Source organism: Leptonychotes weddellii, chromosome 5 (assembly GCF_054177405.1).
Source record: "Leptonychotes weddellii isolate Sample4059 chromosome 5, ASM5417740v2, whole genome shotgun sequence".
Classification (NCBI taxonomy): domain Eukaryota; kingdom Metazoa; phylum Chordata; class Mammalia; order Carnivora; family Phocidae; genus Leptonychotes; species Leptonychotes weddellii.
The window spans coordinates 129,589,387-129,646,825 of NC_138373.1; the positions used below are offsets into that span (position 1 = coordinate 129,589,387).

Genomic DNA, 57,439 nt, shown 5'->3' on the forward strand with positions numbered 1-57,439 from the left:
CTAGCAATTGCACTACTGGGTATTTGCCCCAAAGATACAAATGTAGGGATTCGAAGGGGTACATGCACCCCGATGTTTATAGCAGCAATGTCCACAATAGCCAAACTGTGGAAAGAGCCAAGATGTCCATCAACAGATGAATGGATAAAGAAGAGGTGGTGTATATATACAATGGAATATTATGCAGCCATCAAAAGGAATGAAATCTTGCCATTTCCAATAACGTGGATGGAACTGGAGGGTATTATGCTGAGCGAAATAAGTCAGTCAGAGAAAGACATGTATCATATGACCTCACTGATTTGAGGAATTCTTAATCTTAGGAAGCAAACTGAGGTTTGCTGGAGTGGTGGGGGGTGGGAGGAATGGGGTGGCTGGGTGATAAGACATTGGGGAGGGTATGAGCTATGGTGAGCACTGTGTATGTGCTGCCGAAGTGAGCACTATGGTGAGCACTGTGAATTTTGTAAGACTGTTGAATCACAAACCTGTACCTCTGAAACAAATAATAAATTATATGTTTAAAAAAAAAAAAAAGAAGAAGATAGCAGGAGGGGAAGAATGAAGGGGGGGAAATCAGAGGGGGAGACAAACCATGAGGGACTATGGACTCTGAGAAACAAACTGAGGGTTCCAGAGGGGAGGGAGGGGGGTTATGGGTTAGCCTGGTGATGGGTATTAAAGAGGGCACATTCTGCATGGAGCACTGGGTGTTATACGCAAACAATGAATCATGGAACACTACATCAAAAACTAACGATGTAATGTATGGTGATTAACATAATAATAAAATAAAAATAAATAAATAAAAGCTAAAAAAACAAAAAAAAAAAAAAGGAGGATGAGGTTTAGGGGCAGACCAAATCAAGAAATGTTCCCTATCCCAGGTAGCAAAACAGGCAGATTTGATTTCTGGTACATTTTAGCTTCCCTACAAACGTAAGCAGAACTTTAAAAGTTTTTCCTATTCACACAGGAATAGCTGAGGATATATAACATTTCCAGCTTGCAAAGTGTTTCTTAAACTGCTTCAGGCTGTTTAAATAGATTTCTGATACTTGTAGTTGAGAGGCCTAATTCACAAATGTGTAATGGACATAGGTTTCCACATTTAGTTCAATTAATTTTAATTATAATGATTCCAAATGAGAAAACTGAGATTTAGAGATATTTGTCAAGTACCCAAGGTGAATAAGGATTCTTTCAGAATTTGAGACCAAAATTCATATTTTTCTTTTCTTTGTTTTTAAATCTTGAATGTTTTTAAATCTTGGTTTAAATCTTTTATATCTTTGAAACAGGTCCAAATTGCGATTTCACTGCCTTATTTATTTATTTATATTTATTTTAATTTCTGTATTATCATTAGCCTGCCTTTGAGAGCAACCATGCTCCCCAAAAAGGTAAGAATCCAAGTATTCCATTAATTTCAATGAGTATTTATAAATTACCTTTTGATTAATTAGAGACAATGACTCCATTTACACTATAAGACTTCCTTGTTCTTGATTAATTTCCCGGTTTTTATCAAAAGAAATAGAAAGTCACCTTGGTTCTTATAACAATACTGTTAGGTGAACATATTGCTCAGTTTTCTGTTCATTTTGTGGAAGAAAATCAAAGTAACCCTTTGCCTAAGACTTTGTTCAACAATGCTAAGAACAAGAATGCTCAGTAAGAACATTTTGTCCTGAAAAAGGAAGGAGGAATTTTACAGGGCTTTAGTAAGAGGGGTTCTACAAAATTGAGCTAATTTGGAGAATAGTTGATCAAAATTAGTTCTGAAGGAGGGAGAAATTTTCTGAAGATTAGCAGTTATTTGTTGGTCAATTCAAATTTATCAAGTGAGATCAGGAGGAAGATTAGGGGCTAAGGTCATGCATAAATAGGGTGAGAGGAAACAGCTTGGGTGACAAGGACAAGCAAATGCCACAGCTGAAAATTACCAGTCTTTCAAGGTCTTTTATAATAATTCTATTGAAGCTTATGGGAATATGGACTCCTCCCCCCTCACTTGTGTTTAGGTAACATTGTCCAGACTGCATGTGAATAGAACTCTATTAATGCATCTCCTTATTTATTAGCAAGAAGATCTAGCTTTTAGTTTTCCTTTTTTAAAATAAGGTATTTGTATTTCACCTGCTCAAAATCCAAAACCTAACCAAATCAAACCAAAAACTTAAAAACACTCTTACTCTTTGTCACTTAAAAAAAACACTAAAAATTAAATATACCTCTGATAACTTTGATCTGTGTTCTAATATAGCCTGCAATTGGATAATAATGAGTGTGTAGAGCTTGCTTAATGTATGAATGTAATATAATATATAATGTAATATGATAGTTAAAAGGATGAATTAATATCCTAATTTAATGCTAATTCATCTGAAATCTATGTTACCTTTAAAATATATTACTTGGAAAATAATATCTATAATTCTGTTTAGTGGAAACGATGTAATAGGGACCCCAAAAATGTATGGGGGCTGGATAACATTCATTTTAGAAATTCATTTTCCAATAACATATCACTGCTATACTGTCCATCATACCATATGCTTAACATATTTATAGTGGGCTTTCTTGTGTAATAGTATCAGGGTAATATATAAATAATAATTCAATATATCAGCCTAATTTGAAACTGCTGATTATTTTAGTTAACAATTTAATTAAAATATATCCAATCTGTTAGACATTTCAGCATATTAACATGGTGACAAAACAGGTTTAACCAACATTTGAAGGTTCTCCGCCATCACCACAAAACAACATTGAAGGAAAGCAAAGAAACCAAGAGATATCTATCTATGCACAGTGTGTACATTAGACCCACCTATCTTTGGGTCAGACTGGTTTTGAAAATAGAGTGTATAAATAATAAGTACAGTCACCACAACAGAGAATCTCTATGTTATGAGAATAACAAAAAATTAAAATGTATCAGTTACCTCATTTTTCCCATAACATTGGACTAATCTGAGAAGCATACATGTTTCACCTTGTCAATAATTCATTGTCAATGCATACTTTAAACATTTGTTTTAGACAAACCTCCATGTAATATATAGTGCCATTGTGCCTATAACGCATAGGAAGCCATTTCTCTAATTCCAATAATTAAGGTTTACTCAAACACAACTGTCTGCCATTGGATTAAATTTAAAAATGTACAGCAAAAATTATCTGAAGTAGTAAGCTTGGAACCAAATAGTCAATCCCCTGTAAGAGTAAATTTAAATGTTTCTTCTCTTCTGGCTGAGAGCCTCCCAGAAATAAATGTAGCAGGTGAGTAACATTAATTGCTCCATCCAAAAATAAAACTTTAAAATGTATCAAAGCCATGGGATACCTTAGCGACCAGCCTTTCCTGTCCTTCAGAAACCCAGGGGCATGAATCCTGCCTGTTGAGAGGCAGAATTCCACAGCAGTTAGCCCTACGGATTTTAGAGACAGCTACCTGGATTCAAACACTGACTCTGTCAACCCCCTGCCTTTAGAACTTCAGACAACTCAAAGTATCTACCTTAGTGCACTTACCTTCCAAAACACAGAAATGAGAAATAAAAACCTACCTCACAGCATTACTGAAATGGTTAAATAGTTGCGTATATGCAAAACACACTAAAACAGGGGCATCTGGGTGGCACATCCATTGGGTGTCTGACTTGGGCTCAGGTCATGATCTCAGAGTCCTGAGATCGAGCCCCACATCTGGCTCCAGGCTCAGTGGAAAGCCTGCTTCTCCCTCTCCTTTTGCCCCTCCCCCTGCTTGTGCTCTCTGTCTCTCAAATAAATAAAATATAAAAAAAAAACAACACTCTAAAACAGTACCTGATGCATATTATGAACTCTGTGTGTTCATATTACTTTTTATCCCTATTCTACGTGTCCAGAGCATCTTTCTATGGAAGAAAGATTTTACATAAAGTTTAAGGCATAAGCCTGAAGCAGAGAGAAAAACATAGGTGACTGGGGTGCCTGGATGGCTCAGTCATCAAGCGTCTGCCTTCGGCTCAGGTCATGATCGCAGGGTCCTGAGATTGAGCCCCTCATCAGGCTCCCTGCTCAGCGGGAAGCCTGCTTCTCCCTCTCCCACTCCCCCTGCTTGTGTTCCCTCTCTGGCTGTGTCTCTCTTTGTCTAATAAATCAATAAAATCTTTAAAAATATATATGTAGGTGACTAGTGATTAATCTGCGAATCTCAAGGAAGTAGACTCAGTAAGTGTAGTGATTCCCATCAAAATCCAACCTTCCAGGGGCATGCAAGGAGACAGCAATTGAGGACCAGACTTTTAATTTCTTGTTCTTCTTCCTTTTTCCCAGCTACTTTTAGAGTATTGTATGAGTCTACTTTCAATGAAGTTTTGTTTTATAGGATCAATTCTCAGTCTGCTCCAAGCAAATACAGTAGACTCTTGACCAATACAGGGATCAGGAATTCTGCCCTCCCTCCCCCCGCCCACCCCAGGCAGTTGAAAATCCACATACGACTTTTGACTCCCCCCAGAACTAAACTACTAGTAGCCTACTGTTGATCAGAAGCCTTAGTGATAAAATAAACAGTCAATAAACATATATTTTATTTGTTATGTGTATTATAGACTATATCCTTACAATAAAGTAAGCTAAAGAAAAGAAAATGTTATTAAGAAAAGCATAAGAGAAAATAAATGTATAATACTGCGCTATATTTATAAAAAAAATCATGTGTAAATGGATCTGTGTGGTCCAAACCCATGTTGTTTAAGGGTCAGCTGTCCTCAGAAAATATTTAAATTTTCAAGGTAATTTTAATTATCATTCTACGGATAAAATAACCCAATTTAAAAAATGATTAATCGGTCTTAAGTCACACAATCATAATATTTAATCCCATGCTAGAATCAACTAATAAGGCTTTTGATACCATTTCATGTCCTTTTCCCTGTTTGAAGATTTTGAATAGTAAAACTCAGAGATTGAAATTCTTCCATTTGGAATCCTACTATATCAAACCAATCAAGGTTACATTTAGTAAAAAATAGCAAAATGTGTGAACTATAGAAAAACGAAAGAAATTAGTACTAGAAACCATACCAGGCTGTCCAAGTTGAAACCACAGAACAAGATTTATAATGCAACTGCCTAAGACAATTTCATATTCTGAAGTCATCAAAAAATATGTTTTCCTAAGTCAGTTGTGTTTGCTCCTTTGATGTTCTATCTCTCCGTGTCAATGGTACCATCCTCTCAGTGTGGATGGCCATCTGGGGATTTATTCTAGACTTTACCTTTTCTCTTGCCCCTACATCTTTGCAGGAAGCCCAGTTATTGTACTTCAGACTTCCTCTTTATCTCCTCCTTACTCCTTTCCTTCCACAATCTCTACCTCACCGCAAGCCCTCACCAGCTTTGTGTGGATTGTCTCCTAGCCTCCTTTCTCAATCATCTTTTGTCAGAGGCAGGGAATTCCAAAACTTTAGATTGAATTATTAAGGCCTTAGATAATGTGACCCAATCCACATTTCCAACCCTATTTCTTACTATCCTCCACCAGTGCTCCACCTTCTTCACTGTGCCCTATACAGCTTCTTCTTGTACTCCGCAAGCACTAACATGCCCTCATATTTCCATCCCCTTTTCTTCCTCTTCCTCTTCATTCCTTAAGATTCAAATATTTCTTCCTCTGAATTTGCATATTCTGCATTAGCCACTGGGGAAATTGTTGCTTTCTTGTTACTTTTTCCCTCTCAGATGCCTTTCTTTACCTCTCACAAGAAATAGAAAGACAGATGGCCCTGGGTTGGCCAGTCACAGTACCCCCACTCTGCTGGCAATGGTTATGGTCTAGTATGGATTTAGCCTGTCCAATCAGAGTCCCTTTCTAATATTTTTCTTACTGTAGTAACAAAGAAACTCTCTATTTTTCCTGGAACATAGAACAGGAAACATGTTAATCTAGGTCAGACAGCATGCATATTCTCCATCAGATGAAAAAGCTTGTCTGTAGGGTAGAGAATGATGTGAAGTAGAGAGGAAAGGCAAGTGGAAAGATAATATTGACAGAGTTGAATTGCTCTCTAATTCCTGAGGTTCCCAGAGATATCAGGGTTACTATAGAACTTCCTTCCATTGTGGGAGCTTCTCTTTTGTCTTTCCAACATATCTACTTTTTTTTTTTTTTTTTTTTACAAGTAAGTTAGTTGCATTTCTGTCACTTGCAACCACAGAGTCCTAATGAATAATAGTGCCCACCTTGGACCGCATACTACCAGAGCACTTTCATTTTCTGTTGTATTGTATTTATTTTATTCCCCAAATAAGACTGAAAATTGTTTTTTTTAGGAGGGAGGGGAGATGATGGTGCCTCACATCTGATTCTACAAAATATTAACACAATAAGTAATACATAATGATTGAATAAATATATTAACAACTGACTTAGCAAACTTTTAAAATAAAGCAAATTTAAACAAATATACAATTATAAACTTTGAAATAATAAATTTTTGTAAATGTTAAACTTTTTTCTCATAATCAAATTATGAATTACAATGTTTGACTGCAGTTCATAAAGCCCAATATAATCATTTTGCAGATGAAAGATATAGTACTCAAATGATGAAATTTTACCAAGATCACACAGTTGGTTTGTGCCAACCTTCTCAACAACAACAAAAATAATAAAAAAGGAATATCCAAGGAAAAGTAATTCAATAAATCAAATTAGATAAATTACTTTGTCATCTTTGTTAGTGTCATTGCTTCCATTTACTTATAAATTCCCTCATTTATATTTATTGTTTCTGCTTTTTAACAATGAATTCCAGGAATTAAAACTTTAACAGCTGTAAAAAATAGATATCTTTCTCTTATATCTATTTATGTTTGTCCAACAGAGAATAAATCAATAGTAAAAAAGAGAGTGAGTTTGTCAATATGACACTCCAGGATACAGAATTGATTCTTAAGCTTTTGACATTTACCATAATTATATACTGTGAGCATCATCCACCAAGACTTTTTAAAGATTTTTTCCTTCATTAGAAATAAACAGCGAAAATTGATGTGAATCAGTCTTACAATATTTTCTGAGTACTTCACAGAGTACTTGGTGAGAAATGAAAACTTTCAAAAATATGTGTAAATATTTTAAAGTTATAACAAATTCTAAATCATATAAAGAGTGTGAAATTTAAAAAGGCAACATTCAGGGGGTTTTTGAGTAAAAAATATTTTTGAGTAAAAAACATCTAGTTTAAGCTGTTTTTATGAAAATTCCATCAGTAAAATTAGGGATTAATTTCATCTACTAAATTTAGTATCTGCAAAAAAATAAATAGCAACAAAAAAATCCCTCCTTGTTTAACTCATGCCCCACATCTAATTTTTCAATAAAAAGTTCACCATGACATCAGCACATTTCGCATTTGATTAGCCCTCATTACCTCCACTGCTATCACCTACAGTCAACCTCCATTTCTCACTTGAAATATTTCAGTGATTCTTAACTAGTCATTGTTTTTTAATGACCCCACCTCCAGCTTTTTGATCTACATACAGTGTCATAGGTATCCTCTTAAAACATAGCTTAGGTTTTGTCCCTCCTATGTCTTCTCAGCTTACTTAGAGAAACTGTAGCTTGTACGGTGACCTATCATACCTGCATAACCTAGCAGTTACCTCTCAGATTCCCAGTTACTGAATTCTCTTCATCATGCTTCCAACCACCCGCTCTTCCCAGTTGTTCTGTGAACATATCACGCATGCCCACAACTCAGGGTATGTACTTTCTGTTCTCTCTGAAAAGCTCTGCACCCTGTTACCTGCACCCAGCTTTGTGAGAACTTCTGAAGGAGAGGACCTAGCTCCCCAGGTTGATGACCCATAGAAGCTATGAAATAATAAATTTGCTTTGTTTTTAGGCTGCTAAGTTTTGAGATAATTTGTTATGCTGCAATCGATAAATAATCAGATAAAGTAATTTTGCATGAATTTATTTGTTCATGGAACTTGAAAGATACCTATTTTCCTGGTGTTTCTTAAACTTTATTTATTTATTTATTTATTTATTTATTTATTTATTTAGTCAGTGCAGCAATTTATCATTAACAAAGTACAGTTTCTTCCAAAATAAATTTTTTCTTAACCCTCAAAGGCATCATCACCCAGATCTAAGAATAATCAAAACTTCTTGAAAGTTTTTTCTTTTCTTTTTTAATATAGGGGATGTTAGATAAATCATTCCATCACATATTACATGTAAAGGTTAAATATTGCTTTGAATTACTTATCATGCTCAGTTGGTTTCCCACATAATCTATTTTATTGTTTCTAAAAGAAATTGCTTATCTGGGGAGCTTTCCATTTCCTATCTCTTCTAGGGCCTTTTTAATTATTTATTCTGTTTTTGGTTTTGGCACATCATTGAGTTAGTCTTTGCCTACATAATCTCTCACCTAATTTTATGACCACTATTTTTTTTTTTCTGACTTACCATTGTTTTCCTTTAATTTACTGGAATTTTTTTTTTTCTCAGAGTGATATATTAACTTTTCTTCTTCTTTTTTATGTAATTAAGACTTTATGTTCCAAACAACAACAACAACAACAATGCCAAAGACCACCAAGGCTTTACTGTTATCCTTCAACAAAGTTCCCTAGGAACATTTATTTTACAACACAATAGTAGGTCATTTGTAAAACTAAGAAACTCAAAAGGAGCTTGTTCTTGGAGAAAAAGAATTGGCTGGAACTAAAGCTAATGCCATTTAGAAATCACAAAACTAGCATCATTAACCTAGAATTTCTGTCTCTAAACCTTCATGAAAGAAGTGGGTGGTCAATATCTTGACTAGAAAGAGCTTATGGGATCAAGTATAATATACTCAGTTTTCAGCGGGTGAGGAATAAAAACAGACAGAGTCATGATTTTAAGATCATCTCGTGCTAGAAAGAAAGCAATTTCTGTGCCCCTTTCTCCTACCGGTGAGTTGCATCTTTATGTAATTAAAGGTTTGTTGTAACCTGGAGGAATACCTTTCATCTCACTAGATTCCTGAAAGAAAACTACTATATTTCTTTCCTCCGTGACTTAGTGAAATGTCTGCATGTATAACTATACCCTGGAGCTTAATTATGTGTCTTCAATATAATGCAAGTCAAACTATTAATTATTTGTCCTTGGAAGTCCTTACCGTAAGATATAAGAAAATAGAAAAGAGAAAGCAACAGAATGACTTTCAGTCCTGAACAACAAAAGCACTTATTTTCTTTTTTCAAGTTATTTTCTACACAGGAACTAGCTCTCAATTCAGCAGATATATTCTATTGTAAATGATTGACTTCCTGATCTCATGCATGTTCAAGTGTTAGTTTGAGCCAAGTGAAATTGTAAATCTCTTAAGTGAAAAATGGTTTAATAGTAGTAATTTTATATTGCTGAACCTAGCAGAATACTTGATTTCCAATTATTCTTTTAAGAAATGTTAACCTACATTTGGGTTATTGTTCACCAGAAAGGAATATGTGTTTCTCACTTCCCACATTGTTTTTGTTCAGAGAGGGAGAGAGGTGGGGAAGGGGCAGGGGGAGAGGGAGAGAGAGAGACTCTTAAGCACCCTCCATGCCCAGCGCAGAGCCTGATCTCACAACCCTGAGATCATGACCTGAGCCAAAATCTAGAGTCAGACACTTAACCAACTGAGCCGCCCAGGCACTCCTCCCACATTGTTTTTAAAACACATTGAACAAGTTTGCATATAAGATTTCATCTTTTCCAAACCTAATTATAATCATACATTTCAGCATATGTCTAGACTTGAGACAACATAATATTATATATAATACCAACTAGATTGCCTCGTGACCCAGGTGTGGACCTGCAGCTTGCACAGGCTCATATTCGTGTTCAGTTGTTTGTTTATTTTCTATGAGAACACGAATTAGCCTTTTAAAGCCAGGGAGGAACTTCTCTTGTGATCAGTGGAACAAATTGACCAAGTGGATTTTTTTTTTTTTTTTAAGATTTTATTTATTTATTTGAGAGAGAGAGAAACAGCATGAGAGGGGAGAGGGTCAGAGGGAGAAGCAGACTCCCCGCCGAGCAGGGTGCCCGACGCGGAACTCGATCCAGGGACTCCAGGATCATGACCTGAGCCGAAGGCAGTCACTTAACCAACTGAGCCACCCAGGCGCCCAACCAAGTTGATTTTTTTATTTTATTTTTTTATTGCAGGTAGAGCATATTTTCACTGTAGAAAACCTAGAATATATAATTGGGTCAAATGAAAAAATTAAAACCAGTTTCTACATTGGACACCTGTTACTATTCTGATGTATGTTCTTCCAGTTTTTTTCCTCTATATTTACATAAATCAATATAACACACATGCATTATATATATTTTGTGTGTGTGCGTGTGTGTGCAGTTGCATAGAAAAAAATTGTAGTTGATGGACCTGTTAACATGTTCTTCTATGAATTCTTGTTACTGTAGTATCCGTTCTGTTTCTCTGGTCATGAACATTTTGAGGCAAACACTAACATATTAATAACTGTCTCATTATCTTAGAAATATGAGTATTTGTATATTCCTCTGATGCTAATACATGAATGTGTGCTTCAACTCATGTAAAATCAAATGTAATGGAACCGAAGCTTTGTCTAGTAAGGTTAAAGCAAAATAGGAATTAGCTGACTACTTGATAAGTAAAGTAAAATTGGAAAAAAAAGATTCCAGATGAATTTAATTACTTCTCAATGAATATGAGAAAATAATTGCTAAAACTACAATTTAATTTGGATTAGGTAAGCCAGTGTTTCCTAAAATGTTTCATAAAATGCTATTTTAGTGGATCTTTTTAGGTGCAACAGAAAAAAAAAGTTTAGTAACCAAGTAAGTTTGGACATAGGTATCTTAAGTAAAGGAGGTTATTTGTTGTCATTTTTGTTTCTTATTGTGTATTTCTTTTGTTCTTAACACAGACATTTTAGATCTTTTCATATGCTAATGTACATTGCAAATATCCAGTAATGAAAAGTAGGATGAAATAGTTCCCCAAACTTTTGGCCAAGGAACTCCTTCATTCCTTAGATTTAAAAGATCTGACTAGTATTTCAGGGAACAATTCCTGACAAATATACTTGTGTAAAAATAAGAAACTATTCTTTTTGAATGCGTGGCACATTTCCTTTCATAGCTTTTATTTAGTGGTCTGTCTACATAAGACTCTTAGCCTAATGCAAATTTTCTAACATGATAGCTTCATATGACTCTGAACTCTTTAAATTCAGGAGCCTTTACTCTTTAGTCCCTAAGGTATTTCAACATCAGTTTCTACTGCTTAATCCTAAACTCTGAAATATTTCTTTTATTACCTCTTCTGTCCCACTTGTCTCACTTCTTTCCTTGATTGAACAGACTCCCAGTCACTAGACATCATAGTCCATAGTTCAATGTACCTTTTCCTTCTTTCCTCCACCTTGGGTTTATTTATCAATATAACCAACTGAAACTCTTTTTAAAGTCATTATAATAAACAGCTTAGGCTTAAGGCCACTGCTCTGTGTATTTTCTCTTTGTTATAGCGATGAATTTTTCAATCCTAACAGTGCCTTAAAATCAGCAAATCAGAATCTTAAATCTTTTATCTGTTCTTGATTGTACTGTCCTGATTGATTTACAATTTTATATATACACATATATAACTTTTTTAAGATTTTATTTATTTATTTGACAGAGAGAGCACAAGCAGGGGGAGCGGCAGGCAGAGGGAGAGGGAGAAGCAGGCTCCCCGCTGAGCGGGGAGCCCAATGCAGGACCCCGGGACCATGACCTGAGCCAAAGGCAGCCACTCAACCAACTGAGCCACTCAGGGACCCCTCAAAATTTCTTAATCATGTTATTGCCAACTTTTTGCCTATCCAAATCAAATATAGGGGCACCTATATTTATCTCTTTCAAATAAATAAACTCTTTTTAAAAAAATCAAATATAAACAAATGCAACATTTTTTTCACTTTTTCTAAGTACGTTTCCTCTAGTCAATCTAGACTCCTCAGATCTCTTGCTCATTCATTAATCTTTTATTCCTTTGCTTATGTTTTTTCTCTCTAGTTATAACTTTCCACGTTGCCTTCAGGATCCAAAATGAGATTTTTGACTCACTCATTTAGTTTCAAATCTGACATGTTATCATGGGAAATTTGCTTTTTCTCTTTTGGCCTCAGTTTTTTGTTTTTTTATCTATATGGTTGAGAGGATATCTATCTCTCAGAGTTGTGAAATTGAAATATGAGATAATGATTGCAAAGTCCCTCGCTAAATATAGATCTTCAAAATGTTAGTTTTCTTTCCTAAGAGACTTTCCCTCCCATATAGGCCTCTTTACATTTCTGTCATGTTTCTTTCTGTTATTCATCATTCAACTCTTTTATGGCTGTACATCTTGCTTCTCCAGTAAGCTCTTAGGAAACTGCACCCCTATTGTGAATCATATTTCTTTTGTATCCACCATAGTACTTAACATGTATTATATTCATTGTTAGGATCATCCAATATTTGTTGAGTGGATTTTGCTAAAGAAATTATGAAACCTTCTATTAAAGTACAAATCAAAATCTTGCAAGTTTAAATTGTGAAGGATCTCATGGGAGCTCTTAATATGTAGATAAAAAAAAAAGCCACCTAACTTTTAGTATTTAAAAAGAAAACACAAAAGGAAGGAAGGAAGGAAGGATGGAAGGAAGGAAGCATGGACTACCTGCTCAGTGGGGAGCCTGCTTCTGCTTCTCCATCTGCTGCTCTCCCTGCTGTGTACTCGCTCTCTCTCTCTGTCAAATAAATAAATAAAATCTTTTAAAAAAAAAATCTCTAAAATGTAGGTAAATTCTCTTTTAACTGTCTTCCATGTGAGTTATGATGGTAGGACATTATCATATATAGAGATATTTTAAGGCTTTTATAAAATTTCAAAGAACTACTATCTATAAAATGAGATCATTGTATATACTGTAAATATTGTATAGGTGTTTCTTCCCAGATTTCTAATATTTGATGTATTATCATTCTTCTGATTAGTCATAGTTTTATGTTTATGTATCATTCATTACACACGATACGACCTACCCTTCCTCCCCTGCCCCTCTTGCTGAATGTGCTACCTGGAGTTGAGACCCATCCAAGTTCAGCTTCTTCACCCATCCCTAGGCGTTGTGTGCATTAAGTTTCAGAACCAAGCCTGGAGATGTCTTATTATAATCAGAGTACAGTAAACTCTCAATTATCTATGATGAGGGGTTACCAGGAGAGCCTATGTAAACAAATTGCTTTGGAGATTTGTCACCTTGGGTAAACTCTTCCATCCCTGGGGGGTGGCAGAAAGGGCAGGGTGGGGGGAGCAGGCAGGTTCCCTCCTCACAGTGACTGAAGCTGCGGAGGGGAGCTTCACAGGTAACGTCCCGAGTGTCCCTGTGTCATTCCCTCCTCATGGATAAAAGGCCTGACAAGGCTCAGAGCCTCTAGCAGCAAACATTTGTTTAGCAAATGCATAAATGAGAGGATTTATTTGGTGGGGCTTCACAGGCCTGAAGTAAATAAATATATTTCACTGAAGAGACTGGTAACGCAAACTCGTAATGAAGGGGAGCTATATTCGAATGCTAGACATTTTTGTCGGGGATTCTATAAAATACGTTCACTGCAATAAGGCAACAAACAACCATGAAACATTTTGAAATCAATACTAAATATAGAATAATGCATCTGTAAAGATTGCCCAATTCAGAAACAATCCCTCTTCAGCTTCTATGGGAACTGCTGCTGATTTTCCCGTAGTAGATGCACAGGAAAATGTAAACGGCTTTTTGAGACAGGTGGGAAGACAGCCTCCTTCTAATTGTGCAACTAGTTGTCACTGACTGAGGTAGCTTGAACTCAACCAATATTCATTAAGTACTTGTCAACTCTAGGCATGTTTCTAGTGACGAAGGATGAAAAGGTAAAGACGATAGTGCCCTGACCATTGTTGCTCCTAGGGCTATTTGGGGTGAGTTACAGAAGGATTTGATCCAGGCTCTAGCTTTCCAGGGCTACACAATACTTTGCTCTCCATTCTGGGTTTGGTGTGTGTGTGTGTGTGTGTTTTCCTCTAAAGAAAGTGACAGTAAGGTAAATATTCTTAGAAAATTAGAATTGGAACACCAAGCATTACATGAATGCAAAGACTATAAGGAATCCACTTTCCTAGAGGCAATATGTGGAAGAAGAAAAAAGGACAGGGGCACCTGGGTGGCTCAGTCGTCTGCCTTCAGCTCAGGTCATGATCCCAGGGTCCTGGGATCAAGCCCCACATCAGGCTCCCTGCTCCGCGGGAAGCCTGCTTCTCCCTCTCCCACTCCCCCTGCTTGTGTTCCCTCTCTCACTGTGTCTCTCTCTGTCAAATAAATAAATAAATAAAATCTTTAAAAAAAAAGAAAAAAGGACACTCTTGTGAATTCAAAGGCCTGAATCTCGGTCATAATTCCACCATTAATGATAAAACTTCAGTTGTTTTTATAAGATGAGGCATTTGGAGTACACGAACTCTTAAGTTTGTTTCAGATGCCAACTACCATGAGACCAGGATTAAAGAAAGATGGGATTTTTGAGAAATACATGGGTATCAAATAGATTTGGAAACATTGCATATGAGGATTTCGTAGAGTGGGGAGTCTAAGGAGATCTTGAGGATTTCAGTTTGGATAACAGATATCTGGGTAACCGTTTTAGAGAAGCTAGTTCACTCTTACCTCCCTCAAACTGCAGGCAAGATGAGGAGAAAGCAGCAACCAGGTGATTCACAGGCTTGACAATTAAGCACTGATTGCCTGGGAAAGTTATAACCATTTTTTTTTTTTCTGTCTCTGACTTGTGTGTTCTTGTTCTACCATTCTAGAAAATTCCCCTGGCATAATGCATAAAAACTCATTACTCACTTAGCATGGAGAAAACACACACTCTTCAAGGCTCATTTAATCTGTATTTACAAGGAATGATGAATACTAAGCATGGGCTTGAATTATGATTTTGAGATAATGGGGTAAAGCATAAAGTTGTGACCACCCATGATCTCAGGTAATGGTGACATTAAGTGCAATAAGGTGGAGACAGAGGCTTACAGAGCCAGTTGCAAGTGAGCTTGCATGGTGACAGAGGCCCACGTGAAAGGCTGTAAAGGTCTACTTAGAATGACACATGATTGTTAACAAGGATTTAACTCTTATCACATACTCCAATTCCATTATCTACAAAATAGTCGCCTATTTATTTGTATCTATATGACAAGTCTGAAATATTTTAAGTTCAAAATAAGTCGATAATTTTATCTTTTTATTGTAATTTGGTAATTCTTCATTCTCAATCATTGTAATTGATATTTGGCTTACAAGATAATAGTCATGTAATTTTTCCTCTAGGGTATTTTTATCCCTTGTGTCTCCAACATATTGACTGCTAAAACAGTCTTTAAAATTGTGACATTAAGATAAAGGTCGGATCTGGTCTCTCTCTAATTGTATCACAACCATTGTGTAATTCCTTCCAGGCCTCAGTTCGGTCACGAATGTTCTCCCTAGCTCAACTAAAGTGAAGTGAAATTAGAGGAAGATGCTTCTTTTGGGAAATTGGGATCTTGATTATGTCATCCTTGGTGTTATCTACTATAAGATGTTCATTATAAAATAAAATGTACTATACTTATTTGCCCAATAAGTTTTTGAGGAATAAAAGAAACTCTGCATGCTATAGCATTTTTAGCCAACAATTCTATCACTGTCTTTTTCTGTTATAACAGAAGTTTAGGTCTACATCTTCCCATTAAACATCCCTAAATTGTTCTAGATCACTTTTGAGCCTTGGTAATTATGACTAGTTCACACGTATATAAAATGCTGGTTTTCATAACAAATATTTATAAAACTCATCTCTTAATCTTGAAAAAAAACACAGGATAAACACAATCGGCACTTTCTGTTTTAACTTGATTCCTTAACATGATTAAATTAAATATTGCTGGGCATTAATTTTTCCTGAAAATCAGTCTGATGTTTTTGACAAAATATTGTTTAGTGCCTGAGGGATAGTCTCCATGACACATAAGCTACGCACACCAGCATCTCTTCACTTGGAAAATTCTGTGCTCTCTTTTGAGATACTTGGCAATTTTTATTACCTTTAATTGCAATTGTCTGTTTCGTAAATAGTCAATCCCTTCATAATGTGTCTCAGTGATCAAATATAGTGTAAGTTTATCTTGACTTATTAGAGTGTATAAAACTTTGGTTGTTGCCTCAAGGGAAGTGGTCACCCTCCAAGAAAAATTACATGCATTGTTTGTAAAACATGTGTTATATTGTTATTTTCTATTTTTTTTTCCACACACAATTTTTTTATTTCAATACTAGGGTGTAACAAAATATTTTAAGTAAATTTTTACAATGTGGTGCAAATTGCATAAATACCCAACTGAAGTGACAATGAGATGAATAAATAGATAACTCTGTAAATAATCCCCCAAAACTGGTAGCAAAAACTGCAGTATAACCTACTCTTCAAACTGATGAACATTTAAGTAATTTTGACATAAATAGAAATCTGCATGCTTCTATTCTTATCACTAACATATTAAAAAGTAATAAGATAAAAAAATATGATAGTAATAATAATTATAATAATAAAAGCCTACTCTGTGCTAGATGCCATGCTAGGGTTTTTCGTGCTACATCTCTTATCCTTAAAACATTCCAGAAAGTCAAATATTATCTCAATTTTCCAGTAGAGGAAATTCAGGCACAGAATGGCTGAATAATATGACTACAATCATACAGGTAACAAAGGCTGGAACCCAAATTTGAACTGAATCTACATGGCTTCTTGGATGAAAACTGTCCTAGCTATTTTGGAGGAGAAATCACATTTAATTTGCGCCAAGAAAACACAATGTTTTTTGACAGTTTATTATTCTTAATATGCAAGAATGAGACGCCTCTTGGGGCACGTAGGTGGTTCAGTGGGTTAAGCATCTGCCTTCAGCCCAGGTCATGATCCCGGGGTCCTGGGATTGAGTCCAGTGTCAGGCTCCCTGCTCAGCTGGGAGCCTGCTTCTCCCTCTGCTTGCCACTCTCCTCTGCTTGTGCTCTCTCTCTCTGTCAAATAAATAAATAAATAAAATCTTTAAAAAATATATATGCAAGCCCTCTTACGGGCATATTTGAGGAAAAGAGCATAAGGCACAGCAAAAATAGCCGTAGTACTCTCATGACAGCTGTAGTCCCCACAATAGCCTAATTTCTTCTATCATTTTCACCTCAGATTAAGCACCTTATCTAGAAATAAAACAGTAACCCTCTGTCCTTGGGCACCCACAGTCTCTGGAGCTTTTAATAAGGTTCTATTTTCAAATAGCCTTTGGCTTGGGACCCTAGAATCTTTTACATCTTTTCAAAGCCCACGACCTCTTTTGGTCATCTTGAGAATGCTTGCTCTTCACATCCTTTCATTTTAGCTTGGTGAAAAGTCCTTAGTTACTCACCAGCTCTGCTAGAATCAATAAACCGCACTGGAATGGCATTGCTTTAGAATCCTTTGGGTGGCTATTTAAAAACACAAAAGATGGGGCCACATTCCAGACTTCCTCAATCAAATTCTCCACGGTGAAGTTCAGGAATCTGTTTTTTAAATAAATAGTCTCTGTGATTCTGTTGTGGAAACAGGTTTGGGAATTACCACAGAAAGACTCATGGCTCAGGATGGCCTCAAACTTAAATATCCAACCCAAGGGCATTTTCCTCTCTAGTCTGTCCTACTTTTAGCTGACATTTGTACATTTTATTGGAAGATGAATTCGGGAGTGGGTAGTGTGGTTGTTTTGTGATATAGCCCACCAGTTCATTTTTCATTTTTGGGCTCTTTGCCCTTAAGGTAATTTAGTTTTTCAGTCAATGATCTATACTTAAAAAAGCAGAAAAATCATTAAAATCACATATCAAATACCTGCACATAACTAGAGGAGAGTGATTCATGAAAATTTCACATACACAGAAGGTAATGCTGAGAAGCATTTTAAAATTTTCGTTTCAGTTCCAAAAAGGTCTAAGACTTTTTCTACTCTCTTGTCTGAGGTATGAAAATTGCTACTTAGTGTTGGGAGAAAACCCACAACCTTTAAAAAATAGGATTTGGAATGGAAAAACCTTACTTTATATGTATCTGTTCAAGTACCAGTGTATTTGTGCTGAATGATAGACATTTATGATATGTACTTTCCAAGATGCTTAAATTATAACAAGGAAAGAATTCATTTGCAGGAAGGGAAAGAGGTATGTTCATTTTGAATCTAGTATGGAAGCACATTTTTCTCAAGAAATGTCATTGTTCTTTCATTACTTACAATAATAATAGTTAACATTTATAGAACAACTCTTATGTTTCAAAAACTGTGCTAGCCCTTTAGTTACACATCTAATTTTATTAGCTTTTTTTTTTTTTTTTTTTTTTGGCAAATACCAGGTGCTAATCTCTGTTAGACACTGGGGCAATATAAAAATAAAACAAGTTACTTCCCTCTCCACCTCTATTTCCAGCATAGTTTTTCTGTTCTGGAAACACGTATGGTGTTCTCTTTTTCCTGGCCATATATTGTTTAGCTAACAGAAACGTGACTTTTTTGTCTATCGAGGCCCATACTAACAGTCCTACAGTCCCACCCTTACTAATTTGGAAATAAATGATATAGGAGTGAAAATGTTGGGAGAGACAGAGTTTTGGGTTTTAACCCGCTCTTTTGTCAGTGGGCTATTTCAATTTAACTTTGTGTAGGTTTTACCAGAGATACAGTAAAGAGAATAGAGCCAAGGACAGTAAGCAAATATCTTGTATTTGTTATGCATGTACCAAATCCATTGAATGTGTTACCTTACATAATTTGACTAAGCTGAGAGGAACTATAAGGGTTATCCAATTTGATTTTTTAACTTTTTCTTTTCTTTTAATTTTTTTTTTATAGTTAGAATATGACATTCTGAGATTCAAATGGTTTGCTTACAGAATTCAGGCTTCTAGTTCCCAGTTAGTTGATCTTGTTGTTGTTTATCACTCTCTAGCTGTTTGATGTTTGTAAAAGGCTCTAAAGAGCCTTAGCAAAGCTAGAAGAGAAAGGGATATCATATACAGGAATATTTCTAATGTGTTCAAATTATAAAAGTTCTATATATTTTTTAAAATTTTAACTCCAATATACTTAATATACAGTGTTATATTAGTGATTCAGCAATTCTATACATTGCTCAGTGCTCATCATGATAACGGTACTCTTAATTCTCTTCACCTGTTTCACCCATCCTCCACCCCCACCCCTCCCCTCTGGTAACCATCAGTTTGTTCTCTACAGTTAAGAATCCAAATAGTCTATATTTTTAAATATATTTATAATGAAAAACCCCAGTTAAGCCCCAAATTATCACTTTAATTCAAAACTCTCAGCAAAAATTTTGCATTTCCATTTTCACATGTATTTGCTTTTTGGCATGCATGGATTTTTTTAAACATAGTTGGTCTGTATACATTCTTAAATCTTTTTTTTTTTGATATTTTATTTATTTGAGAGAGAGCATGCACACAGGAGAGGTGGGGGGGCAGAGGAAGAGGGAGAGGCAGACTCCCCACTGAGCAGGGAGCCCTTGATCCCAGGACCCCAACCAAGATCATGACCTAAGCTGAAAGCAGATGCTTAATGGACTGAGCCATCCAATAGCCCCATAATTCCTTTCTCTTAAACTGGATTTCACTATGATATTGTCTCATGACCATCAATATTTACAAATTTCTCACCCAAATAATACCTCAGAACTTAACAAAATTCATTATTGTGCTTTTAATTTGCTTTTATACAAAAAGCTAGATGAATACCTAAATGCATTTGTTTTCACAAATTTTGGAATATTTTCTTCCATTTATTATGAATGGTAAGAATACTGATTGAAAGCTGTGAATAATTGAAGATTGTTGATAGATACCAATATTTCCAAATTACTTTTCAGTGTGTTATAGCAATCACCATAAGTAAATCTCGGTGACTGTCAAGTAAAGTTGTCCCATTTATTTTATGGTCAAAGTGGGAAATTCTTCAGTAATCTGAATGGTGGATCTGGTGCCTGGTGCCAGCATGAATCCTAATAATGTCAAAAAGCGTAAGAACGAAATACCAGGAACCCCCATAGAAATCAGCGTCATTATGGATAAATTTAGTAACTGTTAGTTTTTTAATCGCTCTTTTTGCTTTTCTTTCTGCCCATTGTCTGGAATCTTAAGTGGTAACTTTTGTAAGCAACATTTTCTTATCTCGGAAGAATAGTGTTTTAACCTATTGTTAACCATCCTTGTAGATAAGGATTAAACAATACTGAAAGGAAATGTGTTTCCCTCCACTGAGATTTTTTGAATTTTGATTTCATTGTAACACAAATTACAGAATACTTGTTATGAGACAGTGGTTTCAAAAACTGATAATCTGATTAGTGCTTTCTCAAGCATCAGTATTTATGGAAGCATAATAACAAAGTTTCTAATCCTTGACATCAACTTGGGCTGGCTGAATTCCTGGCAAAGGCAGATGGTGTCAATCATTTTAAAAACAATCCTAAATTGTAGCCCACCCTCATGTTTACCTCCTTTTTAGTGGAATGTTCTATGCCTTTGTAGTCAATATGGTTCTTCTTTTATTTTTTTTATTTTTTTTTTTAAAGATTTTATTTATTTATTTGAGAGAGAGAATGAGAGAGAGAGAGAGCATGAGAGTGGGGAGGGTCAGAGGGAGAAGCAGACTCCCTGCCGAGCAGGGAGCCCGATGCAGGCGGGACTCGATGCGGGACTCGATCCTGGGAGTCCAGCATCATGACCTGAGCCGAAGGCAGTCGCTTAACCAACTGAGCCACCCAGGCGCCCAAAGCCACAGACGCCCGAACAGGGACTTGAACCCTGGACCCTCAGATTAAAAGTCTGATGCTCTACCGACGGTTCTTCTTTTATTTTTAAAAGGTAAGTGCTATTTTCTTTTAATAATAATCCAACTCCAATATTACTACATTGTTTGCAACCAAGGAATATATCGGTTTCTGGGAGATGCTTAGAAATATGAGAAGTAGGAAGAGGGGTTAGGAAAGGGCATTTTTATTTGCTTGTCCCAGTGTAGGGTTGGGGGTGGGGTGCTACTGACATCAGGAAGGAGGATCCGGAGGTGCTAAACATTCTGTAATTAATAAGTGAGCAGCACACCAGATACTCTGCTGTCAAAATACCAAGAGAGCTACTGTTGAACATTAACAGGTTAAGCATTTTTCTGACGTGAACATTCGTATTGTAGCCTTATAATGCTCTTACTTGACCAATGACCCACTTGTAATAGACTTTCTCTTCTTATCTATTTATGGTCATGGTCATTACAAATATTACTAGTAATACTTCATAGACTCTGTCTTACACAAATAAGGAGAAATGTTAGACTTCTTTCATATTCAATTTTTTTTTTTGCTCTTATTATTTTTGGTCAGAGAAAGTATTTTTTTCAGGGGTAAAATACACTGCCAAATTAATGGAATGATATAGAAAGTCCAGAAATAGATCTCAACTACATACCAGAATTTGCTTCCAAAAAAAAAAAAAAGGGTGACATTTAAAAAGTTGGACAATGTTCCTTATTAAGTGATGTGGGATAACTGGTAAGTATCAAAAAAAAAAAATTCTACCTACTTTTGTACATGGTAACAAAATAAATTCCAGATAGTTCAAATGTTTAAAAGTAAAACATAAAAAAAATGTAGTATAAACAACACATGGGAGAAATTTATTTTTAAAATTAGTTAACATGCAGTGGGAAGGCCTTTTTAAGAATGACAAAGAAAAAACAGCTTATGAATTATTAATGAGAAAAATCTTTAAATTTAAATGCAAAAAAATTTTTAAAGATTTTACATTAAAATAATAAGGAGACAAATGGCACAGACTGTGGGTGGTAAGAGTGTATTTTCAACTCAGGTCATAAGTGATCAATTTCCATAAAAAATAATTAGCAAAGTTTATTAAAAATGTAAAAATCTATTTCTCTTCCTTTGATACAGATTTCTAATCTAGCAATCCACCCTCACAGAAACATATTGATTGGATAACACTGTTTATAACAGTAAATGATTGGAAAATACCTAAATGCCCACTGGGAAAGTATTGGTGAAATAAATTATGATAATTGACACAACAGGATTCCCTGCTGCCATCAAACAGAATAAGGAGTCTCTATATGAATAATATAGAACTGTGTATACATTACATTTACTTTTTTTTAAAGATTTTATTTATTTATTTGACAGAGAGAGACACAGCGAGAGAGGGAACACAAGCAGGGGGAGTGGGAGAGGGAGAAACAAGCTTCCCGCCGAGCAGGGAGCCCGATGTGGGACTCGATCTCAGGACTCTGGGATCATGACCTGAGCCGAAGGCAGAAGCTTAATGACTGAGCCAACCAGGCACCCCTACATTTTAATATAAAAATTGTCACAAATAAAACACATGATATTCAAATTATTATTACTATAATTCAAATTACTAAAAAGGAAGTCTTCCTTCTACCCTAAGTTCCCAGATATCCTCTTCAGAAATGTCCATTGTTAAGTGTTATTTGTGATTTGTTCTAGAGATAATCTATGCATATATAGGTATAAATGTATATATGGCTAAGAAAATAGTGTTAACTTATTCCTAAGTGTTGTGACTGGACATTATATACAATCTTTTAGTAGAGTCATTTCATGCTCATTTGTAGAATGACCAAATGAGTTTCCTTACTTTTCAAATGATTTGGTGATTAAGACAGTCGAAATTAAAGGCCTATTTTGAGAAATAAGGTAGTGACCAATTAAATAATAGCAGAGAAGATTTACACTTGAATATTATTACATTAAAATGGATTTCATTGGGAACCTGGGTGGCTCAGTTGGTTGGGCATCTGCCTTCGGCTTGGGTCACGATCCCAGGGTCCTGGGATCGAGTCCACATCAGGCTCCCTTCTCGGCGGGGAGCCTGCTTCTCCCTCTCCTCCGTGCTTGTGCTCTCTCTTGCTGTCTGTCTCTCTCTCAAATAATTAAATAAAATCTTTAAAAAAATAAAATAAAATAAAATGGATTTCATTCTAGAAAGCAAGATACCAGCTTATAAAACCAGCCATCTAGTATAGAAGTGAGGACATTCTTTCATGACAAATTGTAACATATGTATGAAACCTAATAAAAAGTTTTATTAGGTCTTATTTGCTATATATTGTCATGAAATAATACCTGATCTTAACTTGTGTAAGTTAGCACAGCAATTATATTATTCTGACTAATATAAAATTTATTTTTAATATAGCCGATTGATGCACCCAGAAAGACAAGCAATGTCACATGAAAGGGTACAACTATTTCTTTTATTATTCTGAATTAGTTACACTTGAAGAAATTACAGATAGTTTATATTTGTTACATCAGGTTTATTAAACCAATCAGGTAGTATGAAAAGAAATAGCCTAATATTAAAAAAAAAATCTGTATCTGGATTAAAAGGTATTCCTTTGTCAACTAGAAAAATACATTCTAAATAAAACCATAATCCTACTTTGAAAAACTATAAAATGCAGCCATAGAAGTATATTTTGTCATGTACAGTAGGTGTTTAAATAATATAAAAATAAAATTTTAATGGATTAGAATAGCTTCTATACACTGAGACCATTTATTTCTTTGAGTTAGAAAGAGAAAATAAAATAGATATTTCATTTAGGATATTATTTCAAAGTTATTTTGTGTCTACTACTTAAAATTCAATTCTACAGAATATATATTTTTTCCTACATGCATATAATGCAAAGGAAAATACCGTAATTTAACCATTGAGAGGCTTTTAAAAAGATAATATTTGCATTGCCTTAAATCAGTAACTGTGATTTTAAAAATAAAATAAAAAATTTACCAATTTAAAATTTTTTTCAGAGCACAAAGATTCAGTGCCTCCCCTAAAGAATTTATAAGTAGAATTACTTTTACCGTTTTAAGTCTGCTAATATGCATATTTAATAAAATGCATGAGCATCATAGAAATAATTTTTAAAATGGTTGCAGCCTTCTAAAATTTAGCATTTCAATTAAAAAACTGGGTAGGGGCAAAGAGGTAAGGAGGTCTATTGGAGGGATTATAGTTAACAAGATAGAAGACAAAGTAATAAAAGAATAAAAAAATACATTGGGGGAGGGAAGTTAGGTAAGTACATAAATAAATACAAGCTAAGCCGTAATATAAGTGCTCCTCTATGAAAAGTACACCTGAAATAGTTGTGGGCTCAGAGATAAGATATTACACCTGATTGAATGGAATAAATGTTTAATAGAAAATATAACATGTTAAAAAGACAAAATGGGTAGGTTTCCGTGTATGGCAGATGGAGGGAAAAAGAGGCATTCCAAGGGGGAGGATGAACAAGGTACAGTCTATGAAAATCTAAGTTGTTACAAGAAGGAAGAATAGTCAGCTTTGGTTTGCTACTTCTAGCCGCATATAGCAATTTCATAGTTAACCTGTTAGGTTACTCAAACATTTATAAACACTTTAAAGATTCTATACATAATTAAAACATTAAAGCCTCTATCAAGTTCTATATTTATAATTCAGATTCTCACTTTAATAAAGAATAACTCAGTATCCAGAGATGAGGGCAATTGTAGTTAAGTTTTATATCTGTATTAATATATTACTCTAAATTAGAGATTCAGCATGGTAAAAAAAAAAAAAAAGAGAGAGATTCAGCATGGTAACTGATGATTTAATATTGTAACAAATCAAAAGCACAAATAGATTTGTATAAGTAAAGAACAACTAGAAATTCTAAAGTGTGTTTAAAAATAAATGATTCTGCTTTCTGAGAAGAGTTTTTAACATAATTTATTGTAAAAATATAGAAGTAGTCCTTAGAATGTATCACTACTTAACTATATAAAGGCAGAAGTTAATTCAAAGATTCTAAAATGAAATTATCTGTCCAGTCCTATTTCTTATCAGAACCTCTTTCAAATTCAGATAATTAATCAAATTACATAGCAGATAAGTAATGTTCTTTTCATTATTTTCTCACTAAGGAGTAACCCAAAGAGATTGCTTTCACTTTCGGAAAACAACATTGCAATCGGTTTATCATTGATGATCGTCTGAATTTAATCCCCAGTAGTGAACAGTGAATATATCAATAACTTGCCTTATTGCTGAATGATTTAATGAGATATTTGGCAAAAAAAACTTCCCTTTCTCAGATGACTATTCAATTCCCTTTTAATTTTTTTTAATTAAACCCATGTTAACATTATTACTTACTCTTTATCACTATCTTTTCCCTGGAATGGAAATTTCTACTTTCTTTACCAGCCAATTTCAATTAAAGCCTTTAGCATTATCTTGGTGCAAGAAATGGTAACACAGATGTTCTCCAAAGTGAAATACTGAAACATTCTAAATATCTTCTCAAAGATTGGTGAAAAGTCTGGGAGATGGAGAAATGAAAAGGTAGATTAAGAAACTCAGTTAAAACATGCACTACAGTAAGCATGGGAATAAAAGGGAATAAGAAATACTGAAATCTTCACCAATATCCACATATTAAAACTAAGTAAAATAATATTCTTACTTACATGTATGCTGACATACAGGAAAAGTGTCAGCTAAAGAAAAAATAAACCACAGTGGTGTTTATTTAACAGTACAATAAAACAATAAAACTAATTGTTTACAATATGATTACATCATGTGTTCACTGGCAAGAAGCAAAGAAGGGAGAGAGGGAGGAAAACGTCAGGCAAAACCAAGCCTCGTCTGGCACTAAAAAGAGCATCACTCAAGGTGAGATCTAAATAATCTGTTCAATTTGTTGGATATTTACTAGCATCCTTGGGGAAGGAGTGTGGGTCAGAGCCACATTTTTTTAGTTTGCACCTTAGATGAAGTTCTACAAAGACAATCCGAATTCCAGTGTAACAGAATAAAAGGTTTTTGTCCATGTGAGTTCCTCTCTATAGGTTCAGAGACAAAATGCTAATACTTAGGGTATACAGAACTCTATTTTACCCACACAAAGGACCCCAAGTTGCGTCTCTTGGAGCCTCTTTTGTAGGCAGGGTGTAAATAAACAGGACTGTGACCCTGTGATTTTCTCTGTAACCCACATCATGCCTCACTCAAAAAATAAACCTGCACAGACCATTTGTTTGATCAGATGATTTGCTTGGTCAGAGAAAGCCCAGGCATCATTCTTAGTAACTTTAGCCTTCTTTAGAAAAATTGCTGTTGTATGTAGCAATTGGCCCTTTCTCATCTATACCCCTATTCAATCCACTGCTGGAATTTGTACATGTCCCAGTGGCAGCCCTTCCCACTTGCTGTCGTCTAGGTCTAAACAAGTAGAGGGGTCCAGAAAGTGACAGAGATGATGTACATTCTAAGTATCAGCGAGAAGAACCAAGACTTGAATTAATACAGTTACAGTAGCGTAGCTGTCATGTACATTACAGACTTAAAAATTCCAATGATACAGCTTTGAAAAAATATATTACAGCACATTTTTAATTTTACTTGTTCATGTATCTAGTTTTAATATATTGACTGCAATAGTAAGAATTAGTTTTGTTTGTGTAAATCATTTCTCCCAGAAGCTATAAGAGATTATAATTCCCATCAAATCATTTCTGTTATACACCTGCAAGCTATTTGTGTTGCATTCCTAATAAACAGCTCATCGTCTGAACTTGTAATAATTTGGTGAGCTTGGAACTCTTAAATCAAAAATAAACTTTCTCTAGTTTTTTTAACCACTGAATACTTAACATGATTTACATCATTTTTCAGAATGTGACATTTAAAATAAAGTTTCCTATTAAGCAAACATGAACACGAAAGTAGGTCAGAAACAAGCCGTTCGAATTATGTTGACAATAGCACCACGTCTCCTCCAGTTGTTTCCGAGTCCTGACTATGGTTAGAGCTGATACCAGTGTCCGAGTCTGTGTCATTTGTATACAAGTTAAATACTCTTTGAGTCAAGGAAGAAACCTCCCCACTGCTGCTGGGGACCTCACATTCCTTCCCTCTGTTTTCCTTTAGTTGGCATCCATCTTTGTTGCTAATATGAAGTGAATTGAACTCCTTGGCCAGGAATTCATACTCTTTTGCTTTCATCTGAAGCAATGAGTCAGTGTATTTAATCTCTTTCTGGATGCCACTCAAGTGAGAGTGGATTTTCAAACCAGCTTTCATGCTTTTCTCCAGATCACACTTAACATTTTCTAAATTAGAGCTTTCAAGCTCACTTGCAGCGGCCCCTTCTGCGTCTTCGTTTATCTCTGTGCAAACACTTTTTACCTCTTTTTCTATTTCAGCAGAGAGCTTATCAATGAGCATTCTGTAATATGCTAATCTTTCCTCCAGGTGTACAATTCCATCACTTTCAGTCAGGTCGTCCAGAATCTGGTTTTCATCAGAAGGCAAGTCCAGCTTTTGCTCAACTTCACTGAAACTAGGCATTAAATATGCATCCTGGACATAATTTTCTCCATCATTTTCTACCCTATCAAGGTGGAACTTAGCTTCACACTTTTCAATTTCCAGATCCAGCTCTTTCATTCTCTTGACTTGCTGATGAATAGTGTGGTCCTGGGAAATAATCAGATGAACTAAGGTCTCCATACTATCTCGATCATGGGAAACTGTGTCCTGCTTAATTTTAGCCAGTTTCCGGAAAGTTTTTCTGACTATTCTTTTTTGTTTATCTGGTGGTAATGTCTTCATGTAATTTGCTGGACTGAGTTCCCACACTTTTTCCGTGTTTTGCACTAATTTGGCTTCAGCGGTCCGCCACAATGGAACTGGAAGGAAAGCATCTGCTTTAACCAAAACAAATTGCATATTGGGCTGCTCATCTCCCCAAGCTTTCCAAAGCTTCAGGATTCTAGTTAGTGGAGGAAGAACCCGTTCCGAGCCTCTCCACTTTTCTATGATGCAGTAATCACTGGGCTTCCCCAGCAGAAATCGTTTCTCTCCAAATGTAGCCTCATGTTCCTCAAGCAAAGCCTGGATGACATCAGCCGAGGTGGTGCGTTTAGTTAACCCACAGACAATCTTCTCTTCTTGGCAAACCCAAACCACAATTTCCTTCTCTTCTGAATCCATGTCTTTAGTGGGAGATCTGAAAGAAAAACAAAGTACATTATATTTCTGTCATCACCTGTGTAAACTCAGAAACACGGTTTAGCTTTTTAATACCCTTTTCAGATTTTATCCTTCATCAGAGATGCATTTGGAGGCTGAGACTACATGTGAATCAGAAGTTTTACTGCAAGAAAAAAAAAATCAAGGAAAATATCTTAATTTGCTTTTATTCCCTAGTGGGCTCTGGAAAGAGCAAATTGTCATCCAAGACAACTGAGGCTATTTTATCTATAGAAGTCAGCCACACTATAACTACAGTCAGAACTGCTAGAGTTAAGACAATACTCAAAGTGGAGATAAATAAGAGGAGATAAAATAAGACCGTTTTTGCTGGAGCCTTCAGACTAGACAAAGACCACGGAAGCGTAGGTAGGAATGGTGGGATGATATTAGAGTCATAGGGCTAAAAACAGATCATTATTGAAAACAGTCATACTTTTGTTCAACAAATGCTTATTACACGCCAACCATATGCCAGACATGTCTGAAGATACTAAAGACACAACAGTACACAAAGGAGAAGACAACACAGATATAAATGTGTAATTATTATAATAGCAGGTAGTGGTAAATACTAAACAGAAAATTAAACAGGATGAAGGGACAGAGAATGACTTGGAAGAAAGAGAAGTTCATTTTATTCAGAGTATTTAGGAGAGACTTCCTCTAAGAAGATGACCTTTGAATAGGGGCATAAGTTTTGAGGAGGCCATCAGAGACCTAAGGGAAGAATTCTAAGAGTGAACAGAAGGGCAAGGGTCATGAAGCATGTTCTAGAGACAGAGAGAAGGCGAATGTAGTTGGAGGCTTGGGGGGGGGTGGAGTTACTGGAGGGAGGGAAAGGTCAAATGATAGGTGATGAGATCTAGCAGAAATGCATATCCCATGATTAGGCATTTGGATTTTGTTCTAGTTTTAGTGAGAAGCCATGAGAAAGGCTTAAACAGAGGAGTTATGGTTAAAATTATGCTTTAAGTATACCTGGCTTGTTTAATGGAATGGACTGTAAAAAAAAAAAAAAAAAAAAAGGGCAAAAGCAGAGAGAGGAAGGCTTAGTTGAAAGCCTAGCACAGAGATCTAAGGGGAACTGCCTGGACTAGGGTTTTAGCAGTAGAGGTATTAGGAAGTGGTCAGAGTTGGGACATATAGAGAAGTAAAGACTTGATAGTAATTTCCTTTGTAGCAGAGAGGGGTGGGGAAAAAAAAATCAGTTTTCTGAAGAAAAAAGAGCCATAGAGGTAGTAAAAGAAACAGGGAAGTTCCGTGGTTTCTGGGCCATACCCTGTAGAGAATTTTTAAGATCATATTTCCATCATGAGTGTAAGTCAAATTGACCATGTCTTTCATAATATCTCTTTAAAAGAATGTTAAGAAAGAAATGATATAAAGTGAATTATAATCCAATATGATTTATGGAGACAAGATCTTTAAGTAGTAATTGGCTTATTGTGAAAGTTACTTTACATAGCACCCTCAAAGCATATGACTCCATGAAGCATATATGGAAGAAATTTTTCCTGGTTTCTGGAATCTTTTAACACTTAGAATTTATAGGGTTTATGTTTTAGTACCAATAGTGACTAATCCTACATTATTATCTTTATTTTAAACGACTAATTATTGCACCTTGGTTATTGACTTTCCTGAGGTCGTAAAGTGACTACTAACAGTGAAAGGACAAATCAATGACACCAAATAACAAAGAGTACCCAATAAAATTTAGATATCCAACTGTACCAACATTTTATAAATAATTATCCAAAAAGTCCTAAAGGGCTGTGATTGTTCTCTTATAAAAATATTTAACATTTACACTACATCAATCAATCATCAATCAATAAAAATATTTAACATTTAATGACTCAACTTTGAATAATGTGATATTTGATAATATTTACAACTCATCACTTAACAATTCTAATCAACAAAAAAATAGGTAGAATATAGGGCAACAGAATTATTTTCATATTTCAATTAGTAGAGAAATAGCACACAAATACATTCTAAGCAAAAACAAATAAGTACTCAAAGTAACGGATACTAACTACTGTTTGTGTTATGGCCGTACAGCACACATTACCTCTAAATTAATCATTACCTTCATCTGTTTTGATCATGCCTATAAAATACTCAAAATTAACAAACTTTCTTTTTACTTTATGCAGTTAGAAGTTTACCTACTAAATTGCATAATTTAAATAGAAGTAAACCATGCCCTGTGCACTTACTGTATATTAAATTATAACCATTTCAATATGCACTTTTTATAAATAATGGTAAAAATAACAAAATTGAGTAACTGTTGCAGTTATTAACCTTATAACACCAATAGCTATTACATTAAAACTAAGAACATAGGACATCTTTATTTTATGCTATTTCTTAGTATTCATGGTTAAACTCTAAAAAAACCCTACTAAAAAATACTAGCACGGAAGATTATAACCATCAGTCATAAAACATTTAATAAATAAAACTGTTCTAAGCTCTGCATATATCAAGTCATTTAATCCTCACAATTCTGCGTAATGTAGGTAATAATATTATCACCATTTTATTGATAAAGAAACTAAAGCACAGGGGTTTTTAATGATTTGCCTAAGGTCACACAGTTAGTGGTACATTGAGGATTTAAACCCAAGCAAGAAAGCAGGTTCCATAGGGCAGTGCTAACCATTATATTGTAAAAACAAGTTCATGAGTTTGATGATTGTCTTTTTAAGATTTTTTTTTAAGTAATCTCTACACCCAACGGGGGTCTCGAACTTACAACCCCAAGATCAAGAGTCGTAAGCTCTACTGACTGAGCCAGCCAGTGGTCCTAGTTTGATGATTTGGATATGTGGATTAAATTGGAAAAAAAAAAAATACACTACTCTTTTAAGAGGAACATTATTACATAAATTTGCCTTTGATAGGAATGGAACTCTAATGTCCTGTTAGAACACCAATTGGTCAAGGGAGGACTTTTCCCAATGGACAGTCATGGAAAGAAGTACATAAGAATGTATTACCGTCTCTATCTTTCCCATATTAATCTTGTTCTTACTCAGATGCAGTACTAAAGGATTTCTGACAGGTCTGGGCACCTCCGTTGGCTTACAAAACTCTCTTTTATAAATATACATATATATATATAACAACGCCTTACTGTTGTTTTCTTAGAGTAGTCCCTATGTCCTGTTCCATTTTCTGGAAACATTAGTTCTGGGTCTATAAGAAAGGATAACACATGACCTACAACCTCTTCGGCCTTACACTGTAGTTGTGAAGAAGACTGAGGAACAGAGAGCAGGGAATCCTTTGGTACCCTACGTAGAATAATAATGATGATGTACATGACAAGTCTCCAATACTTCCATGCCCCTACCCTAACTGGGACCTTTTTTGTTTGGGAAGGATCAAATGCTTGTCTATTGTGGCCTCCCATAGATATCTGCTACTTTTCAGCTCATGTGGATAATGTAACCCTAATGGTCATTAAGCACAACCTAAAGATAGTATTATTTCCACATTATGTATGAGAAAATTAGTGCCTTAATAATAACATCACAGTCTGACTGGTTCCAAACAATTTTTTTAAGTCTACCTTAAGCTACTTTATATTTTCTGAGTCAGTTATCTCTAAATATTTTGAGGAAATTTTACAACCATCATTCAAATCAGATAATTTTCAAAAGTTCTACCCCTTGATTGAATATGTTTAAAAGTAATGACCAATGAATTTCCATAATCTTCCATACCTAGTAAAAGATTCATCATGTTTAAATTCTATGTTTTAAACAAGCTTCGGATTTTGAAAACTGTATTTATTTTGTAGTATGGCCCCAATTGAGTCTCTATCCATTCATTTTCCAATCCTCTGTACCCTTCACGGTCATACTACAATATCTGACTCACATGTTTCATAAGGTTGCTGCAAATATCATATAAGAGAATGAGTAAAAGAGCTTTGAGAATTGTGAAAAATGTACTAGGTAAATATAGGTTATTAACACTAATAACAAAATCACTGTTATTTAATACAGAGAGGGGTGTAGTGTTTTTAGTATGTTCATTCAGTAATCTTATCGACCTTGCTATAGTAGTTAACAATATTATTTTACAAATACTTTCCAACATGTCTCACAATATTTTTTCACCTGTTTTAACTCATCAGTTTTTTGCATGTGTACTTCCAATATGACATAACTGTTTGGCTAATAAGAGACACTTTAAAACATCATTAATATAATCTTTGGATCACAGATGAGCCGAGAATGCTTTTAATCTTTCTCTGATTTATAACCCTCTGATTTTGATTAAAATTGTGCTAATGAGGTTCATTACACTATATATATTATTCTACAGCTGTTTCATTATTCCGTGTTTGCCTTTTCTGGAATATCATCAGAAAATTAAGATTTATATGCTAAATAAAACTTTTCAACAACATGTATTAACATCACTTATGGGTACTTTTCCATATTTACTCTGAAATAATAACTGAAATTAAATATTGGACTTCTTGCATTCACTCTATTGTCAATCAGGAAATTGAAAATATTTCTCCATTGATAATTTTAGTAACACAAAAACAATGACACAGAATTAAGTTGAGTTGGCTTGTAATTACAAATGCAACGTTCATACACTCAAATATTTCTTCAACACACTCCACTGAGTAATTATGGACAAAGCATCAGAGAATAAATTAACTATCCAAATCTGAAGTTTTAAGATAAAAAAAAGTATTTACTAAGATATTACAATGCCAAACTGAAGATCTCTGAAAGCATATATTTACTGAAAAAAGATTCAGTGTGAAAGCAGAGAAAAATGAAGATAAATGGATAAACTTTGGCCATCTTTATTCAGTTGCCCAGAGGAAAAGGGCATTGAAGTTGGGGTACAGGGGAATAAATTGAAAGAGTAACATTCATTCCTAGTATATACTAGACATTAAAGTTTAATTGAAATTTGACATATGAAACTTACTAGGACAAATATTTTATATGGAAACCTACTTTCTTTTTTTATTTTTTTAAATTTTTTAAAAAGATTTTATTTATTTATTTATTTATTTATTTATTTATTTGAGAGAGAGAGTGGGAGATAGAGAGAGAGCACAAGCAGTGGGGAGAGGGAGAAGCAGACTCCCCGCCGAGCAGGGAGCCCGATGCGGGACTCGATCCCAGGACCCTGGGATCATGACCTAAGCTGAAGGCAGAAACTTAACTGACTGATCCACCCAGACATCCTGGAGGCCTACTTTAATAACAATAAGAATCATTAAAATGATAAATTGTTAATTAATAATTACATTATAAGATATGCTTCTAAAACCCAGTATACAAACACTAGAATGCAATCTATATACATTTATGGAAACTAATTTGAACCTGTGAATGCATTTTCCACAGAACCTCTATTACAACTATTTTGGAGGTCAGCCCAGAAAGTCTGATACTGACACAATCTGGCTGCTATGTATAGGAGTGACTCAAAACGAAATGCTTTTGTTGCTTAAGTCTCTTGGGAACCATATCCCATGCTTAGAAATTAATAGTGAGAACTTTTCCAGTTCCAAACTATTGGCGGGACCTATGCCTGAACATTGCGATGGAAGGATCCATCAGATTGAAAGATGAAGAACTATGGAGCTTCGGGGGCATATCTGAGTCCTGGTCCTTTGCTCAAGGACTGTTCTCTGTTTCCTTCTTATTGCTATTAGCTATTTTTCAAACTGGAGAGTCTCTCCTTCTAAACCAGTGGTTCTCTACCGGGGGTGATTTTGCCCCCCGGGAGACATTGGACAATGCATGGAGACATTTTTGATTTTTATTTTAGAGTCCGGGGGTACCACTAGCATCTAGTGGGTTGAGGTTGGGAACATAAATGTTCTGCAAGGTACAGAATGGTTTCCTGGTAGCAAAAGCTTATAGCCACAAACGTCAATAGTGATGCAATGGAAAAATCCTCTTCCAGATATACAACATATATGTCACAGCTTCACCTTTACCCTTTTTCCTTATAGCTTCTGGAGAATTTAATACTAAAGTTTATGAAAACAAAAATAATAAACAAGGGAGACATTTCCAATCTCAAGTACTCTAAAATAAAGGATGAAAGTTGGCATTCTACTTAATGGAATACAAATGCACTTTTTTTTCTCCTTTCACCCCACAGCCTATGTTATGTTTGTTATTATTAATCCTGCCCAACTGGATTTTCCTCTGTTAATCCCAGAACTGGTCCTAAGGAATGCTGATGTTCCTATAGGGTTAATTATAGTTTAGAAAAAAACTTCCATTCATAAACTGGTAAATCTTTCTTCTCCATTAAGAAACAGTATTTGAGTAGCTATGACATGACAGAAATGGTCAAGAGATCAGGGCACTGTCAGCCGTGTGGGGGGGGGATGGGAGTCTCCAGAAGGGGTTTTCGTTGAGCTTTTCTCTTACTACTTTACAGTCTATTCTGCCCTGAAAGAAGGGACAAAGACCAGAATTAGGAATAGACCCAGAGTTTGGGGGAAGAGGAGGCCAAGACCTGCAGTCTTTACAGGATGAAAGGGAAATTCCCAGAAACAACCGTGGGAAATGAGGGAAAGCATCTCTAGTGCCCAGGCAAGGCAGGGGGTGTTGTAGGCATGTAAAATATGCCTAGAGAAGTCAGAAATAGCCTTTAAAACTACCTTAGAGATAAAACTACACTGAATATAACACTATCTTGTTTGGATTATTTAGAAGATACTCTGGACTCAAATACTGTCCAGAAGTCACCATTATTCAAATAAAATGGCAGACGACACTATATTTACAAATCTGGTTATTTGTGCTGATAGCTGAATACAAACCAAGGGTTATGAAGATTCTATATTTTACTGACCTTTGGCCAAGCTATGATATTGTCATAGTATGTTTTTTTCCATGAAGTTGAAAGTAAATAAATGCTTTTCAGTCAAACGTCTCATTCCACAGGGAAATGAGAACTGTCTCCTTAGTATTTTAACTCATAATACAATTTATTCCCTTCAAGTTATTTATTAAACCTCAAAACGCATTTATACTCCTCAAAAGATAGAAGTTAATTTTATCCTGCTATCACTATGCAATTCAATGTCATAGCAAGGAACACAACTAGAATTGATACAATATAAGTACATATGTAATTCATTTTTGTGTCCTGTATTCTGATAAATGAAATACAAAATAGCAATACAGAGGAAAAAAACTTAGTCCCTGCACAGATTCTGGTCCAGCAGAAAGCAGATTTTAATGCCTCATAATATATATATTTTTTTATAGAAAAGATAGATGGGTATGAAGTTATGAAAACCATTCTTAGGCAGTTCTTTCTCAAAACATCTTGCCCAAATAAGTAATAACTCTCACGGGTATGATGTTCAGTCAAATAGAACCTTCAATGTATAGCTCACTATATGTGGCAGTCATATTAAAAACATACCAGTAAATAATACTGGAAGATAGAATAACCCAACAATGCAAGTTTCAGAAATGATGAATGGTAATGGGAGCTACAAGACAATAATAAGAAAAGAAATTTGGTTCAGTATATTTATCTCATGCTCAAATCTGACTACCTTGTAGTAATTCACATTTTCTTCGAACAAAAGCATATAAGTCATTAAGGACATTAAAGAATAAAGATAAAAAATAAAAAGTAAGTTTACCAATTTAAGTTCTATACCAAAGGTTATAAACTAATATTTGAGTTTACAGACCCAACTCTATGCTAATTATAAAATTTAAAATGCTGGGGATGCCATAATCAGTTTGGATGCTGAACATTTAAATCACATGTTACAACTATTTTCAAACAAAAATATTATACTTCCAAATTTAATAGCATCTTTTCCCAGTAATCAAAATTATCACAGTACAACTCTAAATAGTTTTGCTAATAAATTAGTTAGCTTCATCATTATTATATAAGAGAAAAATTTATATTTTGTATATGAATGAGCAACTTTGTAAGAGTAAAGGAATGACCCAAACACAAACAGAAATCTAGAGACAAAATTGGATAGGATAAAAACTTAAATGTATTAAAAAAAGAAAAGTTCTATGCAAATTAACTGAATCCATTCCAAGTTAGTTACCTTCCAAATAAATTGTCCATTTGGAATTATGGTATATGAGCTTTATAACTTGCTTCAACAATCATTAATGAAACTCTAGTTTTAGCAAATGTGAATAAATGCTGAGGATAAAATGATATAGAAGATAAGATGATCCTTATGTTCAGGAATTTGTCATATAGCTCGGAAGGAGAAAAGCTACGCTTAGGAAGGGAGATTCTAAAAATTCAGGACCACTTAAACATTATTGAAAATCATAAGATAAACTCTGAGCAAATGTGCTATAAAATTCCCAAAAATAAAAAAACCAAACAACAATAATAAAACTTGGGTCATAATAAATAATAATAAAAACATAGTAATTGACCTCAATGTCAATTCATTCTCCAGTCCTATAACTCTTTGTAGAAAGTCTGATTAAATAAAAGAGCCTCAAGAGATTTAATTCAGGGCAATATGCTGATTTAGATCTTGTCTGTAGGAGCACTTGACTGGCTCAGTGGGTACAGCACACAACTCCTGATCTCAGGGTCGTGAGTTCGAGCCTCCTGTTGGGGAGTGAGTTTACTTAAAAATAAATAAATAAGTAAAAATACTTTAGATCTTGTCTGTAAAGAAGACCCCTTCAAATTGTGACTTCACATGATTATGTGTGGACCTGGTAATTGAAGGACAGGTATTTAAAAAGTAGTAAAGTGTGTGTGTAAAGAGGTACAATTGGATAGTAGTTCACTTTGTTGAATGCTTAGTATGTGCCCACCATTGTTCTAAATGCTTTATATACATTAACTCAGTTAGTTTTCATCACAACCCTGCCAGATAGGTCTTATTGTTAAACCCATCTCATAGATTAGAAAACTGAGGCACAAGAGATTAAGGATTTACACACACACACACATATAGAAAGCACTAGTTTTACGTTCTACTAATGCCAGTTTAATTTTCTAGGAAGTAAGCCAGGTATGCAGATTAAGAAAAACCCTCTACATAACATAATTGCAGGGTAGCTATAATACATAAATCTCATAAACAGAGAAAAGGGAAAGGAATGTGTAAAGAATGTGTTTATTGGAGACAACTGGGGGTTAGGTAAACTAAGCTTATAGTTCAGATTCCAGAAATTGATTTAATCAAACTGTAAATATTTAACATGTAGTATTTACCAGATAAAATGCTGAACAAATATCTAATCTCATTGGAAATTCTTATGCTCACTTCCCAGTGTTACCTGTGCCTGGCAAATACCTAGTTTCCTTGTTGATTTGTACTTTTTAGAGAAGTATTTTACAACAAACTGCACATACATTTATTAAAGGAAAGTTACCTAGCCTGAATATTTAGTTTAATGACAGTTGTAGTTATGTCAGCTATTAGCATGAGTTTTCTTGTGGGCAGCTAAGTCCATAATTGTTTTTGCCTACTTAGTAGAAGATATTCCCTAATGATGGTGATTTTTTAGCTTGTATCTGCCTGCAGCCACTTACTCTTCCCTCTCTAAATGTATTCTGAAATATGCTGGCATATTTGAATGGCACTAGAAAAATGTAGGAATTTGCATTATCCAGTAGGATAGCTGAAAACACAAGATGAGCTCCTTTTTCCCTGATTTTCACTTTCTGAACATAGTCTATAATAAAACGTAATAAAATGTGACTTCCAAATGGAAGCTTCATCTGAAATAATCAGCTCTTCACATTAGTTGCAAATAAATTACCTAAAGAGCAACAAAAAATTTATAACTTATAGAAACAAGAATATACCAGGGCCTGCCATGCCATTTTGTTTAAAAAAAAAAAAAAAAAGGAGATACTTGAAAATATTTTGGATAATAGAAAAACAGTGGTCATCCATGTCAAAAGCATCATACGTCCTTTTGCCTTCCCCAAACTTGAAGCTTTTTCATATGCTCTGAATCTCACAGCCTCCACCTCCTCTAGAACTTTGCTTCAAAATGTATCCTTTATTAAACTCTTTTTATCCTCTACCTTTTTCTCCGGTCCTTCCCACTATCCTGTCACGTTGAACTACTGTTATTTTGACCACATATTTGCATCAACTATCTTTCATTCACAAACTCAAATACCAATCCACGCTCACTTTCTTTCATTAGTTTTTCTCTTTTCAGTAACAATAACCTACCATAAAGTGACTCCCCCCACCCCACCCCCAACAGACACATTTCTTCTCAGGCTTGTCAGAGATCTCCGAACTGCCAAACTTAGCAGCCATTTCCGGAATGGATTCGACTTGACCTCTTTGTAACATTATGCTCTGTGATTTTCCTTCCCATTCTTGCAGCAATCCATGTCTTGACTTCTGGATTTCACCCTCTAAGCTTCTTGCTTTACCCTGCTAGCTTCTCCTTCACAGATCCTGCATGGACTTTGCTTCCTCTGTATATTCAATAAATGTAGGTGTCATGCAGGGTGGCCAGATTCTTTTGCAGCTCCTTCCATCAAGAGATGGAATCCATTTCCTCCTCCCTGAATAGACCTTGGGACTTGCTATGGCCAGTAGCACATGGTGAAAACCATGTATGCAAGTTCTGAAGTCCAGGCCTCAAGAAGTCTTGTAGCTTCTGCTTTCTTCCTCCTGGAATGCCATCCTGGTACTGCTGCTTGATGAAAAAGTCTGAGATGAAAGACCACATGGAGAGAGACGCCCAGCCATCTCAGTAGTCCCCTCTGAACCTAGACCTCAGCCAACCCACTCTCATTGAGAAAGCCTAGGTGAAACCAACAGAAGAACCACCCCCAGTTTACCAGCAGAATCAAAACAAACAAGCAAATAAACAAATAAAAATTTAAAAGTAACAAAAAAATTAAAAAGAAGACAAATAACAAGTTGTTTTCAGCCACTAATTTTGGGGATGTTTTATTATGCAGTAAGTACTAACTGATACCAATGGCATCCCCCAGTTTCCTGTGAGTCATTTCTTGTCTCATTAAACACATTTTGTGGGTGACTATAATACTGTCCACAACTTTATCAGCCAATTGTATGCTGATATTCCCAAATCTACATATTTTGCCCTTGAGCTCTAGACCTGTATTCACAAACTCCTTTTTTGCATGTTTACTTCATATTTACATTGTATAATACACAGGAACCTCAACTTTGACTGATCAAAACTAATGCATCATTCTTTTCTCTCATATTCCAAACTATTCCATCTCCTGATTCCCCATCTTATCGAATGTGATCACCGTCCCCCCATTCTTTCTCTCAAGCTTGAAAACTGGGATTTTCCTAGGTTCTTTTCTCTATGTCATCCCCCTTTAACAACCAGTCAGTAAGTCTGCTTTATTCATTCTCCCAAATGCCTTAAATATGCGCCTTTATGTCAACACCACTATGATTCAGACAACTCTCAGTTTCACAACAGATTACTGCAGTAAGCTATTAAATATTGTCTTATAAACTTTTGCCCACTTCACATTTGTGCTCCACAATATTGCCAGGCTGTCCTTTTTAAACTGCAAATCTGTCTGTATACCTTCCTTGATTAAAATCTTTAAATGGTTTTCAAGTCCTTTTTAAATCTCTCTCTCTCTCTCCCTCTCTCTCTCTTCTCTGTCTCTGTCTCTCCCTCTCTCTCCTGTTTTCTCTCTCTCTACTACCTACTCCTAGGATTCCTTCCATGATCTGATTCCCCCAAATCATAGCCAAGTGCTCTTTAGTATGCACGTTAATATGCACATAACTAGCTATCCCTGACTTCTTGCTGATCTCTGATAACTCCGAGGGCTGTCACATATATCAAGCTTTGGATTTCTAGACTGGATTGAACTACATCTGCCAGTTTTGTTTTCATCTGGGCCTTTCCTGTAACTTGCTTCCTTGCCTGAATTACTCTTTTTCCCTCTTCTTTCATACTCTTCTTTAAATGTCCCTTCTGTTAGGAAAATTCCCTTACCTTCTCTGAATAACCCCCTTCCCTCCACCCCAGATGGAAATGGGTGCCCTTTCTTGATGTATTCAGTGATAGTATTTTCTACCTTTCTTTTTTCTAGTTTTCCAGTCAGGTTCTGGACTGAATCTTTCATCTTTGAAGCCTAAGTGTCTAACATAGTAGATGGTAAATGTTTTTTGGGTTTTTCTTTCTTTCTTTTTTTTTTTTTTTTTTGCAGCATGGAGGTGAAGTGGGTTTGGGGAAGTAAACAGAATTTTTCAGTTAACTAGGGCCTGGTAGTTACAACTGTTCCACCACCTATTTTTGTAAGTAAAGTTTTATTGGAATACAGTCATGCCCATTTAATTATGTATTGTCCATGGCTGTTCTCATATTATATTGACAAAGTTGAGTAGTTGAGATAGTGACATTATGGTTCAAGAAACCTAAAATATTGCGGTGCCTGGGTGGCTCAGTCATTAAGCATCTGCCTTTGGCTCAGGTCATGATCCCAGGGTCCTGGGATCGAGCCCTGCATCGGGTTCCCTGCTCAGCGGGAAGCCTGCTTCTCCCTCTCCCACTCCCCCTGCTTGTGTTCCCTCTCTCACTGTGTCTCTCTCTGTCAAATAAATAAATAAAATCTTTTAAAAAAACCTAAAATACTGATTATGTGTCCCTTTCACAAAATGTTTGCTGACTCCTGACCTAGATGATTTACCTGCACCAAAAGTCTAGATTTTATTATCTAACTAAAAAGACATTATTTAAACTCCCATATCTACATAATTCTATGTAGGGGATAAAAAGGTGAAAATCATGTAATCTTTAAACAGGAGAAATTTACAATCCCCTGGAAGTTATAGCCATGCTTGGAAGTCATTTGGACCAAAGGGAATGATTAAAGTATCACTAAAAGGATGGGTGCTAAATGCTTCATGGAGACTGAGTGGGTTTAACATAGGATTAGTCAGCTTGAAGGTCCTGACTGGGAAACCAGTCTTTTGTCTTCAAAGCCCTGTTCCAGGTGCAGTATGCTCCATATTAATCAGTCGCATATGGATGTCAGGAGGTATCAGAGTAGGCTGGATGAAAGGCCGCTTTCACAGTCCCATCTCAGGTGTGGTGTGTCTAAACACCAGGTGCTTGGAGGTGGAATATTTGGAAGCATACAAATTAGACCTTGAATTTTTCACTCTTCACCGGATGTTCTTCCCTCCCCCAAATTACCTTTGCCATTCTTTCTGTTCTTCATGATGATACAATGTTCCCAAGCTACTCAGAGCCAAAGTTATAGTTATTATTGACTCTTTGCTTTTCTTCCTGATATTCTCTACTGCCCTACCCACTCATTTTTGAATTCCTATCAGTTCTGCCCCATAGTGATTATTTAACAATAATCACTATCTGACATCTTGTTCTTTTATTGTTTGTTGTCTGCCTGTCCTTCCCTGCACTATCAGTTCAATGAGAGCAGAGATCTTGACTATCTTTCTCACTATTTCATCCCCAGCACCTAAAATAACGTGTGGCACTTATTACAAGGTAAATAAATATTGAGAGTTGAATACATGAATGTTATTGATATTTTAAAATGCCTGCCTTATATTTTAATTATTTATGTATGTCCGTGTGTCTCCTAATAAGCAAATTCCTTAAAAGCATGATCCATATCTGATTCATCTTTAATCTTTCATCATCCCCCCCTCAGATGTTTGGTTCATTTAATACTTCTGAATTAAAAAAAAAAATCATCAAATAACTACCATCTTGAGTCAGCACGCAGCAAATATATGTAAGTCGATGCCAAATCTGACAAAATGGGATAATTGATGAATGTTTTGTTTTTAGAAGCTAAGGCAGGTAAGTGAGCAGTATCGTAGTTATGTTCATACCGTGGACAGTGTTACATAGCACAAGCTGTCATTTCACTTAATCCTGGAAACTGTGATCACAGCAAGTTCTCCTAATTCAAGGTAGAACCACTAAAGATGATCAACATTTTCTTAAAAAGTAATTTAGTCTAAGTCTCATGCCTCTTATTAATAGTTCTAGAAAGAAATTCTTTGGCTTTCACTACTGGAGTAGAACAGGCGGTCAAGAAGCCAAGACTAATGCTTTGTATTCTTCTGCTAAAAAGTGCCTGACTTCCCACACTATTAAAAAAAGATGGAATCTCAAAGGTCCAAGATAGCCTCATAAGTACTTTTCCTAATTGTGTACAACTCTTTTCTTCATATGAGATTGCAGTCATTACATATCTACCCTATGGAAACACTCATGGTTTTTCAATAGCATCTCTCACAGCTTCTGGGCAAATGTAAGGTCCTTATGTGCAGATCTAAAAATAGGCTTTACTATGAAAAACTGTGGTCTCCCCAAACTAATGCTCTGCTACTGGATCTTAAGTCCCTCAGTTAACCATACTGCAGGGAATTCCAAAAGGATTGAAAAATATCAGCGTAAAAGAGGAGCCTGAGATTAACTAAAGGTATCTGAGGTGGCTATAAAAACTTCCTAGTCATTGGTTGAGAACAAGCATACACTGTGCAAGTATATCAAGAAGCCTTAGCCACAAAACTCTTATCTATTATATACCCTAAGTAGTGAGCATAAAAACTTGCTAAAGTTGGACCACTACCTGCATTAATAAAATTAAAATTAAAAATGTCCACAAAATAGAACAACTCAGTTTTATGAACTGATAAATTGACCAATCGTTGACTGTAAGTCTAATACTGCTATATAAACACATTCTTAAAATTTTTTCTATACACTTCCTCAATTGTAAAATTATTCTCTTTTTTTCAACCAACCCAACCAAGAATATGGATTCTTGCCAAACTGACCACATTTCTGCCTGCTTCTCGATCCTTATCTTTTGATTATCCTATCTTAGTCAGTCTTACCATTGTGTGATTCAGCCCCCTCCCACATCTTTTTATACATCTTATTGTGTTCCCTACTCTTGTCCAAGCCTGTCACCTAACTGTGGGAGTTTAATAATAAATGCTATCTAATTATGATGATGCTCCTTTTATTTTTTCTTTACCTTCATGTATTCCTCTGTTATATACTTCTACTTAGAGGCAATCAAAAACATTTATTGAGCACCTACTGTACAAAGGAACAGCCTTATTCAACTGCAAGAGAGTACACTCGCACCTTCTTAATTGCATCATAAAGATTGTGATTTTACCTACCCTGTCAAAGACAGTTTCCCATGGAAGAGTGATTTAAAAGAAAGTTCATGCTTGAGATATTTAACTGCAGTGTTGTTCTCTCGATTAATTTAATCTCTTAGGAATGAGGTTGTGTCTTTGCATGTCTGGTACAATACCAAATACACAGTCTACCAGTCCTAAAGAACTAAAATAAAAAGATAGCTACTCATAACATTCATATATTTGTATTATTAAACTTAAAATTGTGCATAGCAAATAGCAAACACTCAATAATTCCTAGATATTATAATTTATAAACTAATCACATCTTCTAATAAATGGAAATAAACACATTTGGCTTTTACCATAATGCTACCTTTTGTGGTAGAAGTTATGTGGCAATGCATCATGTTTTAAGTAGAATTAAATTATACACCAAAAATCTATCTTTTAATTCTATTTTTAAAAGTTGTCTTGAAATGGTAAACAAGCAAGACAAGAATACCCTGCAGAGGGTATTTTAGAATCATAGGACCTTAGAAATTAAAGGAACTTTAAAAATCTAAATCAGGGGTGCCTGGGTGGTTCAGTGGGCTAAGCATATGCCCTTGGCTCGGGTCATGATCCCAGATTCCTGGGATCAACCCCCCCAAACCCCCCCACCCCCCATCAGGCTCCCTGCTCAACAGGGGAGTCTGCTTCTCCCTCTCCCTCCCCTGCTCTTGTGCTCATTCTCTCACTCACTCTCTCTCAAATAAGTAAATAAAATCTTTAAAAAAAAAATAAAATAAAAAAATCTAATTCAATCTCTCATTTTATTAGACAAAGATAAGACTATAATATTTGAATTATGTATCCTTTCTTTTTCTCAAAACTCCCCAAGGACACACAAGGAAATATCCTTTAAACTATGGTAAAAAAGAGGGCGTCTGGGTGGCTCAGTTGGTTAAGCGACTGCCTTCGGCTCAGGTTATGATCCCGGAGTCCTGGGATCGAGTCCCGCATCGGGCTCCCTGCTCAGCGGGGAGTCTGCTTCTCCCTCTGATCCTATCCCCTCTCATGCTGTTTCTCTCTCTCTCTCAAATAAATAAATAAATAAATAAATAAATAAATAAATAAAAATATTTTAAACTATGGTAAAAAACACATTGCCAAATTGTTAATGGTCTCACAAATTGGTTAAAAGAGGTGTGAGGATTAAACCTAAAAGCTGTCAGAATTCAAATATTTCATCAAGATCCAAAGCTAGTTTTGTACAACACTGATAGACTCATTCTAATCATATTCAGTAATTTACAATATACCTCTTTATATCTACAGAAGAAAAGAGATTAGTGGTGATGTAGAAGTTCTGAGTTGAGATTTCAAAGACCAAAATATCACACCATGTTTCAATATTAAAAACTTAGATATACTTCATAGCATTTCAATCCTACAGGCCTGAACAAGGAGTGAACATTTATTGAGTTTTTATTACCATCCTCCTAGTACTGTGCTGTCTTTTAAATATAACCAGATTTAATCTCATACTTGATGGTTTAGGATTAACTCTATTTTAGAGATGAGAAGACTAAATCCTCAACAGGCCATACAGAACAATGGTGAAGTGCATGGATTCAAATCCTGTCTCTGCCACTTATTTATTGTTGCCCTGTTCTGTGTCTTAATTGCCTCAAATGTAAAATAGTACCTTCTTCACAGCATTACTTAAAGTATTATGTAAATCACTCAGAACAGTGGCACATGGTGTTGTAAGAAATGTTAGCAGAGGTAGATTTACTCTGAAGCTCGTGAAACTGAAGCATAAGGTCTACCTCATTTGCACAGTTGTCTTCCCCAGAACGACCTTAGTAACACTTTTATTCATAATTGTGTATTAAAGAGCAACCCTCCTCTAATTGTCAAGCTTGGATTTTCCCTTGCATGCTGTTATTATTGTTGTTGTTGTATTAAAAAGATTAAATATTTGCCCCAGGGGACACAATTAGTAATATGGCATATCTGAGATATAACCTAATGTCTGCTGGAATTCTTAACCAAGATATTTTTCTGTTTCTTTCTAGAATTTTCCTTTGTCTCATGAACTATAATTATCCTATAGAAGGAGAATAAATCCTCATATCATGTAAGAAAACAAATATTTCCTAATCATATTTCCCTCTTATCACAGAAGAAGGAGGAGATGCTCCACAGTTAGGAGTGGGATCTATAGTAGCCCTTCACCATCGTCTGCCAAACCTCATAATATACGTGGTTGCATTCCAGGAACACGAAGGGAAGTAAGAACATGTCTTGAGAAGATGAGTTACCCTGCTTCTTGGTTTGTTTTCTATCAGAAGCTCAGTAAAGTCTATTTGTCAGATATGGTCCTTTACCATTTGAAAGCAAGGAGGAATGGAGCCTAAGAGCAGGAATAATGAGAGGTCAACCTTGAATTTATGGATTCATTCTTTAAGTTACTTATGCATCCACTCAACACAAATGTACTGATGTACTCTGATCCAAGTCCTGTATGGGGACCAGGTGTATTTGAAGAGTATATGTTGAGTCCATTTATTCGATCAGCAAATATTTGAGAAACTTCTCACTGATTACCTAGAAAGGAGCAAGATAGGTAAGGTCCCTGCTCTCACTGGGTATACTCAATGAGAATTTCTTTTATAGATATCTTAAGTCACTTTATTTATAAAGACAGAGGCCATTCTAGCCTGCAGATATAAACCTTTGAGGATAACTTTCCTTGTTTGCCAGCATATTTAATACCCATTGATCATTCTTATTCTTGAAATATCTTGCTTCTCACTGCCAGTGCTGAGCATGAACCCAGGATTCTATTCCATGTACAAGACGTAATTACTTTGCCCTTGGGTGACCATTTACATTAGTAAGTTTTCTTAAATGATAATCAACAAATAGGCAAACTTTCTCTAGAAGGTGTAGAATTACAACAGGTTAGACAGGAATGGAATCACAATCTATTTTTTTAAAAAAGGAAACGTTTTATGTGTTGTATATGTTTTGCCAGAAAGATGTCTTTAAAAACTCCTAAGCAAATATACATTACAGAACATTAAAGCGCAGAAGCATGTTGAACTTTTTTCTTTCACATATACGTAGTACAGATAACATATTGCCTCATTTTAGGAAGCCAGTATGCTAGAGACAAAGAAATTCCTTATCAAGGACTGGTATTCACATACTCCTGGAAGAGGTAAATACATGCTGCTACTCAACTTTATTCTATTTTCAGAACTAAAATTAAAAAAAGAGAGCCACATTTTTGTGAATTTTTAGAGCTATTATCAGATCTCCTGGAACTACATACCAATCAAATACCATCAAAGCTTTAGAAGTTATGCAGTCCAGGTAATAAAGATGTTCTGTAAATAAAATTGTTAACCAGCTACAAACTTTTAAACTTTTTTTTCAAAAATTCCATTTAAGAACCTTTCACCTTGACATGTTTCATGAATTGAAATAGTACATAATACAACATCTTATGTAGTGGATTTTTAAGTTGGCTTTAGTCATTTGAGTAACAATTCAAGATTTAACCTAAAGCTCAGTTTCACTGTCTTCAGGGGTCTTGGTATATTTTTGCCAGGGATAAAGCATTCCAGTCATTGTTCCTAATGGGCTGTCTGCTGCCAACTAATAACTACTTAAGTTACCAAGTATCATCAGGGGAAATCTCTTTCAGAAACTTCTGGGAACTAAAAAGATGTACATACTCAAATATCGTGCATTTCTCAATCCATTTTCAGGAACATTTTAAGTATTTATTTGAGGTTAGACAAAATAGTACATGATAATTTCCCATTCTGCAGAATTCACAAACTACCATACTTCTAATTTCAGAGAAAACATCCATTTTGCCAGCAAATTTTACCTTAACCGCAAAACTTAATTCTTCCTTCTGATGAAGCATTTGTGGCATTGTTACTACAATTAGAAAAGTTTAAAAGATTAATTCTGATTATAAATATAAAGGATCTTAGATTGGCTCCATTTCTTTTATTTATATGAAAGTTAGAAATGAAAAGCATACAAAGTTTGTGCACCAAAATACTATCATTCATGACCATGCATTATTCTCAAATTCCCCAAAGACTGTTTCCCCATTTTTTAATTTAAATGCTTCTTAAAATTTAGAACAGAATATCTAGTGGGGTAGGATTAACTTCACGTCCAAATCCATAAAATTATTTGTCTATTTCCTTGGGTTTTGGATTATATCAAATGTCAACCAATCCTTTATGAGGTCTTCACTTTTACACAATACCAACAGAGCTCAGATGATAAATAAGAGAATAAAATAGCAAATATATTTTTATAATTTAATTTACAAAATTATATAAATAACTGTATCACATGTCCATAATATGCTAGGCACTGTCCTAGGCATAAAAACACAATGGTGACTAGACAGATATGGCACTGCTCTCTTTAAGCTTTACAGCTTGTATTTTCTAAAAGAATTTATGCCCCATACTTGGAAAAGACAGAGAATAGATGCAGAAAAGTTCAATAAACAGAGTCAAAATACTAATGCCTCAAATTCCTACAATTTCTTCTAGTAATCTATATTTTTTCCTGCTGACAAAGATGCAATTATGTTCAAGTAGCTCTTTTACCTGTATAAATTATACATCACAAGACACACAAATGCATTGCTCAAATTCTTCCTTTGCATTCTACAAGGATTTTTATACTATCTATTTGAGGAATGCCTTAGCTGTTATCAGATACATGTTTTACCATCAATCACATTTACTATCAAAGGATTAATCACTTGTCATTTAAGGAAAGATACTTAATTTCAATATGTCCAAGTAAGATTATTTAAATCATTATGGAACCCGGTAAACAAGATGGGACTTAATCATGTCACTAAGTTTCACATGTAGTTTCACCTTTGAGAAGGTGCAAAAACAAAGCAGAACAAAACAAAAATACCTCATCGATAGTAATACTGGACACTGAAAAGATAAATATACATTAATTCTATTTCAATACACCATGTGGCTTATGTACTGCTCAGTTTGAGACAACCATATTTTTCTCTCTCCAACCACTGCTGTGGCTTACAATTTTTCTTAAGGATGGAAAAATACAAATTTGTAAAGGGAAGCACTCAATTATTAGAGCAACTCACACATATCCTCACTATTACCACTTTCATCAAAACACATTCATAATAAAACATCACCACTGGGAACACCAATCCATTTTCTCAGAAAAACTTGAAATACTGTTAAACTCCTCATTTTTTAATGTTCTTTCTTTCCATTTTTTTCATAATTTTGCATAAAAAATGTCATATTAAAAACTGTATACAGCACCTCGGTGGCTCAGATGGTTAAGCGTCTGCCTTCGGCTCAGGTCATGATCCCAGGGTCCTGGGATTGAGCCCCATGTCTGGCTCCTGGCTTGGCGGGGAGCCTGCTTCTCCCTTTCCCTCTGCCTCTCCCCCTGCTCATGCTCTCTCTCTCTCCCTGTATCTCTCTGTCTTAAATGAATAAATAAAATCTTAAAACAAAACAAAACAAAACTGTATACTCACCTCCCTGAATGAAAGCTAGTTTTATGGGTAGATGACACAGGGGCAGAATTGAGATAATATAAGTGGACATGTACTTCCCTGAGGGAAACTCACAGGGGTGCACACAAAGTTATACTGAACTGTTATCTGGCATACCAATGACAGAATTTTAGAATTAATAATAATCAAAATCAAAACAAAAACACACATACATGAAACAACCCTGAACTACAAGGGTATATTTAGAAGGCTCAGCATGCCAGAAACTTAATTTGTTTTATAAGACCACGAACTTTCCCCAAGTAATTTTTATATATTTCAATGGCATTTAAACTAACACACTTCAAAAATAATGCTACTGCATAATCATTTAAAAAGTAGTAAAGCTTTTCTATTGGCAAGGGAAGCCTTTTGGGATTATTTTTTAATGCACAGATACCACTAAAATACAAACCTATTTTTAATAACAATCACTAACATATTTTTTAAAGAATATCCAGGCATATTTATTTTAACATATAGTTTCACTAATTACCAGAAATGTCATATTTGTGATACATTACCAAATTATTAGCAAATAAAACTGGCTTAGAAAGTTTCATAGTTTTTGTTTCTTAGGCAAACTCAATCAACTAAATCATGAATACATTTGCAATGAATTAAAAACAGAATTTTTCAAGTAGACATTTATGCCCAAAATGTGGAGATTTACTTTAAAATTCTATCACCATAAATTATCATGCAGACACTTTAAAATAATTGTCATTTCCTACCATGTAATTGTATGCTTTTAAATTTACTCTGAGTAAATTATGACAAGTACTAACAAGCACGATGGAGAGAAGAGTTATGGAAAAGCCCTTATTCCAAAATAAATATACTAATAGAGTAAAGCCCATATCTAAAATTATCCACACTTTGTTTTAGCATATAAATGTAACATTTGAGGTGTTAATAAAATATTTAATAGGACTGAAACACACATACTGGCTCAAGAAAAATCTCTGTGTGTGTGTGACACACAGAGAGAGACAGAGACAGAGAGAGGGAGAGAGAGAGAGAAAGAGAAAAACATTTATTTACACATTTACACTATGAGCACTGCAGGCTTGAAATAGCAAAACAAATCAAAATTGTAGTAATACGGATTAAGGATTCAAGCTGCTTGAATCCTCCTTTTGTGCCTAAAACCACCTAAAGCTCTCAAAGATATTTGAAACAATCAGTTCACATAAGTTTGTCTACAGAGTATTTTCACTTTGGGAACTTTCCAGGTTTCAGGAATGCCCCGCTCTAAGGGGGAGCCAAAGCATTGTTTCCGGATTGTATCAGCAGCTGTGTTTTTTGTTCTAATTAGTGGCTAATAAATTCTAGTTATATCTCCATCAAAATTTTAACCCTTCCTATAACATGCCAAAATTCTGTGTCAACCAAAATGAAATTTGCCTTCCCACTACTCTCAAATATGCAAGGCAACACAAAGAGAGATTTTGGTGATAGTAGCTGTGGAACCGGGACTGGCCAAAGGGGGAAACAAAAAGGATCAAAAGAATATATATTTTTTTTTCCTTTCAGTGATCCTCCAGGTGGAATAATATCCTCGCCAGCTGAATATAAATACAAAACTTCATTCCCTAGGGCTTTTCCCCCAAGAGCAATTTTCATCAGAATCTAATTGCAGCAAAACACCTACTTTCACACAGAAGCCCCCCCAGGACACACACCCTGGACTTTACCTGTTTTTATGCCGAGTCTTTAGCAAGTTTCTTCCAAAGGGAGCCATGGTCCGCCAGGCAAGCGAAGAGAAGGGGCCGAATCTCAAAGTTATCTGGGGATGGGGGTGGGGTATCTGCCGTATCTCAAAGTTATCTGGGGATGGGGTGGGGGGGGTATCTGGATTTCTAGGTGAAGGGAGGAGGATTGAAAGTTTCCTCTTCACCTCCTCAAACGTTCCTGGCTTTCAGCTCATTAGCAGCCGGCGAAGAGAGTTGCTAGAAGTTGTGCAACTGCTGCCTAACTTAGAACTGCTGGATTGTTGTGGCTGCTGCACCTTTGGAGACCTGCCCAGCTTCAGCCTCGAAGAAGGCGTTTGGAAGCAGGAAAAGAAAAAAAAGAGAGAGAGAGCGAGAGAGAGAGAGGAAGGGAGGGGGACTCTATTGTTTTCGGTAGTTATTTGCAGACTTGCTAAACTTTAAGAACTGCCAACCCGACGGGCATGGTAATACCCATGGAATGGGAATTTCACTCCATTTGGAAACCCCCCCTCCCCCGCTTTCCACACCCAATCACACAAGGTGAACTAAACACATAAAAGGATTAAAAGTAAATACCCCTACCTCGCAACCAGCTCCAGTCTGTGAAAAGTAATGTGATCGTGGCAAGCAAGAGTGAGGGCCAAGAACTTTTTGTCTAGCGATCCGGCACAAAAATCCCCTCCCGTGGCGGGGGGAGGGGGGGTGGCAGGGCTGTAAAATATGTTGAGGAGGAGCGAAGCCGAAGACTGAATCAAGGTGGACTCAGAGGTCACTTGGAAATTGGAGCCTAAGTGTATCCCCAGTCCACTCCTCCACACGTTTCAAGTTCATTTTCCAAAAGTCGAAGGAGCTGAAGGACCAAAGGGCTCCGAGGCTGACAGACGACAGCATCGGCAGTAAGAACCAGCCGGGATTTGGGGTCCGACTCCCGAGGCGTTAACACAGACCCCTGCCGGGTCTTTGGCATTTACTGAGCCTTTGGGGCAGGCGAGTTTGAAGGAAGAGCCAACTGTTCGCTCCTGCCTCTCAACTCGTGAAGTGAGAGGAAGCGCCTGGAGGACTTCATGGAACTCGAAGTGTGCAGTGAAGGTCGAGGGGTGAGAGCGGGCATCACCTGGTCCCACGCGATCTCGAACCCACGACCCGCGCAGCGGGGGCAGAGAGGGGCGAGCGGACGTCAGTGCTGGCGGCCAGGCACAGTCCCCACCCAGCTCTCCTGCGCCCGCCACGCCGTGGGAAAGCGCCATCCAGGGGCCAGGGCCCGGAGAATTTTCCCAGGTCTTTTTTCCTAGGATTTCGGCCCCCAGACCAACTCCCTCCCCGTCTGCCCTTCCCCTGCGTCTTCACCTTTCCCCCTTTCCCACCCTGCTGGGCAACGCCAAGCTTCCAATCTTTGGTTTCCGCGGGTAGGGGAGGGAGCGAGGGAAAGGAAATCAAAGCACTATGAGTTCACTCTGACTCACACTTCAAGCTAGTGGATCTCTGGATCTTGACAGAGAACAGGAATGGCACACACTTTCTTTATGAGTCCCCTTCACCCCCAACAACAGCAAACAAAAAGTGATCTTAACGGTTTCTGTAATTCTTATATGCATCAATTTAGGCAAGATTCTACAGAGCTCAAAAAAATCATTTTTTCCAATATTTACTATCATAATTCCCCTCTAGTTCTCCATATTGTATATATGTGTATTTCTATATGTAAATATACATGTATTTTATGTGACAGTATTTTATTTTAAACCTGTTATGTATTGTTTATAATTGTTCATAAATATTATGTATAAATCCCAATTTGTTATAAATCAGAAAACATTACAATAACCAATGCCTTAATTCAATGACCTTTTTTTCAATTACTGGAAGAATGGATAAGTTTAAGAAAATATACCCATCGTTTAAATGGATCTATAGTAGTGTTACCGGAGAAAACCTTTAAAATATGAAAAGCAGTGATGATATATTTTGTTTTATACATATATATTACATACATATATACACACACACATTATATTTAATATAAATAGTGTTGGGTATACTTCGGTTTTGGTTTTTATTTTATGTTACAAGCACGTCACAAAAACAATGATTTAAACTATTATGGAAGATTGCCCAGTTATTCTAAATTGTTCAAAATATAATCCCCTAAAGCTATACTGTTTACTTATTAATATAATGATTGCAATCAATTTACAAAGAATTTTGCATTTACAAATATCCCTCTGTTCCTTCTAGTTTCGGTTCTCCACCCTTATTAACATTACTTGTATATATAGTTTTCACATAAAACATTTTTCATTAGGAGAGTTTTAATGAAACAAGAGGAAACAACATTACATCTTTATTAGCATAATTTTACGTTGAGTTTCAAGTTAGTACAGATGAATCTTATTTAGGATGTTATTATTCCTCACATAAAATACTCCATTAATACTATTTATGACAAGCTCTTTGATGTGTAAGAATAAAACACAAAGGGTTAATGTCCCTTAGATATTAAAAGCTGAAAGGAATAGAACACCTGGGCACTAATATCTAAATAGAAAAATAAGCAGATAACAATTTTAAAAGAAAATAATAAAACCGTGTTTTAAAATATCAACTTTATAAGTAACCAGATATATATAGGTAAATTGAAATGAGGTTTAATTTTGCATCTACCAAATTGCATGATTTTTAGAATGATGATGCCCAACTCTGTCAGTATGATGGTCAGAGTAGACTTCTCTACATGAGTAGTACAGATAGCCATATCCCTTATAGAGATGAATTTGGCTCTATATATCAGTAACCTTCAAAATATTCAAACTCCTTTATCTAAGTTTATTCTCATAAGAATGTTTTCCAAGGAAATAATCAGTTACCTAAAAAGCCTTATGCTTATTGATATTCATGAGAACTTAATGAAATATTGCATACAAAGTGTTGACATATAGTATTAGACAAAGTACTATTTTTTGTACAGGGTAAAGAATAATATAAAAAATTATCTCAACTTGAAGGTAAGGTAAACTAATGAATGTATGTCCTTTCAATGATATAGTGGAGCATTGTCTAACAGTTCCTCCCAAAGATTATCCAATTCTCTGGAATAATGCATTTTTTAACATACTATTTACTATTGATTAGGCCCAAATTCTATGAAATTAGATGTTAAATTACTTTTTAAAAAAGGTAAATTGCAAATGATTTTTGTTCAGAAAGCAAGACAAATGATTTTGTCTGGTAGAAAGATACCACAAAATGTTATGGTTTTATTGCCGTGTACGATATCAACCAATTTGATACTCAACCTATTTTTATTTCAGCCTTCTTTCTTTAATTCACTAACTATATATAGCAGTCTTTCCTATCCACCTTTGGACCAGCTTTGCAATTCTACCAGACCCCTCATTAAGAAGTTAAATCTTTGACATTTGCCCACTATATATTTCTATGAGATTCATACATTTCAGTTTTTTGAAAATTATGCTTTTAATAAGTCTGAGCTTGCATCAGTTTTTTTCTGAACCAGTAGGAAGTCTTCACAGAAGAAAGATGGTTACTTATCTTAAAAGATTTAATGTGTAAAAATGAGTTTTGATGGTAGAGAAGAGTTAGAATGTCCTTTCACTCATCTATGAATATGAAGCTCAGCCAAAATAAATAGATGTCTATTTCCTTACATATTTAGATTAACATATGAAAAATCAACATGGAAGATGGTGCATTATACTTAATAAAAGAATGAATGAATATTATTCAATCAAAGGAGGATTATGTAATCTGTGGTTGAGTTAATATCAATAGCTAAGCAGTGTTAGAGCATGTATGTTGAGGAAAAACCCTGTTTTGAAAGAGAAAATTAAGAAACAAATAAACAGAAAATGAGTGTATCAATTCTCGTTCTAGTTTATTCATAGACCCAGCCTCTCTTTGTATTAGGAATTTTTTTAATTGAAATTTTCCCCATTATATTGAGATATAATTGGCATGCATCACTGTAAGTTTAAGGTGCATAGCATAATGGTTTCACTTAACAGATATTGTGAAATAATTACCATAATAATTTTAGTTGCCAACCATCATCTCATACAGACACAACGAAAAGAGAAAACAAAAAAAGAAAAATGAATACTTTTCCTCATGATGAGAACTCTTAGCAGTTGCTCCCTTACCAACTTTTATGTATTTCATACAGCAGCGTTAACTGTAGTCATCATGCTGTACTTTCTATCCCCAGTACTTATTTATCTTGTCACTGGAAATTTGTACCTCTTGACCACCTTTTTACAACCCCCCCATTTGTCTCCACTGCCCCCACTTTACTTCTCATAACCACATTCAAGGCTTTTTGTTATTATATGAACTTTTCTGTCTTTTAGCTTTAACCCATATGACTTTATTAAAAGGGTAGTAGATATGAGTTTTGAAGCTACGTAGACAGGGATCCATGTCATAGCTCTGTCATTTTCTGGTAAAGATCTTGGATAAATGACTTAACCTAAGCTTCAGTTTTCTGATCTCCAAAATGAAAAAAAAATGATAGTAATACATTCTCATTTTCCATTAGATGTTAAGTTTAAGGGGATTTTTTTTTCAAAAATATTGTTTTGCGCCAATGTGTTGTATTCTTATTATCAGAAATTTATTCTTCACATTTTAATGATTATTTTGGCTTACTGGTATAATTATCATACACATCTGTGCCTGTAAGAGCCAGTTTTCCCCAGGGCCTGCATAAAAAGCACAGCAGAGCTCAGGTTCTACATCATGGATTATACAGATACTTGACTTTGAGCTGATTTGTCACCACTTACATGGTCATCTGTGAGGAAATAACACACTATATGGCTTGTTATAATCAATCAGTTTATCTGATTTACTCAAAATCCAACTCTCAATTAATGGAGAAATAGTAAGATACAGAACCTGTTTTGTTTGGACAATTGAGGACTCAGAAATAATTAAACCTGGCCAGAAGAGTAAAATCAGAACTGGGATGAGAACTCCAAAGACATTATTATTAATATAATTATTATTATTCTAATGAGTGTCTGTCTTCTGAAATTCTTTCCTAGCTTAAGTTTGTTCATGGTAATAGAAATCATGTCTAAAAATTGGAATGAATGTAACTTCTCACAGAATCTTTTTAATAATGTGTGTTGGTGTCATGGGTTGTGAAATAACCTATCTAAAATGTTTTGAGTGTGGAAGAAATAACTATGTTGTATGGTTTAGGAAAAGCCCAGAAGCAGAGACTCCATTTCAGCTCTGGGGTTCTATGTTCTTTTGCTTCTCCAGAAAAGCTTAAAATGGCACTTTTAACTTTTGTAGGACTTATATAATAATGTGTCTAATTAGTCACCCAGCTTCAATAGGCGGCTCCAAGCTTTTAATTAATTAAACAGTATTTGAATAGCTGACTATTTGGGTGTCGGCCAAATACCTGTGTCCTAAATAAAAGGCCAAATTTCTTCACTTAGTAGCCACGGCTTTTATTAACTCTAATGAGATAAAGTGACAAATCCATATAAGGGTGGCTGCCACTAGAAATTGCTCAACTTCAAAGAAAGTGTTGCGAAACACAGATACTTTAATAAAATTAGATGGGTGCATGTCAATGTATAAACACCTCAGATATATGTTCACCTACTATACTAAATAATAGAATCATAATATTATATTGTAGTGCTTTGCATACATCACTTTTATGTCTGATATCTCATTTGATTATAATATGATCAGTAAAAAAGAACATATTATTTCAGTTTATGAATAAGAAAACCAATTTTTGAGACATGTGATAAATCAATTTAACTACTGCTCAAAACAAAGAACAGTTAAACTGGAATCAAAGATGGTTTTAGAGTAGGCAAGAAACATAGATACCATCAATTTCAAATCTTTCATTATATAAATGAAGAACGTGAGACTCAGAGATAAATGCACTTGCTTGCGGGTATGTGTTAGCATAGAGTAGAACCAAGAATAGAACTTGTGGAGCACATTAATAACTCAGATACAGCTTTTCAATTAACATATAAAAATAGAACAAATTAAAGATCTAGGGACTAAAAAAGACCTTAGAATTCATCCATGCCAGGACTCATTTTTCTGCTAAGGAGATTCTGAGTGCAGAAGAAAATAAATTAATTCCGAAATGTGAAAGAGAATTCTCCAGATTCAGTATTCTTTTAAAATCACATAACTGTATATGCTCAGTCGATCTGCAAGTACTTAAATAACTTGGGTTCGAATTTCACAGGCCTAAATGTCCTCTATTTCACAGTTTTATAAAGAGAATAGTTTTAATCCAGTGACAAGAATTTTTATGAACTCATAAAGCACTAGTACAATTTAAAAAAAATTGTCTTATAAAGATATTTGATGTGCTTATTACTAGAAATTTATTCTTTAAATTTTAATGTGTCAAAGACTAATGAGTTTAAAAAATAAAATTCATAACTCTCCTTTAACAAATATGGGATAGATAGGGAAAGAAAAGGTAATACCATGTGTTTCCAGTTAAGATATTAAACAACACTTTAGGTAGTTCAAGCCAAGCACAGTTTTATGCAGAGAATTGGTTACAAAAGTGTTGAAAAGAATGGAGAAACAGAAGCTGAATACCAGGGAGCTGCAGCCATACTTGTGCTGGAACCCATGAGCCGGCAATGGCTTCTGCTAGCTGGAGAAACTTCTTTGACTTTCCGCTCCTGTTAGACCTGCAGGGC

At 35.3% G+C, this 57,439-nt stretch overlaps 1 protein-coding gene across 3 annotated transcripts; it reads right to left on the minus strand.

Moving 5' to 3' along the window:
• Nucleotides 1-22,020: 22,020 nt before the first annotated feature.
• On the minus strand, nucleotides 22,021-52,056 carry RASSF9 (Ras association domain family member 9). 3 transcript variants are annotated; one of them, XM_081822164.1, is made up of 3 exons: nucleotides 51,306-52,056; nucleotides 50,706-51,044; nucleotides 22,021-28,268 (listed from the first exon to the last, which is right to left on the minus strand). In XM_081822164.1, exons 2-3 carry the CDS (start codon nucleotides 50,750-50,752, stop codon nucleotides 27,008-27,010), a joined length of 1,308 nt encoding a protein of 435 aa, XP_081678290.1. In that variant the 5' UTR covers nucleotides 50,753-51,044; nucleotides 51,306-52,056; the 3' UTR covers nucleotides 22,021-27,007. The 3 variants fall into 3 exon arrangements, with proteins under 3 accessions (XP_081678290.1, XP_081678291.1, XP_006727088.1); XM_081822165.1 differs by lacking the exon at nucleotides 50,706-51,044; XM_006727025.3 differs by lacking the exon at nucleotides 51,306-52,056 and having other exon boundaries at nucleotides 50,706-51,279.
• Between the last annotated feature and the right edge of the window lie 5,383 nt (nucleotides 52,057-57,439).

Excerpts from the sequence above, each read along its gene's own strand:
- RASSF9 (XM_081822164.1), bottom strand. The coding sequence starts at position 50,752 with ATGGCTCCCTTTGGAAGAAACTTGCTAAAGACTCGGCATAAAAACAG. Across the intron at positions 28,269-50,705 it reads AAGACTCGGCATAAAAACAG|ATCTCCCACTAAAGACATGG; the intron begins GTAAAGTCCAGG and ends TTTTTCTTTCAG.